Here is a 71,002-nt window from a genome sequence, read left to right as displayed (position 1 = left end):
CTCAAGTGTCATTCCCCCAGTTTGTAAATAAGTTAAATGCAGTGTGACACAGAGTCACTTCAAGCAGAGCTGGGAAAATACCCCAGATCTTTAATATAGCAGGCACAAGCTTCACCCCCCTCAGCCACACTGGCTTTCAGAATGAACATGTCAAAGCTTTGTATTCGGCTACTTTGTCTCTAACCAAGCACCTCTCTAACCATTAGATAACACTTCTCTCCCAGAACCAAGAACAAAATTCAGAAATCCTGATCTCCAACTTTCTATGGCTGTCTGCTAGTTGTACAACTCACTGGCAACGTGTGTGTCTTGCATGGTCTTTTGGTGCCTGTTATCCACTGAGTATAATGTATTCCTTTAGCTCAAGCAAGGGACATCTCTGCTGTGAATTTGAAGGCCCAGGGTTCATGGGTGGTGGTGGTGAGAATGGGGCGGGAGAGAAGGAAGTCCTTATGGTCACACAGGATGGATTTTTTTTCTAGTTTTTGTTTAAAAAACTGGTCATTATATTTCATACATACAGGAAAGATCCTTATAACAAAACTAAAAGCCATTATAATCTGCCAGTGACACCATGATACAAAGGAAACGCTGTGTGTTCCACATTTCAGCCATTTGCCACAAACTTGTTTGTGTCATGCAGACAGACTGGAGGCTGAGAGGGAGGATGGGAGCCAACGGCCACCCAAGGCCTTCAACACATGCAGATCAGTAGGGGATTGTTTTGCATATTATGTACATTACAGAAGTGCGCGTGGGGTTTTGGGCCCCTCAGGCTGAGGTGAGGAGAGACAAAAGTCTGGCAGACAGTACAACAAACCCTAACGGGTGAGACAAATGAGAGGCACCAAGCAGCAGGAAGAGCGAGAGAGCTGGTGAGTGTAATAGGACAGGGGAACAGGCATTTTATGAGGGGTTAATATTTCAAGGGGCTGCCAGAAAGTGATCCCTTGAGAGGCTGCTGGGTCTGGGGCCTTCCTATGAGTCCCAAGGACCTTCAATAAACTCTCTGTTCCATCTTGTAACTGACGAATTGGTGAAGTCAAGAGATGAAGCAAAATCAGTGATCCAGGACTTTTAGAGACAGGGAGTCTGATTCACTCTTCCTAGCTCCAGCAAAGCCCTTTGTGAAGATGGGGCCTTTCACAGACCACTTTGGAGGAGCTTCTGAAGCTACCACCAAATGGGGAGGGAAGGTCTGGGGCAACTTCACCAGGATCCACACAGCTACTAATGTTACAATTCAAAGGGAAAACATACAAGTTAACCTGGGTGTCTCACACAAAACTTAAATGTCTGTCACCCCACAGGAAGGCAGGAAGAGAACAGGCTGCTCCAGAAAGACAGGTTCTCTTTGCTCCTGAGATGGGGTGCTAGGCAGAGAAGGAAGATGCTGCCCCAGGCTTTCGTCGTGAAGTGAAGCTCCAATCCCTCAGAGAATCCAGTTCCTGCTATTTCACAGGCAGAATGGAACTGGGGGGCCAGGGTTCCCCTAAGCCGTGGTGCCACACAGCTTCTCATTAGCCCTATGCAGGGGCTCAGAGCTGCTGCACACAGAGTGCTACAGCCAGAGAAGTAGCCCTTCTTCCCCAGCAGCTCCCTGCCAGGGCTGTAGCACATCTCTCCCATGGCTGTGGCAGCTCCTTACTGGGGGAAATGTGTGATGCCATGGCCAGGGAAGACACACACTCCTCTGGTGACAGCAGGGCCAGCAAGGAGCAGCCAGTGTTCTGGGCCAGCCCTTCACAGTAGGGGGAGAAGGCTCCATGCACTGCCATCCCCACATCTCCCAGCTGGAGCCACAGTGCTGTGAACACGGGGAAGCTCTGTCCTCACATTGCCCTTGCCTGGAGGCTCCATGGGGTAGCAAAGAGCCACGTTTCCCACCAGCACCAAATGAGAGCTGCCCTAGGTAAGCACCCCAAGTCCCAAACCCCTACCCCAGCTACCGTGCACCCTAACTCTCTCCCAGACTCTGCACCCCAGCCCTGAGCAGCCTGTACACCACCCACACCCAGAGGAGTTGCTAGCAGAGATCCCTGTGTCTGCCAAGCTACCCTATACCAGATACCAGGGCCCTGCACAAGGAGCTGATCTGCCATCACTCACTTCCTCTTCCCCATTTCTGTGGCTGGGGGTTGAGAAATCCTAGCTCTTCAGAACCCACCTGGCTCAACAGCCCTGTGTTTCCTCCACCAACAGTTCCTGCTGCCCAGCTTGCCCTCCCAGGGGCAGTCACAGCTCTGCTAGTGATGAACGCTTCCCTGTCTGCAGCCCCCACTGGGGCTACCTTTCTCACAGATGTCCAGTAGGAACCCCCTTAACAGGGCTGCAGGGAGAATTATCCAACTGAACTATCTCAGCAAAACAATCACTTCCTCCAGAGCCGACATTCAAGAGGGGCCAGGACCTTCCTCTCCAAGACTCTCCAGCCCCCAGTCTTGAATTAGGCCCCTCCCCTATCCCCCTCACATCAGTCACCATAATACAGCCAACTAGCTTTAACACTCCCTTGTATCCACACCTGGGGAAGATTCAGGTAGTTACCCAACTTGCAACACGCACTATTTGGAAGCTTTCAAGCACTAAGCTCTGAGACACAAGAAAAAGGGAGTCCCTATTCTCATGCAGAGCCAGGTACCCTCAAATACAAGCCCCCCACAGAGGACTCCAGGAAAGCTCAGCTGAACAGCTCCTGGAGTCACCTCACTAAGTGCTACCTTTCGAAGCAGAGGCTGCCCCCATCACTATGGAAATCCTTAAAAGAAATCACAGTGATATAAGGGAGACCAGAAACAGGCACTTTAAGTTTATCAGAGAAGAGCTAAGGGACTGGGTCCAGGTTAGTATTAAAACCTACAGCTTGGCCATAAATCCCAAACCAGTTGTCTGCCATTTTAGCTAGTCCTAAACCTGGTGCAGAACTGATCCTCCATCCTACACCAAAGTGCATTTAGGCAAAGGCGGGAGTGGTGCGATCTCCATGGTCAGTCCTCAAAGCACTCTGGGCTCCTGTAGGGTAAGGCATGAGAGGAATGGGATCACAAAAGGGGAACCATTGCAGTAGCTGTGAGAACACTGAGTACCCCCAGACTAAGTAAGACTACAGGAGGCATAAGACCAGCCCTCCACAGACTGGAGATGGAACCCACATGCCTGTTGGTTCTCAGGCATTTGTCCTGAACTTGATCCTAGCTACTCAGCAGAGAGAGTGGCAAATGCGTCACACTCACAGGAAATGGCAGCCTCAGTGCTCATTAGGCAACTGTCCCTGCAGCACAGTAACAGGACTGACGTCTGGCTCGCTTCCCCTTCCCTCTGTCAAAGGATCACTCAAAGGAAAGGACACCCAGTGCAACCAGAGGCAAACACCACAGGTTGCTGCAACCCCTCTGGGAAGGGGCACCCCAGCCTAGAACAGGACTGCTGTGACAGGCTACATCCAAGAAAGGGACTACACTCTACTACAAAAGAGGAGGAGGAAGTGGGCAAATAGGGAGGACAAAAGAGTGCCAGCCTTCTCTGGGCTGTCAGAATTGGGACATGAGAAGAGGCTGCGCAGAAACAGCAGTAAGAGTCTGCTCTGCTCCATGCTGTATCCTCCCTTCAGACTTCTGAGATGCTCCTCTCCTCCTACAGTCACTGTCACAATTCCCTGTTGGTAATCCCATTCCTCCTCGTGCGCCTGGGCCTGAAGGACCCCGGTGCGCTCTGCAGGTGAGCTGCAAGGAGCATTTCACTCCCAATCCCAATGCATACAGCAGCTATTTTGCACCAGTGAAACAAAACTCCTCATCCCAGAGCATCCCATTCCTCTCAGGATAATGAATCCCAGAGTGCTTTGCAAACGACACACTGAAATTGATTCACCCCCTACCCAAGATACTCCACCAGGAGCAGGGAAAACAAAGGGCAGGGAACAGCTTTCTGCACTCACCCACAGGGAGCTTGCTCTCAAAGCAAGCCTCGAACATGTCGTAGTCTTCAGTGGTGAAGGCGAACTTGCCCTTAGTGGCATCCTCCTTGGCATAGAGGATGTGTCCAGCTGAGTCAGTTATCTGTAAGAGAGGCAGACAGCAAGAGTGGCTCAAGCACAGTTGTAGGCAGGAGACCAGTCTCCCAATGACACCTAGATAAACTTAACAGGCTCTGCCTAGGCCTTCATTAGGGTCTGCTGCCTTTTGCTTCCAGCTGCCCCATTTAAGTTCATTTCCCACAGGCTGGCAAAAACAGTAGGCTTCTAGGAGCTGATTTTGCTGGTTTTTAATTAAACACCCTGGACACAGACTAATTTTAGTTGTCTGATGCTCAGAATCCTTGTTCATTGCCTCCTTAGCATCTCCTTGCATTCTAAAATTGTAAGTTCCAAAAGCAATGCTCAGCAAAGAACAGAGATTCTCTGGCTCTTAACAGCAAGAAGTATTGAGGGCTCCTTCAGCCCCACATAATTTCCCAGAAAAGCTCGCTACCTAAGAAACGCGTTAGTCTTTAAGGTGCTACTGGGCTACTTGTCATATGCAGGCTAATTTGTGCTGACATAAAAAAACGATTTAGATTAGTCAAATCTAGAGACGGTTCTTACAAAGTTACATTAGTTGACAGTACATTGGCAGGTGCCATTCAGGAAAGCCACCGCTGCGCATAGCTTAATCTCACCGTGCAGCAGTGTTAAAGGTTCAGATATTTATATGAATAATGAGACCAACCAAGTTAATTAGAAAAGAAAAAAAAATAATAGGGGCCATAAACTCTCACACTTAAGAGTATAAACCATAACTGGCAGGTTAGGAAGAAACTTGCTCTGTGAACAGGTTATTCCATAATTGTCTATTATGGGATTTCTTGGACCTTGCTTGGAACTACGTGGCACCTGTCAGCATCAGAAACAGGATGCTGGACAAGGTGGACTATGCAGAGTACAATCTCAATCCAAGCACCTGAGAGACTATCAGGTACACTTGGTCAGGTTTCTTGCTTAGCCTACCTTGCATACCACTCACAGAGCAACTAGGGTTAACCATATTCAAATTGTTCAGCCTGATACTGTATTGAATCTGCCCACAGAGCCTAGTCAAGGAAACAAAGAAAAGGACCTACTTCAAAGAGTCCCTTGTATTTGGAGTGCTGCCTTTTAAACCTGACTGCAATTCTCACTACTGTGCTCTGGGGGAAGGTCTGAGTCCTATCTTTCATAGGATTATAGAATCCAAGGGCTAGAAGGGACCTCAGGAGCTCATTGAATCCTACCCCCTGCCCAAAGCAAGATCCACCCTAACTAAATCACCCCAGCCAGGACTTTGTCAAGCCAGGACTTAAAAACCTCTAGGGATGGAGATTCCATCACCTCTCTATATAATACGCTCTATTGCTTCACCACCTGGAGAAATAATTCAATGTATCTACCAGTCCCCAGCTTAGCATCACCTGCAAATTTGCTGAGGGTGCGATCCAATCCCTCATCCAGATGTTGAACAATACCCAGAGAAGAGTTCTGTGGTATGCAGGACGGATCCCTTTTTGCTTTGTCTCTAATGCTAGCAACAGAATGCTAGTGGGGAGCCAGAAGGGAGGCAAGGATCAGCATTCAAATTATACTCCTTGCATCGGTACTCAGCCAGTACCTGGGGAAGCTAATGATCCAGCCAGAGGCTCAAATTCAGTGATAATCTTGGTCATGTGCCACCCAAGGTACACTGTGCATACACTAAAAGGTACACTGCCTGGAGGTAGCACTTCAGACAGTGGCAGTTTGCTGTCTGCTTCCATCGGTATTAGATGCCCAATACCCAGACACGTTACCCATCAAGCTAGGCGTGCGGGAAAGCAGCTTATACAGCGTGCCAACATGCTTGTGGAAGGACAGGCTAACCTGAAAGGGATTCTTCTTAAAGTTCAAACGTTATTTACAGTAATGCCATCCCCCAGAAAGCATTGTTCTCTGCCTTGCCAAACAGCCCATCAATTCCCCACACTGTCAGCTTGAACAATGCAACAGCCGCATGTGACCAAGCCAAAGCGAGACGTCATCCACCCAAGAGCATCAACTTTGCGGCCAGCTGGCGCATTGTACAGATTCCTCGGGAACAGAGGGTACCACTGTTAGTGTTGGGATTTCACAAACACACAGAGCCTAATGACAACCATCCTTAATAAACACAGCAACTATCAACCTCCTACGCCAGGATGGGGCAGCGACACCCTGTGGGCTGGATCCGGCCCTTGGCTTGCCTTGATTCACCCTGCACCGAGACTCAGGGCTTCCCCTGCAGCAGGGTGATCCAGCACTGGTGCTCCAGCTCCCCCGTAAATCTGAGCCTTGGCACTCCCTCCCTTGCCCCCCATGTGACTGGAGCGTGAGCACCAACTCCCCAATGCCTGAGGGGAAGTAGCAGGGAGCCAGCAGTAAGGCCCCTACACGGCCAGCTCTGCCTTGCAGGGGGGAGGAAGCAGCTCTGCCCACTGCTGTTCCCCCTCTCCCCAGGCTGGGGAAGAGCAGCAGTGCAGGGAAGCTCTGTTCCTGCACTCACCTGTAGGCTCCATCCCCTCATCACTCCCATGGCAAGGTATCGTTGTCAATGTGAACGGAGGGGAGACGGTGGCTGAAGCGCTGGGCAGTACAGAACAACCTGCATCTCCCATGCCAAACAGGAGCTGTGCCACGTAAGCGCCCCAGTTGCCTGCCCAGATCCCATACTACCAGCCCGCTCCTGCACCCCGCTTCCCATCCAGACCCTGCAGCCCCACCATCAGCCCACTCCTACATCCTACCTCTCCCCACAGAGCCTACAGGACTCCTCAGCAGCTCCCTCCCACATACTGAACCCCTAATTTTTGGCCCTATCCCAGAGCCTAGGGTGTCCCACAAAAATCTACTAGCCCCAAGGCTCCGGAAGAGTTAATCCAGCCCTGTGGGGAAGCCCTGCACTTCCATCCTGCCCCACAGGGCTGGAACATGAAGGGAACCCTGGTGCCTTGAGTTGCATGAGTGAGCTGAGCGTCTCTCTTTATTCCCCATTTCTCATTTCGGGGACCATATCAGTTAAGGGTATTTTTTCCCCACCTCCTCACCTGGAGTCCAGGTCGGTGAGGTGTTTATTTTATTTTCCTTTTTCACTTCTCACTTATGTTTGGACCCAGACTGATCTTTCTCTGGATCAATGGCCCCCCCAACACCCACACCCTGTCCTACAGCCTCATGACCTAGTGCTTTGAGCCTGTTCTGGCAACCTGACCTTCCAGACTCTGGGGAAGGTGCCATTTGGAGACAAGTCTAAACAAATTCTCCTCCGCTGCACAAAGGCACTCAGCCGAAAAGGAGCTTAAGCCTAGCAGATGAGTCCACATCCGCAGAACACAAGGGTTAGCCACAAGACTCCTGCATGACAAATGGAATGGAGCTAGAGGTGCCACAGACTATTACTGAGCCTGAAGTGGTATGAGGGAATGGAGACAATTTTCAACTCAATCTCGTTTAACATTTTAATAAATAAACCACATTTCTCTCTGGTAGTTTAACTTGAATGCCCCCATTCAATTGCAAAACCACAATGCAACCCTCGCACAAGAGTAATGCTGCACCAGGGGCTTGTGTGAGGCTTTCTGCAGCAAACAGAAGTTTCAGAAAATGAAAATTAAATAAAATCAGATGTAGAAAGGCTGGACAAGCAAAGAACCAGGAGAGCCTGGATCACTGAGTGAGAACAGAGGGGAAAGCACAGAGTTCTGAAAAGGCTGCATAGCACAACTCCGCTTGTATGGGGCCTCTGCAATCCAGCACACCACCAGGAGTCTTTTATACACTGTGTGTTATCAGAAACATGACCGCAAAAATATTGGAGCTCTTAAGCCATTTTGTATCCTATCCTTCCTTCTTACAGTGTAATCAGAATGCAATGAATGTACAGAGCTGAGGCAGAGAAACACATCTTAGGCTGTATCTGAACCTAAAAGTTAGGTTGACCAAGCTGTGCCACTCAGGGGTGCAGAAAAGTCCACATCCCTACCCAATGCAGTTAAGCCAACCTAACCCCTGCTGTGGACAGTGCTAGGTCAACAGAATTCTTCTGTTGCCCTTGCTACAGCCTCTCAGGGAGGTGGATTACTTTAAATGACTTAAGAACCCCTCCCATCACTGTAGTGTGCATCTAAAGCTGAAGTCTAGAGCGGTGAAGTTGCAGTAATTAAAATGCAGACATAGCCTAACATTTAATAAAATTAAAAATGATCAAAAAGAGCATTTTAGACATAAAACTTGCATCAGGGCTGATATCCTGGGACCTTCCTGGGTTCAAGACAGATGTTGTATCCCTCACTACAAAGCTGGGAATTTTCCCTTTCCAGTGGGATAACGTTTGTATTTTTGGCCCTGAGGATTCATAAACTATTAGACTGAAGTTTATCACAAATTCTCACCCCTTCTGGACCCCAGGGACAGACAATTATGCGAGAACATTCCATATTCAAGAACAAAGAAACAACATGTTTCTCAGAAACTGATTCAAAGTGTATGGTGCTTGTGAAGTTAGAAATGGAGGACACGTTACTTGGCGGGTTGCAAACAATGCTGTCAAAGCTGTATTAAAATGGCGGTTTGTCACATGGACGGTGTCTGTGTATTACTCACGCACACTCTGCTTGGCCTTAACCTCAGTGTCAACAATCCTCTCAAGTCCTCTGGCATCCTCCAGGTGCTTCCAGTTTTGTTTTCTTCCTCCCATGGAATGCCCTCAAAATGCTGGTGCACCAAACTGACATCCTCCCCGGAGCAAACCTGTCCCTTATACCCGCAAGAAAGGAACAGGCTCCAGATAACACTATCTCCATGGCCTTCTCCTCAGTCCCTCTATATTGTCCCACGTATAGAGAGCAATACCTGGTAAGGCCCTGTTACTCTAACCATCTCTCCATCTGTACTCCCAGCATACAACATGAATAGTGAACACTAGCACCACTCTCACTGTCCTCCTAGTTTGCAGAGATCAAACTGGATGTGGCCCTGTGACCTTCACCCAACTCCCTCCTCCTTTCCCCCACCCCAGCATGTCATGTGCACAGAGTAAATCCCAGCCCCAGTATGGCCTTATGGCTGACAGTCAGTTCCCCATGTGCCATGTACATAGCACAAATCCCAACATGGCTAGGGACTCACCAATTTCACGCTGCATCATGAACCTTGAAATATGCCCTTCCCAATGACATCTGATGCCTCACTGTTCCTAGGAGTACTCTATCAAATGTTGCTTCCTGGCTCCAACTGGGCTGGAGAAAGACAGGACCTGTCCATCCCTGCAAACTGCTCTGGCAGCGTGTGTGTTGGGCTGAAGGGCGGAACCAGACCAGACCAGACCAGACCAGACCTACCCTCTGGGTTTCCCAGCTGGAGAAGACTTATGGAGTGGGATCATATCTTCAAAGGAGCTTCCTAGCTATCACTGGGCAGTGGAGGGATAGGACTTTTTCATCTCCTGCCTAGACGCTAAGGGTGAGGAGAGACCAGATGGATCCACTTTTGCATGCTCCCTCCTGCTGCAAGATGCTGTCTGGTAATGGGCAGCAGCCTGAGGCTCCTCCAGCTCAGCGTGGGGCAGGCAGTGCAGCACTTTCTGCAGCTGTGCATACAGAGCAAGCATTATCCCTCCCACGCCAGTCAAGACTAGCAGCAAGGACCCCCTAGCTGGGGAAATCAGACCCATTTCTACCTCTTGGAAACTCCTGCCATTGAAGGAAGCTTGTGGTTGCTGCCTTCAGAGTCCAGGTCTGAAGGCAGCACAGAAGTGAAGGTGCAATCGCATGATCTCCCTACAACAGGTTTATGACACCCCCCTCCCAAAACTCCTTTCGGGTCAGCACCCCACAGCTACAAAACTGTGAAATTTCAGGTTTAAACACCTGAACACAAGAACTTCACCAATTTTCAAATCCTATAGCCATGAAATTAGCCCCAAGGGGCTGTGAATTCGATAGGGTCCTAATCATGACCCTATGGCTGTGACCTATCACCCCAGAAAGCTATGTTCACAAAGTGAACCCCAATGTGGCCCTATGGCTATCACCCATCTCCCCAAGGTACTGCGGGCAGTGTGAACCCCAACATGGCCCCATGGCTACCACCAATTTCCCCAGCATGCCATGCACAGCATGAACCCAAACATGGCCCTATGGCTGCATCCCATCTCCCATGTGTGCCGTGTCCAGTGTGAACCCCAACATGGCCCTATGGCTGTATCCCATCTCCCATGTGTGCTGTGCAAACCCCATCGGGGACCTATGGGTGTGTCCCATCTCCCCAGCATGCTATATACAGAGTGAACCCCAAAGTAGCCCTACGGCTGTGTCCCATCTCCCCTGTGTGCCACGTGCAGAGTGAACCCCAGCGTGGCCCTATGGCTGTATCCCATCTCCCCTGTGTGCAGTGTGGGCCTGGGCCTAGCCCCTCCCGCGGTGGCCATGCCGATAGGGCCTGGGGGCACTTCCTTCCGGGGGCCTCGCAGAGCTCAACGCAGGGCCCAGGGCCCCCGCTCCCCGGCCCGGCCCGGCCCGGCCCGACGGGGGCAGGACTCTCCCCCAAGGGGTTAGGACCTCAGCGCCCGGCCCGGCCCGGCCCAGCCCCGCTCCGCACCTTGAGGTTGGCGGAGGGGCCGCTGGCCACCCCCGGCGGGGCCCCGATCTCGTACTCGCCGGTGACCAGCGTGTCGCGGTGGATCTCCTCGCGCAGGCACTTCCGGGCCTTGCCGGGCAGCTGGAAGGAGATGGGCCGCGCCGGGCCCAGCAGCAGCAGCAGCAGGACCAGGGCCGGGCCGAGCCGAGGGCAGCCGGGCACAGGCAGCGCCATGGCGGCGGATCCGGCTCCCCGCACCACGTGAGCGGCGCCGGCCCGCCCGCCCGCCTGCGCGAGGAGGGAGGCTGCGGCGGCGGCGGCGCGCGCTCGCGGGCCCCGGGCTGGGGAACGGGGGTGGGTGTCGACGCGGGCCGAGCGGGAGCTTCTGTGGTAGCGATCGCCCCACACAGCGTCCGACTGACCCGAGGAGGAGGCGAGAGAACTTGTGCGGGACCCTGGGGAGCGCAAGTCCCGCCCGGCGCTGTGCCAGGCCCCAGGCCCCAGGCCCCAGGCCCCCTGGAGCAGCGTTTCCCAAAGTGCGGTCCGCGGCCCAGTGGGCCGCCTTGGAGCGTGCACCGGTGCTTGGAAAGTACACTAAGTGTCGCCCACGATCCTATTCGTTTGGGACCTGTCGTATTTTCCAATGTAATTAAGGCAATAACAATAAGTTAGGCACTTACATGTTTATATCAAGAGTTATATTATTGTTATGCACTATTGTTATTGTGAATAAATAATAAACAGTGAAAATTTATTATTTTTCATTTTTTATATGTATTTATATTTTGGGGCTGAAAAACAGGTCCCAACTATGTAAAGTTTGGAAAACTGCCCTCCAGCACCCTGACAGGGGTCTGTCCAGCCTCTTCCTACAGTCCCCCCGAACGCCTGTCCCAAGCCTCCTACCTGCCCTCCCGGGGAAGGGGTTGCCTGCTATTTAATCTGCACAACAACGGACCGCCTGGGTCCCACATAGTGTGGCCTTTGAAAACACAAGTATCAGAGAAGCAGCCTTGTTAGTCTGTAGCTTCAAGAACAATAAGAAGTCTTGTGGCACCTTATAGACTAACAGATATTTTGGAGCATAAACTTTCGTGGGCAAAGACCCGCTTCATCAGATGCATGAGTGGAGGGTGGGGGTGGTTTCAGAGGGGTATTTAAAGAGTGGGGTCCCAGTAAGAGGGAGGGCCAGAGCTGACAGGTCTATTCATCAAGGTGGAAATGGCCCAGTATCAACAAAACTTATCAAAAGAGGAAAAAACAAGTCAGATCAGACAGGGGATGTGAGCCTTTGTCATTCTAATGGGGAGATATTAGCACCCAGAGCAGAGAAACTGCCTTTGTAAACTGCAAGCCACTCCCAGTCTGTTTAATCCATGGGTAATGGATTCAAATTTGCAAATAAATTGCAGCTGAGAGATTTCTGTCTCCATTTGATTTTTGAAATTTTTTTGTTTCAGGACTGTCCCCCTTAAATCTGCCACTGAGTGTCCAGGGAGATTGAAGTGTTCCCCCACAGGCTTCTGTACATTACCGTTCCTGATGTCTGATTTATGCCCATTTATTCTTTTACAGAGAGACTATCCAGTTTGGCCAATGTAAATTGCAGTGGGGCATTGCTGGCACATGATGGCATATAATATATTAGTAGATGTGCAGGTAAAGGAGCCCCTGAATAGATCTTGTCAGCCCTGGCCCTCCCTCTTACTGGGACCCCACTTTTTAAATACCCGTCTGAAACCACCACTCATGCATCTGATGAAGTGGGTCTTTGCCCACAAAAGCTTATGCTCCAAAATATCTGTTAGTCTATAAGGTGCCACAAGACTTCTTGTTGTTCTTTGAGAACACAGTTGATCAGTGTCATCTTTGTACCAGCCATGAACATATTCAAAGCCCAGAGTCAGGGGCCGCATTCAGTGAGGAGACTGGTGCCCCAAAGTACAGACCAGAAAATAATGAAAGTAAATCTTCACAACTGCACCAAAATAAAATGTGATTTTAATTGTAACCATGTCTGTTCTGGGCTCCCAAAGACTGATGCAATAAAGACAAAACTAGAAGAATCTTCTACCTCAAATTACAGGGAAGGGTCTTGCAAAGACTGTGCTAAAGAATATCAGAAGCTATTGTATAGTAAACTGCAGCATGCAACCCCCATAAATATTAATACCAAGCTGAAGGAAGGCTTGTACATAACGAAGAGAATACTTGCAAGTATTGTGCAAGTTTGGTGAAGGTGCCTGTGAAATGGAGGCATTAGAAAACAGTAAGTTTAATGAGGATAGTGGTTACTTGTCTATGTTGAGCAACCAGTACAATGATCCAGCAGAAAATGAGGACAGTATATTACTTGCAGGAAATATATGGCACACCAAACCACTGTCTCATGAAGAACCAAAGCCAAGCACAGCTTTCCAAGAAAACATTGCTACCAGTTAGCCATTTGGGAAAAGTAGTTTGCTCAACTTTGAAAAAAAGTGGTAAAAGAAATCTGAAATCCTGGGCTATCGTGGACAGAATTCTTCTGTTTCCCAAGGAAACTCTGGACTTCATATTCAAAGAGTGTTACCAGGGCCTCACCAACCTCATCTTTTCTGTAACCCCTTCTCATAGGCCAGGTTTTTTAAACCTTTTAATCTTTTAGGTTCCTCTCCTACAGACTCCAAAGTGTTCCTGTCTCTCCTAGCATAGCTGAGACATGCTCCCTCCAGCTGAAGCCTCACCAATGCAGTGGGCTGTGAGTGAACCTAGAGCTGGGGCAGGAGGGTGAGCCCTTCCCCCACCCGCAGCTCTGCCCTTGCTGCCCAAGGCCCCTGTGGCAGAAGCTCCACCCAGCAGATCCAAGCTCACTTAAATTACCTTTACGCTGCACAGTCACACAGTTACCTGCTTAGTTTTGCACAGGTACAGTGGGAACCTGGAGCAGCTGGGGGAGGGCTGATCCATCCAATTTCTTGCAGCTGAGGCCACTTGGCCAAAGCCCAGATCTGCCACAGGCAGCGGCCCAACTCTGCCTCAACTGGAGCGGTGCAACCCAGCTCCAACCGAACCCTGCAGTGGCTGGGGCAGTCAGACCCTGCTGCAGCCAAGGTGTCCCAGCGTGACTCTGGCCCTACTCTGCCACAGCCAGGGTGGCACAGACTGCCTAACCCCAACCTGACTTTGAAGGGGCTGGAGCCCAGCCCTGGACCTCCTGTCCCAGCTGCTGGAGCCCAGCCCTGGACAAACACACCCTGCCACTCCCCAGCCTTGCATCCCCCACCACAGCCCAACTGCAGACTTCCTCTGCTGTGGCTTGGGTGGACCTGGGCATCCCTGCCTGCTTTAGCTGGGTCAGCCTCTATCCCCCTGCCACAGCTGGAGTGGCCAGGCCCTAGAGCTCCCTGGTTCCAAGCACCACAAGAAGCTATTCAGTAAGTTCCTGTAATGAAATACTTTTTAATGGATATGTCAATAAACTCCCACGTAACTATTAGCTCTTGTCAAGGTTGTCCCTACCAATGCTGGTGCCCCAGACAGCCAAGCACCGGTACACACACCTGGGGGGGTGCAAGGGGCACTGCAGGTGTCGAAGCTGTGAGGGCCAGGAGTAGGATTACTAACTCTCACAGATCAGACACTATATATGGCAATGGCATCTGATCAAGATAGATGACAACCGTAGACAGGAGCCTGGCAGGAAGGGAGGTTCAACTGCAGCCTTAGGGAAGCAAGGGGGCAGCACGGATGGTGGTGAGTGGCAAGAGCACTGACCAGAGGACTCAGGAGGAGCAAAGGGCAACAATGCAGCCAGCCAGAGAGGAGTGGCACTTTGAAGGGGAAACTACTGCTTCTCTCCAGCCGCTTGGCTGCCCCTGCTCCCCTCAATTCTCTAACCTACATTGCTGCTGCTCAGTGCCACCTGGTCAGTGGAGACTGGGCACAGGAGGGCCCAGCTGGGGGATGGGACTGGCCACAAGAGCTGGCACAGGGCCCATGGGTATTGGGGCCATATGGGGGCCTTCAGAGCACATACACAGCATTCAGCTGCATGGGCACCATGAAGTTTGGGGCAATTTGGTGTCCCAAATGTCATGGTGCCCCATGCAGTTTCATGTTTTGCATATTGGTGGGGATGACCCTGGTTCTGGTATTTTTCATATTGCTGTTATTTGCTCTAGCAATGCCTCTTACTGGATCAGGACTGATTGCTAGTGGCAACTGGACACAGACCATGGAATGCTGAACAATGTGTATATCCCAGTTCTGAGTGGATCTTACCTAACTCTGACAGATTCCTTAGGGTTTGAAAGTTTTTTATACTTTGGCAATATTTACCTACTTTGTTCCACCTCATTGAATTGATTATGTTAGCAGTGATCTTCGTTACCTAAGCAAACAGCTTAAACAGCCAAAAGATTTGAAATATTATTGAAGGCAGGAACTGTCCATGAGAACAACTGCAAGAACATTTTCAGATGCAAAGGTCTGATGATATAGAAAGTGCAAAATTTTGTACCTTCACCTTCCCTTTTCTTAGCTGCATGTGTAAGTGATTTCCTTTTGGGACTGCCTCAGTACAGGAAGCATGCTGAAGCGTTATGTCACTTGTCTGTGAGGAGCTGGTTGGAATGGAATTAAGAAATCATAATTTCATATGGGATGAAAATGATCAGCACCACAATGTGAGATTGTCTTGTGGCCTGTAGTCTGCCAAAGAAAAGGCCCTCAAACAGAAATTTGAAAAGATAATTGAACAAGATGAAGTGCTGAATTGGACTGAATACGATTGTTCTGCAGGATGTACAATCAGTGACAAAGGATTCTCTCAGAAACAGACCTTACAGAGGTCAGAAAATGAGTAACTCAGAATGTTACTTGAGGACCTTACTGTATGGCACTGGGATAACTGACAAGAGAAGAGCTTTTAGAGGTTAAAAAAAGTTGTCACTAAAACACTTGTACTGAAATATTTTGAGATCAGCAAAGAATCTAAGACTGTAAAGTGATGCATGTGCACGTGCTTTGGGTGCTGTCCTGCGACAGGATCCTTTAGTGACATGTTTCCAAAACAGACTAAATATAAAAGAACTGTGTTCTCATTGAAGTATAAATGCTAGCAATTATTCAGGTAGCTAGAGGGGCTTACAGATGAGATAAAAACAGAAAATAAAACATTACAACGCTATGTTAAAGAAGCCATCTGAAATGCATTGCCTAATCTTCAGAAAATGGCACTAAAATTGCAGAAGTACTTGTTAATTGTGGAATTCAGGCTTGGTGAGGGCCACGTAGTTGAGCTTGGCAAAATTGGATTTGTATTTTGTATAATTTTTACAGATAGCATCAATGTTTATTATGTATCTTGTTACTATTATGGATTTAAATGTTCACAATTGCACAAAATTACATTTTTGCATTTTTTATGTCTAAACTTTAACATGTAATTAAGGAAAATTCAGAGGGGTGAATATAATTATTTAATAAGAGAAAATGTTTGAGATTTTAAAATTGAAGTTTATTAAAACACAAATTGTCAACCTCATAAAAATATACCAAGTAAATATTCATCAGTCACTCTGTTCTCAAGCAGCGTTTTTCTTACTTTGTCTCGCTCTAAATTTTAGTTACTGACAGAAACATTTTTTCATGGTTTTGTATGTGTATGGTGAAACTGATGTTTACCAATAAAAATCTAATTTTTCCAATTCTAATTATAAAGGATCTGCTTTCAAGAGAACATATGAATACTGAGAGCAAGGTACTATAAGAAGAAGAGTTGGAAGTAAATATGACTCAAGTACTATCCATTTTTTGACAATCTGACAAGTTCAACCCAGAAACAGAAAATCACCCAATATTGTATAAATTTTATACAGTAATTCTAAACGAATAGCCAATAAAAAACATACAGGTATGTCCAATCTCAGAGTCCTTTTGGAACCATAGAGTTGTAATTACTGCATATGATGAGATTCTGCAAAAAGGACATGATGTTACAATACTGCACAGCATAGGGGCTAAGAACGCTAAACACAACCAAAATGAGAAATATGCCTGAGGGGTTTTATTCTAGACAACCGTCTAAGATAAGATCAAAACAAAAAGCGGTCAAGTATCACTTTAAAGACTATCAAAATGGTTTATTAGGTGAGCTTTTGTGGGACAGACCCACTTCTTCAGACCATAGCCAGACCAGAACAGACTCAATATTTGTTCTGGTCTGGCCATGGTCTGAAGAAGTGGGTCTGTCCCACGAAAGCTCACCTAATAAACCATTTTGCTAGTCTTTAAAGTGCTACTTGACTGCTTTTTGTTTTGATAGTGTATAGACTAGCACGGCTTCCTCTTTGTTACTGTGTAAGATAAGGTAACATAAAGTATCTGCAAATTAAATTTACAAACAGTAAAAATGGACACCAATGCAAAAGAACCTCTCAATTCTCTTTTTTCTGACGTTGGAGTAGGCCTATTTACATTAAGCAAAAAAGGTTAGTTCTTATTAGTGAGTTATTAAGTTTTTAAAATGATCTGTTGCATACCATATTAGTAACAATATAACACCATACTGTGAAATTAAAAAACCACACATAGTTTGTTCACTATGGGATTGCAGATGAGTCAATGCAACCTTAACTTTGCCTTGTCACAACAAAACTCAGTGGAATACTGTGGATAGACTACACTGGTATAGTCTTTTTTATTTTTTTTTGTTTTGTTTTAAGATTAATTCTATTTTTCCATTATTCTCCATGGGTGAAAGTTCCGTCTTGTGCAGAAACCTCATGCTACATAATAACTATATACCATGTGATTATGATTAAGATAGGCTAGTGTTTGTGACACAGATTAAATTAAACTGATTTTTAAAGGCAAATTATTTTCCCCCCACTGGGAGTTGACCAAAGAAGGAGAAGACCCTTCAGCTTTTACGATCATAGGCTGAAAGACTACAGCGAGTCCTTTTAATCCAAGTATGGTGGAACAATGCTTGCTTTTGATTAATCCAGTTACACCCAGATGGTTGGCTTCCATCATTTTTTGGGGCATCTCCTACCCTCGTTTATGTGCAGTATTACCATTCCCCTGGAATGATGTAGAAACGGGCACTGACTGTAGGAATATGCACAAAGAGTAGAGGAAAAAATCACCAAATTACAGGATACTAAATAAAATGCCAAGTGCCTAATGCTGTAGTTGGAACAGATGTGTCACGTTATTCTGTATATTTCTTAAAGGACCTATTTTTAATTAATTTTAATTCTGCTACTAATTAACAGAAACACTTTATCCATTCTCAGAAACTTCATTCTGCATTGAAGGAGTCAATGCTGTAATTCTGGGCAGGGTGCATGCAATTTTTCATATATATCAAATAAGTTGTTTAAATGCAAAACTTTGTAAGTATGGAGTCACCACTGTTGCCTTCATAATACTATCCCCATATCATGCTGGGAACAAGCTGTATTAAACTTACATGGAGTGCAAGGACACCATGTATTTCAAATGAATCTGCACGCCAGGAACAAATCCAGATGCAGTAAATAGTACCAAGCTGAGCTTTACGTAGAAGGCCACATTGGCTGGATCCATCCAGATTGCAGCCACATCTGTGCTACTCCAAAAAGCTTTGTTGGCTATTTACAGACCTATATTAGGCACAGCTCTCTTAACAACTTCCTAGGAGTGGGCAGTATCCAACTGGTGGGCTGCAAAAAATACCCAGGACATTTAACACCAAAGCAGTTGCATACTCCCCAGATGTAGGATGCTTGGCAGTACAAGAGGCAATTAAATGGCATGTTTGCAGCTGCAGTCTGCAGTGACTTGAGTGTTAGATTATCAATACTCCCCCTTAGGAAAAGGGGAAGTTGGCCTAGTGAAGACTGAATCAGCAGGACACTTTCATACTCACTGCAGAGTTCAGTGTGTAAGAAGGCAGGAATGGGAAGCAGTGAATGAGCACGGGAAGTCCCTTTCCTCCACAGGCACATGAGGAGAGCATTTGTCCCTATCTGAAAGCATGGCACGTGGAGAGAGGGAGTATTAATAACATTTCTAAACAGAGACTTCTCCAGGGATGAGTGTCTCATCCAGACCACAGCAGATGTTGTGACTGGGCAAATGTGCAACTTCTGCATTCTGGAGTTCCCTAGGCTGGGTTTAGGGCAGGGACTAGAAAACAAAATAGCAATAAGACCCATTTTCCAATTTGGTAAAAAAATCAGTAATTCAAGAGACACAATGTATGTGAATACGAGACAGTACTTAATAAACAAGGTCAAACCATACTTTTTTCTATCCCTGATTTTCAGAACAGCCCCCACACAATTATTTGTAATGCGATACATGTTTACTGCAGAATGTTCACAAACTTTTTACCTATTCTGTTACCTTACACTTTACATGTGTGTTTGTACCACTGTTGTCCTGAATTTCACTCCCAAATATACTCTCTTTGGAGGACGCTGGGGGTATTATTCAATGTTTGAGATCACATATCGTTTGCAATTTAGATATGAGTTCATTTTTTGGCTTTTGGACATTAACTGTTGATTGAAAATAATCAGAGGTTTTATTTATTTTTTTTAAACTTTGCATTTATAGCATTGGGAGCCACAAAGACCACCTTCAAGAGCCACATGAGGCTCCAGAGCTGCAGGTTGCAGACCATTTGGGACCTGGAAAGAGAGAAACAGACGTCTCAGAAACCTTGATTTTCTCCATGTCACTCACTGGCAAAAAGGCATCCTAAGTGTAGACAAACGGTCCTGAAAAGTTTAAAGCAGTGCTGAGAAGCATGTGGTCAACAGCTTCACACTCAGTAATATCTGATATGGATGCAGAGACAAAAGCAGCAGCAGACAGGCCTTGTAGCTGTACTGACGATAGAAACAAGCAGGCAGAGGCACATTTGACCTGCCATGGGATTAGGAGGATCCGATTAAGAGAAGAGATAGGTGCAGCATGGATGATAATTTTGCCCTGCAGTGGGAGTAGAAATACTCCACAGACCCTCTCTAAGGTCATTTGGGCATGGGAAACAGGTGTCTGCATATTGGGAAGGATGAAGTTTGTTCTGGTGCCAGATTTGTACCTGAGTCAGCTCTGAGTCAGCCAGGCAGCTTTGGGGCTGGGGGATTTCCAGGGGGCTGTCAAGGCTGAAATCCCCTGGGATGTCAGACTAGACAGGGTGCTCTTCCCTCTGACTTTGCTATGAGCATCTGCTTCCTCTTCCTGCAGGGAGCTCCAGCTGCCAGTGTGGGTTATTTCTGGGTGTAGGGACAATTGTGAATGAGCAACATTTGAGGCACTCTTGTTGCCAAAATCCCCATTAGACCATATGAGTGCCAGGGCCCCTTGTCACTGTTCACAGAAGAGATCTTCCTGCTGAATGAAATAGCATGAGGGGGCTAAGACCCAATGCAAAGGCTCATTACTGTACCCTGCTCCCTCAGGAAAATCCCAGCCTCTAAACTGCAGCAGCGGTTGCAGATTAACTCTGCTCCCTGTCCATCTGACCAGCACGATACTCCTGATGTGCACGACTCCCATGGATAATTCCAGGGGAATATCAGCCTGAAATGTAGTTCTCATTAGAAACAGTAATCATGCTGCTCTCCATAATAAGTAGTAATTATTACTTTTTCTGGTACTGTTGTTGTGCAGTTGATCCCCGGGACATGGAATGAGAAAAAGAGGTATTGGGAGTGCAGGTTGTTGTCTTGTCCTCTCAAGCTTTGTGCTGGAGGCACTAAGGTTACATATCTTTGGAGCTGTGCTACCCTCACCTCAGTAACAGCAGGTAGTTCAAAGCCCCTTACCTGCTTTCAGCTACCATTGACTAGGTCCCCTCCATAAAACAATGATGCCACTGCATGGTGAGGAAGCAGTATAACCAGGTGTGGACAGGGCATAAGAAGTGTTATGGGGATGGTGCCCAGTGGCAATGGGGGGAGCAGTTACTTCCCTACTTAAATGATTTTTTCCCTAGCAATGATAGCGGTGCTTTTAATAAAATGGGGTAATGCAGTGTACAAGTCCCCAAGAGTATGGGATCCTGGGTAAGTGGATGGTTCAGAATCCTCCCTCCTCAGTCTGCTGGCTCCTTTAACTCAGCTTGCATTCAAATGGACATAGTGCAGGTAGCATTCAGGCAGATGCCCTGCACTGGGCTTATTGGAAATGGCATCACATTATGTTAGACTGCACCAAATCTAGTTACTGTAGGTGGCAGCAGTTAGGTTGCCTGAGGCCATCACCCAGGCTCCCACCACAAAAGAAAGCTCTGGACCTAGGAGTGAAATGATATAAAGTCCTTTGATTTGCAGACACAACTTTGGAGAAAGCTTCTCAGGAATACTGCCCCTGGGGTCACAATGACATAGTTAACTTCACATGTATACAGCTGAACATCTCCCTTGTGTCCAAAGGAGAACAGAGAGAAGTAACAGCTGATACTGTTACATACATCTTATTACTATTAGCACTATTTATTATTTGTATTACTATAAAGCCTAGAAGCCCTTGTTGTGGGCAAGAACCCCACCAAGCAGGCACTGTACAAACACAGAACAAAAAGACAGCCCAGGCCCCAGAGAGCTCCCAATCTAAGCATGAGACAAGAGACAACAGATGGATACAGAGAGACTGACATGGCGGCACAAGGAGACAATACTGATCAGCACAGCAGGTAGTAGCATCAATATACCAGCAGCCTAACCCATTGTCAAGTGTTTTGTAGGTATCATTGGAAAGAGGGTTATACAGAGGGATCTGAAGGTGCATAATGAGGTAGCTTTATGGGTGTTTACAGGGAGCTCCTCTGAAGTGTGTGGGGGAACATGGAGGGAAGAATGAAGGTGCTTATTTGCAAATTGAACTAATGATTCACCTTCATCATTGTTTGACACTTGGATACCGGGGGATGGCCTTAGAACACCATAGTTTGGCTAGAAAAGGAGATGACAGGCAGAGATGGATCCTCACTAATGAAGGGCCCCCCCCAAGTGTGTGACTCTGTCTCCCCTTGGTAATCTGGAAACATTTTCCTTCTCTCCCATTTCCAGCCAGCCAGGGCAGTTTTAGAATAGGGCTGAGCTCTGATGGATATGGAGCCTTCACCAGTCAAACCTCAGCTATTTCTCACCTTTGCTTTTCTGGGCCACTAATCCTCAGGGGCTCATGGGGGAGATGAACAGAGATTTCTTTCCTTCTCTTTGACATTTCAAGTCCAGAGTGAGAAGCTGCTATTTTTACTGCTAATTCTTGCCAAGAACAACCAGCTGAGTTCTGAGCCATCTCTCCAAGGCCAGAGGCTTCCAGTACCATCGCAAGGTGGGGGTGGATGGCAGAACCCCTGCAGATGGAGTCATAAATAATTTTCAGTAATGGCTGCATGTGTCTCAGATGAGGAAAAAGCATTTTAAACCTAACATCCTTTTGGTTTTGTTTTTTGCTAATATTAGTGCTTAGATTTTCCCTCAGGTTTTTGTCCTTTTCAAAGTGCTTTACAAATATTAATTCCATCAGTCTTCAAAAACCCCCAGCACCGAAATATGGGTGAAGAGCATTATCCTCTGGTAAAGAAAAAGGAAATTAAGACACACACAGGAGAAAGGACTTGCCCAGGGCCACAGAGAAAGTAAACAGCCGAGCTGGTGCTATCACTTATTGCCTGGCTTCCTATCCTGTGCTCAGACCACCGGACCTGACCCATAAATCTGAGGCTAAAATGGTCAGATATGGAGCCTGAGGTTAGACACCTATATAAGGTTTGAGCACCTAAATTATTATTTTACCTGATTTTAGCTGTACTTAACATTTCCAGCTCTCATTGCCATCCATGAGAGTTATACCTAGTGATAGTCTATATGAAAGTTCTGGCAGCCTGTGCAGTTGATTGCAGAGCCCTGAGCCTGGCTCCCTCTGTCTCCCTGGAGTCCCTGTGCAGACGTAGGTGAACGTCACTGCCTGCTCTAATTTTATCCATGTTCGATGGAGGAGACTAACTGAGCAGCAGGGAGGCAGCTATTTTGGTTTTCTCTGTGACTCTGGGTTATATAAAGCATTCTGCCATGACCTGCATTGCTTTGGAGTTCTCTCACTCCCTCTCTTTCAGACACAGCATGCCACCAGCTCAGATTTTTACACTTAGCTCCTGGAGGCTAAGAAATGTGTGCATAGATGGATCTGGTACCTTGCAGGTGTGTTGTGTGGATGTGTACATGGAGCTTGGACGTCCATCAGCATGTTGTGCGGAAAGCACAGAAGCATTTGCAGAGGGACTCTGAGTTTTATGCATTGCTTGCATGTGCGTTTTGTGTGTGTGCGTGCGCGTTGTGTGTGTGTGTGTGTGTGTGTGTGCGTGTGCGTGTGTATAGCATGTGCTTGTGGAGCTTTAGACTTTTAACTCCATCATATTGGAGCGTGTGGCCATGTGCCAGGCATAAATGCAGGCGTGCAGAACAGCACGTCCCACAGGCTAAAAACTGGGTTTGAATGCATGACCTTTAGCACCAAAGCACAGATCACATGCTACCACTTAAGCTGAAGGAGTAACTCCATTAGTTGGCAGCAGTAGGAGGCTGTTATCCTCTCTGTGGACTAGCTGCTCTTCGGAAATGAGGCAGAAACTTTACAAGTGCATCTGTATGCATATGCTCATGAAGCTTGGATCCTGCTCCTCAACCGCATCTGAGTATGGGTGCTGCTCAGTTTCCACCTCTGGCACAGTCCAGTCCTGTCCTAGCCAGGGTTCCAGTAAGTTCCCTGAAAGAACCATCTGTTCCCTCAAAAGATATTTAAAGGTACATGAGGCAGCACAATGTGGCCTGACTCCTCTTAAAGAGACAGCACCCAGCATATCCCCTCCCCCTCTCTCCTACAGCTCAAAGACAATAATCCCTTTACGATAGATGGAGGGAATACTGGAGACCAAAATTCTATAAGAAGAAATGGCAGATGGGGAAAGAAGAGGTGACAGGAGGGGAGTGGGAAAGGGGGCTGAAGGAAAAAGTGATGGCAGCAGATCAGGGAGCAGGGAGAGGAAGATGGGGATCAGAGAAAGGAGAAGGAGGGAAGACAGATGGGAGCAAAGCATTCTCTTGCTGGGTTGGAAACCCCCAGTACATCTGCGAGCACCTTGGGGATGGCCTTACAGCAGTGGGCTCCACAGCCAGGCGCCAGGTCCAGGGTATTGGGCTCCTTTGGGGAGAGGCAAGTGCATATCAGGAGCACAGCTCAGCACTATGTTAATGGCATACACATGCAGAGGCAGATCAGCTTGGAGAACACGCCAAGGAGGACTGCTGGGCGGGCAGCCAGCCAGTGCCTGACTCCCATAACAAGGAGAGATGGGGGCCTGAATAGACAGGTGACTTCCACTAACTTCTAATCTGCCACCTCCTGGCAGGAGGTTTTCAAACAGTGGGGCACAGCCCCCTCTGGGGCCCTTTTGATAGTGACCCTTACTCTCCCTTCCCACCCTGAGGTCCAGCTCTGCTCCTGCCCTGATGCCACCTCTCATCTCAAACACTCCAGTACTTGCCTCCATCCCCAGGATGGGGAGCCTCCTCCTTGACAGGAGCAAAGCAACGTGTTTCTCTTCTCTCATTTCTGAGCAAACTTTCTCCTCCCCAAATCTTCCTTGAGCCCTAGCTCAGCCCTGTTCTCTGACTTGGCTGCTTCACCACTGTTGCTTCCTCCTAGGAGGCTCACATGCCAGTTCCACTCTGCTCAGATCATCTTTTCCCTCCCCCACACTCAAACACAATCACACTCCCCTTCATCCCCCTCTTCCATCTCCTGACCGTTATCAGCCACACATAGCACTTGGGTTCCTCAGAGCAGAACAAGACACGCACAAGAAAGGCAGATGCAGTCTTCTCTGGACACCTGCATTCTGAGAGACTCCCACTTCCTGCTTCTCCTCACAGTCTGAATGCCCTGTAACCTCTGTTCTCTAAACTCCATAACAATAATTCTTTCATCCTTGGAAATTGCATCTTGCCCCCAATGTGTCCTTACACCCTTGACTCACTCCTTCTGCTCAACCAAATCTGACTGACTTCAGTTCATCCCTTGGCCCTCTATCAGCGACAAAGGCTGCTGACTTTGCAGATAAAAGAACAATTAATCCTGGGACTTCTTTAAAGGTCCACAACCCATATGTGGGTTTGGAAAAACAACTTATCTTGGAAGAAATATTAGCATCTTGAGGCTAAGCAGACACCAGCCTTGAACTACCTAGTAGCACAGATTGTATGGACTGAGCCCCTGCCAGCTCATCCTGGTCCACATTCCAACCTTGCCCAGGCACAGGGAAATGTTTAAGGAGAGATTACCTAGGGGGTTTGCAAAGGAGACACACAGCTGCACATATGGGTATGTCTACACTAGGCAGCTTTTAGTGATGAGGCTGTGTCAACACAGCTTTGTCACTAAAAGCCAAGCTGGTGTGAATGTCGTTTGTCAGCACTTTTGTAGACAAAATAGCTTCATCCCCAACAAGTGGATTTTATTTTGTCAGCAGAAGAGTGATGCTGCCGACAAAGCAGAATTCACACTTGCACTTACCATGGCAAAACTGTGTCATTCCCAGAGGGCTTTTAAGTACCTGAGAACAACAAAAGATGAGTTGATCAAGTGCATGTGTAGACACGCCCACCATCATGCTACTGAAGCCCTAACAATCTCCACAGCGCTATTCCCTGCAGCCCGAGATATACATCCATCAGAACCCTGTGATATACACGGAATGAGAAAGCAAACATCACTTTCAGGGATACTGGAAGGCGGAAAGCAGAGAGGCACAAAAACTCAGCTCCTCCCCTTGCCAGCATTGGTCAACAGGAAAATCACCTCCAAGTCAGCAATAGCAAACCTGAGGATTCAGGGGCTATTGCCAGCACAGCTTTCTTCTGCTCCACAACCTGCCTTGGAAAAAGGGAGAGTCTGAGGCAATGTTCCCTCTATTTTTCCATCCATGTGCAGAATAAATGTTGTTATGTGCACCAGGGCATGTGCAGATGTGCACTACCCGAAGAAAGAGATGCTGCTGGCTGCAGGCCCTCTGCTAATCAGTTGAGTAACACTTGAATCTCTCCTGGGTAGACACCCATGCACTCAGCTTACAAGAAACACTGGTCTGAGGATAAATAGTAAGAGTTGCACCACTATGTTACTTTTGGCTTGTCACTTCAGTAAGAAATGCTGAATGCAGAAGACAGTCCCAGATAAGGCACTCAGTTCCCTCACTAGGATTTATGAGATGAGAGGAACAAGGTGCATCTCACTGGTTATAACTCAATGATCCCCCATTACTTTAGTGTGCAAAAATTGCCAACTGTTCCTAGGACAGGACCCATGCCAGAGAGACATAAGCCTCAGCTAGAGAAGACTGCTTATCTGCCCATTTGCAATGTGGATCTGACATTCTGGAGGCAGGCAATCACCAGACACCAAGAAAAAAGTACCCCTTTATTCACGGGATGAAATGTTATCTTTTTAATAGGGGAAATACATTCTCCAACTCCCTCCTCATCCCATTCTGATATGGATTTGACACTGCAGATGCAGACAAACGAGTTTGAATCTGAGCAGACTTACCAGCAAAGTAACTCTAGAAACCAGGACCTTGGGGGCATCGTGGAGAGAACAGAAAAATATTTTTGCCTTTATCACATGAATGGCAGAGGATTTCAAACATCTCTGTACAGTAAACCCTCAATTTAACAAACTAATGCGGGGAAGGGGTGTCTGTTAATGCTGAAAGAATGTTAAATCTGAATCTGCAGGTCTGGAGGCACCGTGCAAAGTGCGCTACAGAGCTCCTCCGGCATCGGCGGCTCCTCTGGCCCAGGCAGCCCCAGACATGGCAGCAGCTCTGGTGGTTCTGGTGAGTCACTGGCATTTATTTGAGGGAAGGCAGGAGTGGAGCACAGCATCCATTATTCTGAAATCCATTGAATCGGGGTCTGTTAAATCGAGGGTTTACTGTATTTCAGCTGGTCAGCAACAATGTGCGATTCCTGCTTCTGGCATTCTAGCCTCCTCTTAGCACCTTCCTTGCTTGCAGGTAGTCATATGACATGGTGACTGCACACCTTCCCATGTGGTTCTATCCCTGAAACACAGGGAGTTGCAAAATGCTTTCTGGCACACATTCATGACCTGTGAAATACAGGCAGCTTGTGGCTTGTCCTTGAAAAGTAAACAGGAATGCCCATCCCACCATTTGCCTGCCTGGGGCTCTGGGATGAGGATATCCCCAGATGTAAACTCTATTCATAGGTGTGGTGCAGAAACCAGCCCTCAAAAGCCGCTGTGAATTAAGCCTCCTGCCCTTTGCCTCCCAAGTTAAACAGTGTTGATGTAAAACAACTAATGATGACAACAGTTTGTCTGCTGGATAGGGGTGGGAAAGAGGCTGACTTCTAATTTGCTGGTCTCAGCATGATGAGGTGCTGGGTATTTCCTGGCCTACAGGTGCCTGATGTACTATATGTGCCTCTAGACCAGTGGTTCCCAAACTTTTTGGCATCACGCCCCACCTTTTGATTTTTGAGAAACCCTCATGCCCCCCGCCTCTTCTGTACCATCATCCAACCCCCCTTTTAACAAACAATTCAATTAGTAATTTGAAATAAACACAAAAACTTGATATAAAAATTTTATTTAAAACTAAAAATAAGCACAAATAATTTTTCTTGGTCCCTCGTGGGGGCCAGCTGCAGCCCCAGCGGGCCAGCTGCCTGAACCCTCTGCCAGCCACCAGAGAGGCCCATGACAGCCACCTGCCCACCTCAGTCCTGGGCTACCAGAGCCGCCTGCCTGAGCCTGCCAGCCGCTGGGGCCAGCCACCCGCCCCAGCCCCACACTGCCTGGGCCAGCTGCTGCTCACAAGCCCGAGCCCCACATTGCTGGGGCCAGCTGCCCACCCGCCAGCCCAAGCCCCACATTGCTAGGGCCAGCCATCTGCCTGAGCCACCTGACCCCCCCAATGCTGGGGCCAGCTGCTCAAGCCCTGTGAATCCTGCAAGCCACCTGTCCACCGGAGCTCCACAAGCCCCGCGAGCTGCCCGCCCAAGCCCCTCCCTTCCCACAAAGTCAGGCACCACCAGCTCCTCACTCTTATCCCTTCCCCATCCCCCTCATTTGAGCTAGGCACCCCCACCGCCCCATCTAACCCCATCCTCCTCCCCCCTCAACCCACACTCACCTTTCCACGCCAGTCTTCATTGGCTGCCTGCTTTGTATAGTGGCTGTGCCGGGTCACCCACATAAAATGGCGGGAGCTGAGAGCCAGAAGCAAAGGGTGGGGAGATTGAGGGGGGCTGGGTTGCCTCATGCCCCACTTGGAATTTCTTCATGCCCCCCCAGGGGGCACACCCCCCAGTTTGGGAAACCATGCTCTAGACAGAGTCCCAAAGTTTTGGCCTTTCTCATCTATTAGCAGTACTTGCAGTTTGTCATGCTGAAAGAGTGTTTTCATATTTAGGAAACCTCCTAGCTTATGTGACCCACCCACATGATGGCATCATATTGGGAAATATCTGTAGGTGGGTCTCCCCAGCCTTATGAGGCTGGGAAATCTCTCTGCTTTGTGTGTCACACACAGGGGGTTTCTCTACTGCATGCTATACAACACAGAGCTGATGTAAGAAAACAAAAACACCCCCACTCCTAGCACACATAACCCTGCAAACAGGAAGTATGTGGGTTGGAGGGTGGACAGACAAAGCTGTGAAGGACCAGCTCAGGCACCTGAGGATCCCAGCTTGCCAGATCTGGCCCACTTTCCATGCCCGGGGGCTGGGCAGAGACTATAATGAGTTATCACAGGGGACGGGGTCTGCCTCAGATACTTTACAAGGGCCAGGCCCTCCAAAGCGACTAAAAGCCAGGCGCGAGATAGGCCTTTTTGCTTCTTTCTGGGGAAGACAAAAGCCACAGACAACAGGATTTTGTAGGTTACTTTTTGCAGTGTTTGTGGCTTTATAAAACCCCATAGGATCGGGTCCCTGCTCTGGCAGAGACAGGGCGCGGCGGTTGGGTGTCCCCTGTTGTGGGGGTGCGGCCCGGGTTCTCCCAACCCCGTGGCAAGGAGCTGATGCAATATCGTCAGCTCACTGAGCCAAGGGACTGACCAGCCCGCACCAGGCAGCGCCCGCGGCTGCGGAGCAGACACACCCAAGACGCCCCGCCCGCCTAATCACAGCTACACACAAACAAACAACAGCCGCTCCCGCTGCCATAGTGACTAGGCCCTACCCTCCTCGCGCTGCTATGGTAACTAGGCTCCGCCCCGCCCGTTGCCACACGGACTGGGTCCTGTCTCCTCCCCTCCGCAAGACAGGGGACGCTGCATCTGCGTCGCCCGCCAGCGCTAAAAGAGGAGGGAATGGGCGATGACGTCGCTCGGCCGTTGCCATGGGACTCACGCACTCACGTCAATATCTTTGTATGTTTTCAACGTTCCGTCGTCTCCAGGGCAACGTCAGGCGGCCGGCCTGGCCCCAGCAACAGCGCGAGGATTGGCAGGGAGGGACCAGGCCAGCGCGGGCCCCTCCCTCTTTTAGGTCGGGGTCCTAGTAAATTGGGCAGGTGTGGCGGGGTTCGTTCCAGGGCGCATGTGCAGAGACTGGCAGGGTCTCGGCCTCTTCTCTTCTAGAACAAAGAGCTAGGCGGCCCCCACCACCGCCTCTTGCCCATGCCTCGATCAGCTGTGGGCCTCAAGGTCTCCTCCCTCCATGGTCTCCTGCTTGTGGGTGCCTGTGCCCCACGCACCCTCGGGTTGTGCCCATGGTGTACATGCGTATGTGCTTGTGCACTGAACCTTTAGGACCACCTGCTGTGTGTATGTGGCCTCGTGCTGTTACTGTGATTGGCTGTGCACCTGCAGCAGGTGCACATGCATGTCTGCTTCTATTTTGAATGGGGTTGGCCATGTACTTGTGTGTACATGTGTGCACTGAGTGGAGTGAGCCATGTACCCCTGTGCATGTGCTTGTGCACTCAGTGGTTGGCTGTGCACATGTGTACGTAGGGGGGTGTGCACACATGCTTGCTTGTATGCTGAATGGGGTTGGCAATATACTTGTATGTACCTGCATGTCTGCCTTCTTCCCTGTCTGTGCAGAGTGGGGTTAGCCACGTACCTGTGTGTGCTTGTGCAGTGAGTGCACGCAGATGTGTGTTGATGGTGCATATCTAGGCAACTGAACGATTATGCTGCTGTACATGGGCCTGGTGCGTGTGTATGCATGAGTGTTCAATGGTTTAATGTGTGGCCATGTGCATGCTCATTTCCGCGTGAGGAAGCAATGTAATTTTCCTCCTGAACTATAGGCACTGGAGCTGTCTAGTACAGCAAAGGCTTTCTTCTTTTTCCTAGTTGCCTTCTCCTAACCTGGTTGCCACTGACACACACCCATTTTTTTTTCTCACTCAGTTTACACTTCCTCTCAGAAGCAGCCCTTTCATTATTTCCTTTGCCCCTCATGTAATAATAATAATCAGTATGGACTCTAGCTGGAGGCATGTGCAGATACTACCCCAATCCAGAAGAATTAATAATATATGGGCGAAGGTCACTTTTTTAGAGTTCAACAAGAAGTCCTGTGGCACCTTATAGACTAACAGATACTTTGCAGCATAAGCTTTCATGGGCAAACACCCGCTTCATCAGATGCATTTTTAGGAGTTGTGTTTTCTGTTCTCTCCTAGTGTGTCTCCCACTCTGGCAATATTTCAGTTCCCCTTTCTCTGACCAGGCCCAGGGATGGGCACTGAGCTGTGTTAATTACGCCTGGAAGACAGCCTGTAAAGGTGGGAAGTAAGAGGCTGGTGTCTTTGCTGCTGGGTGAGCTGTCATCTAGAGGGTGGAGCTGCAGAGCAGGTTTAACTTGGTACATGGTGTACAAGATTTGGCCTGGATTTTTATAAGCAGTTGTCCTTCAGCTTAAACTAAAGCAACAGGAACACCCTGCACATGGGAGAGCCAGAGAACAACATGTGTGTGAATCCTAGTAGTTCCCATTTCAAGGTGCAATAAGCAGGGCAGGGGGATGAATATTTAGACAATGAATGCACACAGGAAATTGGTTTTGCCACTCTTTTGGTAAGGATCCCTTTCTTCTCTCTTGGCTTATCTTCCAGTTAGCTCCAGTCTCTTGATTCCAATCTCCAGTTCATGTCCTTCTGCTCCCACCCTAACCTGCATCAGACAGAATGCATCAAGTCCTGTGCTACGTTGCCACTCAAAGGCTGTGTCTACACTAGCCATTTGCATGGCCATTTTGAAGTTTACTAATGAAGCGCTGAAATACATATTCAGCACCTCGTTAGAATGCCAGCAGCCATGGCACTTCGAAATTGATGCGGCTCATCCAGAAGGGGGTCCTTTTCAAAAGGACCCCGGCAACTTCAAAATCCCCTTATTCCTAACAGCAGATAGGAATAAGGGGAGGATTTCAAAGTTGGTGGGGTCCTTTCGAAAAGGAGCCCCGTCTGGATGAGCTGCGTAGTGGCGAGCTGCGTCAATTTCTAAGTGCTGTGGCTGCCAGCATTCTAATGAGGCACTGAATATGTATTTCAGCGCTTCATTAGTAAACTTCGAAATGGGCATTTCGAAGTCTTGGGCTAGTGTAGACATAGCCAAAAGCATTACCATCAAAACAAAAAAGCAGTCCAGTAGCGTTTTAAAGACTAATAAAATAATTTATTAGGTGATGAGCTTTCGTGGGACAGACGCACTTCTTCAGCCCATAGCCATACCAGAACAGACGCAATATTGAAGGCACAGAGAACCAAAAATAGTGATCAAGGTTGACAAATCAGAAAAATTATTATCGAGGTAAGCAGATCAGAGAGCAGAAGGGCAGAAGGAGGGGGCCACTTTCCAGAATTCCCACTGGCTCCCCAGCTGCCATGGTTACCCAGCTGTGTCCCTGTCTCTGTGATTCCCTGGCCACTCTTAGCCCTGCAGCTCCCCAGCTGACTCCCTGGCAGCTCACCAGTCCGTGGCTTCCTGGTCCTGCACCTTCCTGGCTGTCTCCCAGCCTGCAGTTCCCTGGCCGGCTTCCTGCTGGCTCCCCAGCTTCTCAGGCCCGCTGCTCACCACTGGCTCTCCAGTCACCAAGGGCCTGCTGGCTTCTGCTCCCTCCTCCTGTGGGGTCTCGGTGGGGGCTTAGACTTCACCCCTGAGCTCCAGCAATGGCTCTACCTCCCCTGCTCCTCACTGCAGCAGGGCTACCAAGGGCTCCAGCTCCGGCCCGGGCCAGGCTAACAGCCACTGGTATGGCCCAAGCCCCTGCCCACTGATGCAGGTCCTGCCCCAGCCCCAGGACTCTCTGGTCCTGCAACATCTGTGGTCATGACATGTTGGTGGAAGAGAAAATTCTGGATTTAAGAGGTTGAACCTGTGGTGTTTTTATGTAGTCTGTGGTAAAACTACGCAAATATCTAAATGAGTTGATGTACCCGCTGGAAGACCTCAGTGTACCCCCAAATTTGCACACACCCATGGTTGGAAAATACTGACCTAGGCTATTTCTATACTAAACATAGAAGTCAATCACCAATACTCAATTTTAGCTGTGCCAGTTGCTATATATTGATTTATACGTAGGTTAATCTTCCGCGGTAGTGAGGCTCTAGCTCTGGGCTCTGTGAGCCTTGTTCATTTCTCTCCGCCAGGTAGCAATTTGTAGTTTACATCTAACTTTGTTAGATTTCAGTGCCCAGACCAGAATCTTCTGGATATGGTAACGTGCACCATGTTCTTGTCTCCATGGAAGTGGTGTGCCTCAATTTACCACTTCCACTTCAGTTCAAAACTCTGCTGAGCACAAGGCACCTAGACATGTCTATAGTAATACCAAAAGTGAGGGTTATTTAACAGAGTTTGAGACTGCGATTCAAATAAAAGCAAATAACAGGGCTTGGGAATAAGGTTACGGGTAAAAGAAATGCATAAAACACAATCTATAGTTCATACTTATTAACCAATGACTTTCACATCTAATAAGGTATTTTTTACCCAACTGTCAAGTCTCACTATGCTTGTCTAGTTCAGAAAGCTGAGATCCATCTTTCATGGGAAACCCTTGTTGTCAGAATCTTTCCAAGAAATGGATAACAACTTGAGCCATTTCTTCTGCTTTTATAGGTATACACTGTTGTCTCTTAGCCTAGTGTCATATCTCCCCTCCCCCAGCCCACCCTCTTTAGGGAGCTCTCCTGAGGTTCATTTATATTTGCAAATACTCATCTCAATCGGTCCAGACATCATAAAGTGCTGTCTTCACAAATAGCCAATGTTCTCAGCACTGACTGAGTTAGGCCCAAGACCCCACCTCCCCTGAGGCGACAAGTTTCACTTCAACATGGTATTGTAGTCTACAGTCTACATCTCCATCAAACTAGTTTTCATACAAACATCATATAATAAATGTGATGGTCTTCATTTTCTGTAGAAACCACACAACCCCCTTTGGTTAAAATTAAGAAGATGCTCAGACACAAGGGTGTGGATGTGAAAATTAGTGTTACCTGTTCTCTAAAACAATTGATTTGCATATGGGATGCTACAGCCTTCACCACATAGAGGTAATGTAATCAGAGTGCTCAGAAATCATCCTCTAATTATTATTCTTGGGACTGGAGCAGAGGCGATTTCCTCATTGACAGGGGAGCTTTGTGTGGGCACAAGTTGCGACATCAGGGACTAAACAGTAAAGTGGCATGACAGTTTTACAATGACAGATGGGGCCAGGAAGGAAGAGTGATGGGAGAGATAATGGTTATCTGCTGTTTTGGCTGAATGTGCTGCCTCTTGGGCAGACTTTGCATACTTAGAAGGTTGACCTCTGAGTTACACAGTTGTATTGAGTGAAATCCCAACGTAGATGTCGATGGTGGGATGGGGGTCGAAGGTGGTTTCTGGGTCTGTGCTCTCTGGTCTACTTCATTATTTCCAAGTGAGGTTCTTGTTGGGTAGACCAAATGTGTGACAAAAGAAAGAAAACCCTATTGTCAGAGGCCTGGGTGGCACTAGGACAGGGACAACAGAGCCTTTCATCTGGTCTACTCTCTGGTTCTTTTACTGTGTGCCTGGTCTTCTCTTCCAAGTTAGTTCAGTAGGAAATTACTGTTTCTCCTTTGATGATCCTATGGGCCTCTGATGTAATTTGTGAGGCATATGTTACCTGCTTTGTTGTCTTTGAAGAAGCTCAGGATACACAAAGGATAAGTGGTCTCTAGGATAAGTTGAGTCTGTCCTCTATATCTTGTTTACAGTGGGGAAACTGAGATGAACACCCATCAGGGATGGTCTAATACAGTACTTACTCTTGCCTTGAGTTCAAGGGACTAACCTAGAAGAATTCTTCAGATCCCTTCCAGGCCTGCTAGTCTATGAAGTAGTGTATCTAGGACTGACTGCTTTGAGCTTCTTCTAGTTTGGGGTTCGCAGTCAGAGATGTTTTACTGATATTTCTTGAGTATTTCCTGTGTGAGCACATGCTTTGCACTGTGAGTGATGTAGAGCTCTACAGGGAGCAGCTGGTTGCCCATTCAATTATTAAGTTCCATACGTTTCACTGGGAGGATGAGTGAATCAACGTCTCTGATCAGTTTAAGATTGGCATGGGTCAGTAGTCATAATCTAGGGTTAGGCTGATTGGGTTCCAGTTGCCCCTTTGTATTAGTAATTTTTTTCAAAATTTTGATATTGCTAAAGGGCTAGCTATGGATGAGTTAAAATAAAACACCCCCCCCCAAAAAAAAAAAAAAAAAAAAAAGCAAAAGTTGGCCCTTGCAGTCTATGGTAAATACCAAACTGAAGCCAAGCAACTGGCATGGGTGCATGACACAGTGTCTCTTGGGAAAGTGTATTCCTTCACAATACAGGTACCCATAAACTACTGTGAAACATTTCACCCATGTTTATTTCAGTTCATTAATACTTTTTAACAAATTTCAGTTTCCTTCAGGTGATTTTCCACTGTTTGTTCCTAGGGGAGGGACATTCGCTCCGGCTGTGTCTCATCCTATATTCTCTAGCTGCTTTGCTGGGGCCGTTATTCCTGCAGTGGCAGCATCTTTCCACACAGCTAACTTCCTCTGTGTCCATGTAATATTCAGTCTTGCTGTCAAATGTGATCTGCAGTTCATCTGGAACAAGCAGCAAGCATCAAATCTCTCCATTTCTTTTTAGTGTCAACAAATGTGTGTAATCCCCACTGAAGTTCCATACTGGAGCCTGGAATCAACGAGACTGAATGTCTCCAAGTCCTTATGGCTTGGTTACTACCATGGGAGATGATGGATGCTGGCAGAATTTAACAAAGGAGGGTTTTGTCTGTATTAAATACTAAATTCTTCTTCCTGTGCAGCCTGTTCAATAATTTAGTATCTAAACATAATATTGACTCGAAAGGAGATGGGGAAAAGGTGTGAGGCTTGTTCAAATAGAGCTGGGGTTTTCCCTAGTCAGGGTAGAAGCCTTGGATTTTTCTTCCAAAAGATCTTCAGCTTTGTGGCCCTTTGTGCATCCTGAAAGGACTATGATTCTCCTCTAGAGCAGTTTCTAGGGCACTTGGTAGTCTCAGCTTTTAGGATTTCTTTGTTTATGGGCTATCCTGTCCCTTTATGTGGTCCTGCCATTTTGTTCTGCTCTTGCTGGAAGGTCCCCTCAATCAAACAGAGCTGCTGCAGTCTCTTCCTGATTTCAGTATTTCTTAACTTTATAGCTTAAAAACATTTTGCCATATTGTTGCTAGAGGGCCACACCTATTTGGCAACAAATAAAGCAGGGTGTGGCTTTCCTCTTATCTAATATAGCTGTATGGTTTCCTAAATTACAGGGACCAGCATACAATGCATCATTATTCTAGCAGCCACTCTACTGCTGCCTAACAGCTATGGGATTTCCTTTACAGACATGCATAAGCTGTGATTTGGCTGATCTTCTAAGATGTCTCAACTGGGAGATTTAAAGAAAAGCTCAGAGCATTAGAGATCTTAAAGGAACTTCCAGACCCATCACCTCATAGTCAGTCCCATCAAGTGCTTTGAGCCCCTAGGATGAAATAAAGGCTAAGTTGTACAATGTGAGTCCATGGGATTTGTTCCAATTGTGGTTGCAGATAAAAGGATGCAGCTGTAGTTTCCCACCTTTGGACAACTGCCTTGTTTGTTGAGTTACAAAAAAGCTATTAGAATTTTTATATTACTACCTGTCACTGGAGAACCTGAGCACCTTCTTTGTTACTCTATCTAATCTCTCAGGTGCTCATTGATTCTATAAATATTGGGAGCATTTAATTTTTTATACTTTAGGCTGGTCTCACTGCTAGATTGGTCTCAATTGAAAGTAGTTCGCTAGAACTATGCATGATTATTCAGCGCCATGAGTGCACGTCACACTAGAAACAAATAAAAATATGAGACCAAATTGTCTGTTCAGCTCCAGCTGTCTTACACCACCACTGATGACACAACCAAAGATCTACCAGATAGAACCCTGGTGAAAAACCTCTGCATAAGGAGCTCATTAGATGGCAATGGCATGGAGTCATTGAATGTCTATGTATCCTTGCAGTCTCCAGGGCAGGGGATATACTAGGGGGAGAAGGAGGTAAGGTTGGAGCACACTGTGTTCCAGGGCCCTTGACTGGTGTAGAACAACACTCAGGGGTCATGGTAGCTTAGCGTAGAGTTCCAAGGCTAGATAAGGCCACTCCAGGACAGAGAATACAGAAAACTCCAGGGTAAGTTAAACTGCCTGTTCTTCACTTACTCCCTGACATTCCTCTGACAAACACAACTTTACAAGATCAGAAAATCTGGCTTATGATGCCTTCCCCAGGAGTTTAAATTCTAAGGCTATGTCTACACTACCCTGGAAGATTGACCTGCTCATGGTGGATTTTCTGGGGTTCAATTTCATGTATCTAGAATGGATGCACAAAATTGACCTCTGAGGGGTTGCAATCAAACCCTGTACTCCTTGTGAGATGCAAGGAGTAAGGGAGGTTGACAGGAGAAACTCTCCCATCCACCTTCCCCAGCATAGACAGCCAAGTTAGCAAAGCGCAGGTACACAATTCTAGTTACAGCACTCGCATAGCTAAAATCGACATATTTGTGGTCGACTTACTTTACCTCGTGAAGACATAGCCTTAGTTAGTTAAAAGACCGGATGGCACATGGGAGAATGATAACGGGCAAAAAGTGAAGGTGCAAATGGGAGGGAGCTTTACCTTGTGTAAATGTTGAGCAATTGACTATTGCAATTTAAATGTTGAACCATGAGATGCCAAGATTTGTCCATGAGCAGCATTTTGCTCCCTAGACAATCAATCACATGCAGTTGCTATTGTTATTAATTATTATTTAGACTGAACCAGAAGTGTGCTCTGCATTTGAATGAAAAATAAAATACATGGCCCCAGCCCTGATAAGCTTTTAGTGTAGGTTACCACTGGTACAGTGTGTACCACTGTAGGATCTTCCGATTAGATAGGGAGGGAGTTGATAATTCAGGAACTGGTTTCTCAGGCAGCATGCTTCAGTCCTGCAGAGCATTTTAAATCTGGCAGTCCTTTTCTGTTCCAGCCAGCAAAGTGTCCCCCATCACACAGCAACAGCCTGGAACACCCCCAAACAGCTCATGTTTAGCTTCAGGCACATTAGTGTCACCATACTGATGTGGAAAGTGAAACATGGATCCATTCTGTATGGTTAATTTTAGTTGACAGACGATTAGCACCAGGGTTGCCCCTGTCAGTTGCCAGTGGAAACACTACAATGCTGAGGTACATGGCAAAAACTAGCCTGAACTGTCTCCAGCCCTGGAGGTGGACTGCCAGAGTGCATTGCATTGTACTACATGCCTTGGGTGCTTTTCCATTGTGGCTTTTAAGGCCTTAAAAAGTCACATATGAACTAAAAGTAAGAAAAGGATTGAAAACAGACAAAACAGGAGAGGTTCTAGTACTCAGTGCTGGACTTCTAGTCTGAGGAGATGGAATTGAGCTACAGCAGGAGATACTTTGGAGGGTAGGGATAGAATCCAGAGTGACCTAGATAAATTGGAGGATTGGGTCAAAAGAAATCTGATGAGGTTGAACAAGGACAAATACAGAGTCCTGCACTTGGGACAGAAGAATCCCAAGCATTGTCACAGGCTGGATGCCAATTAGCTATGTAACAGTGCAGCAGAAAAGGACCTGGGGATTATTGTGGATGAGAGGCTGGATATGAGTCAACAGTGTGCCCTTGTAGCCAAGAAGGCTAATGGCATATTGGGGTGCATTAGGAGAAGTGATTCCATCAGATCTAGAGAAGTTATTATTCTCCTCTATTTGTCACTGGTGAAGCCTCATCTGGAGTATTGAATCCAGTTCTGGGACCCCCAGTATAGAAAGGACATGGATGCATTGGAGCGGATCCAGCAGAGGGCAATGAAAATTATGAGGGGGCTGGAGCACATGACCTATCAGGAGAGGCCAAGAGACTTGGACTTACTTAGTTTGCAGAAGAAAAGAGTGAGGAACAATTTGATAGAACCCTTCAGCTTCCTGAAGTGAGGCTCTAAAGAGGATGGAAAGAGGCTGTTTTCAGTAATGATGGATGGCAGAACAAGGAGCAATGGTCTGAAGTTAAAGATGGAGAGATGTAGGTTGGATATTAGGAAAAACTATTTCACTAGGAGAGTGCTGAAACACTGCAACGCGTTACCTAGAGAGGTGGTGTAATCTCCATCCCTACAGGTTTTTAAGTCCCAGCTTGACAAAGTCCTGGCTGGGATGATTTAGTTGGGGTTGATCCTGATTCAGACAGGGGGCTGGACTAGATGACCTCCTAAAATCTGTTCCACTCCTGGGATTTTATGATTCTATGAACATAGGATGTGGTCTTATCCTCCCCTGCAAACCTTTGGAACCGCCAATCTCTCCCTCTGCCCTTCACTTTGGGTATGCATGATGCAGGCTGCCATTGGGAGACACTTCCTCATTTTTTAGCCTCTGGACCTTTATTCTGTACAAATGTAGATGTAACTAATGGCTAAGCAAGCTAAAGATGGCCTGCTCACAGGCACAGAGAGGTACTATGTTGCCCCAGCCACAGAGATGGCACAGAAGTGTTTGTTGTCCTAGTGCTGCAAAAAGGTAGTGTGGGCCAGCAGACAGGATACTGGACTAGCACTCAGGAGATGTGTGTTCTACTCTTGGTTCTACTATTCATCTTCCATGTGGTCATGGAAGCTCTTCAGCACAGGGACTGTTTCCTGCTATAGGTGTTTACAGTACTTAGTACGGTGGAGGCTCCTTCTCACTTGTGGAACTTCTAGGAACTGCTCTGCTAATGCAGATTGTGCAGAAGGGTGCTGAAGACAGCATAGAAGAAAGAACAGGCAGTGAGCACAGCCTCAGCCACGTGGACAGTGTGGTTTCATGCTATGACTATATTTTGTCTCCAGGGCGGTGCTTGCTGACTAGAGTTGCCTCCCTCCTTTTTCTCTCACATGCTGCGGTATAAATGCATGCGCACCACACTAGAAGGAAACAACAAACCACGTCATGTGTTTTTGGTTTCCCTGTTTCCTTGTCTTCATAGTAGATGTCTGCAGTATCTGAGGACTTTCCATTGATACAAACAGAGTGTACACAGTCACTGCAGGAGATGGGAAGAACAAACCAGCTTCCATCTGCAGGCACCAAATAGCTGTCTTGTCAACAAATATTTTGTGATCTCAGCAAAGTGCCTCCTCCTCACCTTCTAAGCCTTTCTATGGTTTATTGTGTGTAGTGAGCTACCACACTACAGCAAGGAGATATCTCAGAAAGCAGCAGGGCTGGCTGAGAGACTCCTCTAAATACACAGAAACAGAACATGGATTTCAAAGTATTCCCATTGGAGGCACTCTGACAGCAGGGGGACTGCTCTGATATAAACAAGAGACTAGAGTAGAACTCTCCTTGGCAACAGATGGGAGTCAGGTTGGGAGCCCAAGAGAGGAGGAGGAAGGACCCAGCAGCAAATGTGTAGACTGGCTGCTCAGATTTTGCTCATGGGGCCACGGTTTGGGGGTTTGATCTTTCACTGGCCTGTTGTGTCTACAGCTGTTTTACAAACAGGAATGAAGCTCAAACTCCTTATTCCCGCAGAGCTCAGTCTGCAGCCATGTTCAGCCTCACTTTGCTGGGCCCAGTTCTGCCCCTAGCATATACTATGTGGCACTAACGAGCTTTGCCAGCCCTGCGCTCTGCCTGAAAGAAGCCAGAGTCACATCAGGTCTCTGGCTACCCTGTCTCCGGAGCAGGACCGGAGGAGCCCAGTCCCCAACCAGAGACAGAGCCGATTAAACCGGGGGCGAGGGGGAGTGTCCAGAACAGATCAAAGAGGCTCCCGCGCCACTCCGCAGGGCCGCCAGTACTGGTGATCTGACATAGCCGCTGGCCCTGTTTCTCCGCCCCAGTGGCCCAGATGTCTAAGAAAAGAGGTGACCGCGCAGCAGCATCAAGCGCTGCATTTAGCCCGTGAGCTCAGGCAGCAGGAGCTGCCAGCAGGATCATCCCAGCCTGTCTGTGACGTTCCCTGCTTGGAGACTGCGCCCGAGGCTCTGTTTGTTGCTGTAAACAGACTCAGTGCTGCAGCTTCCCTGTTACTATGTATAGCTGTGCGATCTCTCTTGGCACCCTTGCGAGGAGAGTCTGCGGTCTGGCCCCTCCTGACTTGGCCTGACCTGAGCCTGGGGGTGGGTGTCTCTGAACTTCACTGCCACGAGGATTATATCAAACCCAAACTCTGGGAAAGGAGAAACCTCCTCTGCCTAACATCGCCACTGCTTGGCTGTCTCCCAGGACAGCAGCCCCCGGTCTGCACACAATGGCACAGGGCACATCCCAGCAATTCCCTCGCACTTCTGTTTACATACAACTTGTCTGGGAAATTCAATGTCCAGCAGATAACAATAGCCTCCCCTGCAGCCCTTCACTCCTTCAAAGCACTCAGTAGACTTTAATTCATGGCTCCTCCCTGTGTCCATTAATAACACTATTCTCAGCTATTATTCTGCTTATTTAATAACAACATGAATAATAATCGCACATGCGCATAACATTTTCCCTACCCCAGGAAGTGGAGGAGGTTATATTTTCCACACGTACATTCTGTAATATTCCAATCCCACAGTATAGACAGAAATAATTCTGTGCCAGGGACAGGAATTTATTTACAATAAAATGTGTGTGCTCCTTTAGTGAGTAACAGTTCTGTAACACACAGTATCCACAACATAGTTTTGATGTACTTGTTGGTTTTGTTGTAGAATAAATATTGTTTTGAAGTAATAATTTAATAGAGATATGATCTATGTTCATAAAGAAGGTATAACTTGCATCTTTGTTTGCTTGGACACAAAACAGATGTAGAATTGCTATTCAAATCTCTGCAAGTGAAATTATATTTTCTGGATGGATTGGGATCCTGGCCCACAATATGTGTTGGTTCCCTAGCTCATTAAAGTCAGCAGGAGGCTTACTGTTGACTTCAACGGGTTTTGGATAAGACCCACTGCTTAGATAACCATTAACCGAGCTCATTTTACAGTGCTTACCAAACTAAATGTGGAAAATTAGTTATGTATTTATTAAGTATAGTTCCTCCAGTTGCAAATTTTAATTTCTGTATATAAAAGCATTTTAAAGATAAACAAAAATGTGATAACTTCTCTCAAATACTCTACAATGTCATAAAAGTGAAAGCGACAGGATCAGACACCCTGCAATGGCAGTACTCTACTGCAAAAAATTGTTTTACAGATGTGAGACTCTGTATATACCATCAACAGCTTATTATATGGGATGTACATGTTAACTTAGAAAGTCAAACATGGACTCCAAAATGAAATGTTAGCTAAATTGTAACTAAGAAAACACGAGATACTTAGATACGTTGCATAAAAATATAACACAAAATATGGGCTTACTCAAAAACAAAACAACCTCTCCAACACCACTGCTCCTTTCTTCTTGATCAACAACTTTTACATCTGAACAATAATTTAATAGTCCCCCTCACAAGCAACAAAACAGAGCAAACCAAATAGCAAGGACAATTGCTGTTTTAAATCCACATTCGAAAAGCACCAAGAAAGCTACCTAACTACCCGGTGATATTAAAAACAAACATTAACACTAAAATAAAGATAGGGGAACTAACAAGACTGGCCTTATATCCCTGCTGCTCACTCCCATTGCTTTTATGCCCCTTTTCCCTTTTTCCCAGACTTCCTCTGTAGTTTGTTTGTTAAGACAGCCGAGCCCCTCTGGGCAGGGACCTTGTCTTCAGACTTGTCAGTAAAGTGATAAGTAAATGTAATAGCATGTGATAATATAGCAGCATCTGGACTTGTTTAGAACTATTTGAATGGGAGGGAGGTGAGTGAGAGGAAACAGGTGCAGACCACAGGGGCTGGGCTGAGAATGTCACCTCTGGGCGACGTTAAAGGTGAAAGAACTCTGCGAAGGTTTCTGTAACTAACCAAACGTGATTCTCCAAGAGGGTGGGAGGAAGAGCTATTTCAAATTTCAGCAAAGACTTGAACTTCTTCACTAAGAGGAACTGTTATAGTGTATTCAGACCTGAATAATCTGCCTACATAGCTCAACCACTCGCTCGTTCTCCTCCCCCCCGCGCTCTCTCTCTCTCTCTCTCTCTCACACACACACTCACACACATACACACACACGCCCTCAAGCTCGCGAGCGCCGCACTTGGCTGCAGCCTGGAGCGGTTCCCGTCAGTCACACCCCCTTGCACAGGATGTATCCCATATAAGGATATCTGCGTCAGTGGGTTCCCGAGCTGGGATTGTACCATTGTGGAAGGGGGAAAACCAGCAGCCTTCCTTGACCCTGTGTGGCCCTGATCTCCTGAAGACCCTCAGAATAACCACCTTGACATGGCTTGGAAGCTAGACCAGTACGTAAACGGTGTGGAAGGGAGGCGGAATATGGGGCGAAAGCTTACAGGCGGCGCGTCGCCTCAGTCTCCCCCTTCCCTTAGGTGTTGGGTCCGCCAGTGACGATATAGGAGCCATTCACAAAGGAGAGTTTAAAAGGCCGGGGCGCCGCACTATACTCCAGCAGCAGAGCTAACCTGAGTGACTGAGACTGGCAAGGGACGAGAGATACGCCTGGGAACAGACAACCCATCTGCACGCACAGAGGGACAGTCAGCCCGGATAGACACACAATCAGACAGGACAACATCGCCGCCCAAACGGGGTTTGGATCAGCCTAGTTTAGCCGTCATGATGTACCAGGGTTTCACCACAGACTACGACGCGTCTTCCTCCCGCTGCAGCAGCGCTTCCCCGGCTGGGGACAGCCTCACCTACTACACCTCTCCAGCGGATTCCTTTTCCAGCATGGGCTCGCCTGTCAACCAGCAGGTGAGGGACCGGGACGTTCGCTTGTGATTACCCAAGGGCAGTAACGCTGGAGGGGTGGGGAGTCTGTGGGGCAGTTGTCTCCGTTCCCAAAGGGGGCAGCTCAGGTGCGCGGATGATCACCGCATCAGGAAGGGTTTATCCTGCACGGGCCTCTCTCTTCTCCCGGGTGCTTTCACGGGAGAGAAGGAAGAGGCAGCAGTCTAGCCCCCAGCCTGCGGACCTCATGGGGGGGGGCTAAGCTGGGATGTAGGGGAGGCCGCAGTCTGGCCCCTGCCCAGGGAAAGGGGGGTTGTGGCCTACGCTCCGCTCTGCAGCGGGTGTGTAAAACGGCTTCATTGATAAAAAACGAGAGCTCATTGAGGAGACTCCGGAGCGGCGTCTGCGTCAGTGCAGACGTCAGGGATATTTATAACAAACCCCCTTTTCATGTGGAGTCTGACGATGGCAGCGCAGCGCCTGAACCAGCCTGGCTCCGGGGGCTGAAGGCCTGGCTCAAAATAGCCCAAGACGAAGCCTCTGGGGCACTGTGTCGGATCCAGCCTGCTGCGGGGGTGCGGCGCAGGGCGCATCTCTCTCCCTAATGCCCGTTCGTTCCCTTCTGCTTGCAGGATTTCTGCACCGACCTAGCTGTCTCCAGCGCCAACTTCGTTCCGACAGTGACTGCCATCTCCACAAGCCCAGATCTGCAGTGGCTGGTGCAGCCCACCCTCATCTCTTCAGTGGCTCCATCCCAGAACCGAGCCCACCTCTACGGGGTCTCGACTCCTCCAGCCAGCGCCTATTCCAGGGCTGGAATTGTCAAAAGCGCAGGAGGCCGTGGGCAAAGCATTGGACGACGGGGCAAAATCGAACAGGTGAATACGCAGCCCCTTGCGATCGTCCCAAACTAGCAGCTGGGGCGGGGGCGGCTAGTTCTCCGCGGCGCGGGCGCGAGCTGTCAGGCACTGACCCCCACAGCTGCACTGAACTGGGGAGGAGGGTAATAGTCTAGGGAGAGCCCTGCCGGGCTCCAGTAGGGCTGCCCTATAAACTGGGGTACGCTTTGCTCTCCTGCTCGGGACCTTACCTGCCATGCAGGCAAGGCACACGCAGCCACTGAGCATCTTAAATGTGGTTCCGCGGGGGGGAGGGGCGTTGCATGTGACGGGGGGAGCTCGCTGGGGGGCGTTGCATGGGAAGGGGGAAGCTCGCTGGAGGGGCGAGGCTGTACGGGCTCCTCGGGAAGGCGCGGCAGAGCAGCAGGCCCTAACTGCGCCCGTGTTCTCCCCTAGCTGTCCCCAGAGGAAGAGGAAAAGAGGAGGATCAGGAGGGAGAGGAACAAGATGGCAGCCGCCAAGTGCCGCAACCGGAGGCGAGAACTGACAGACACGCTGCAAGCGGTAAGTTCTCCGCCGAGCCCTAACTGAGCTGGGCCCGCAGCACCTGCCCCGCCCCCAGGCCGCGGCGGAGGCCCTGGCTCACTCCCCTGTCGCTGTGCCCGCAGGAGACCGATCAGCTGGAGGAGGAGAAGTCCGCGCTGCAGACCGAGATCGCGAACCTGCTGAAGGAGAAGGAGAAGCTCCAGTTCATCCTGGCTGCGCACCGCCCGGCCTGCAAGATCCCCGAGGAGCTGCAGTTCTCCGAGGAGCTCGCTGTCTCCTCGCTGGACCTCAGCGGCCTGGGCGAGGCGCCTGTGCCCAGCTCCCCGGAGTCCGAGGAGTCCGCCTTCGGCCTGCCAATGATGCAGGAGGCCGCTCAGCCCGAGCCTGCCAAAGCCAGTAGCAGCCTGGAGCTGAAGCCGGAGCCTTTCGATGAATTCCTCTTCCCGCACTCCTCCCGGGAGACTGCCCGCTCCGTGCCCGACATGGACCTGGCCGGCTCCTCATCCTTCTATGCTGCGGACTGGGAGCCCCTGGCGGCCGGGGCGTGCGGGGATTTGGAGCCGCTGTGCACCCCGGTGGTGACCTGCACCCCTTGCGCCAGCACTTACACCTCTACTTTCGTCTTCACCTACCCCGAGGCCGACTCCTTCCCCAGCTGTGCGGCAGCGCACAGGAAGGGCAGCAGCAGCAACGAGCCCTCCTCCGACTCGCTCAGCTCCCCCACCCTGCTGGCCTTGTGAGGAGCCGCAGCTCCAGGGCACTTAATGCAGGGCGAGGGGTGAACACGGCGGATCCCGAGCCTTCATCTGCTGCTGTGTATGTGTGTGTGTGTGGGGGGCCTTTCATCGCCAAGGATCCACCTTCTTCCTGGGGAGGGGGTTCTGGCAGCCCGACACACTAGCCTAGGGCAGGGCAAAGCACCCTTTTTCTCTGGGCGTGCATAGGCTGGTCCGGCACTAAAGGGCCATGCAGAGCCATCTGCAGCCAGGCCTCGGACCTCTTCCAGAGATGTAGCAAATCGCATGGAGTTTGTCTTGTCCCCAGTGACCCATCCATGAGAGCTGGTAGTCTGTAGCATGTCCAACATGGCTGGGTTGGTGACTCCCTTTCCCTTCTTAGTATTCACTAGCATTAATTAATCTCTTGGTTTTAATGATTGGAATTTAACCTGGTGCTGGGTATCTCCAACTCGTATCTAGTGCAGCTGATTTAACAATAACTGTTCCTGGCAATAGCGTGTTCTGATGACTTTAGCAATGACCCATCTTAACTGGGAAAAGACTTATTTTCTAGTAGGTAAATAGCTATATCCATGTACTGTAGTTCTTCTACATCAATGTTCATTGTAACTGTACTGATCATGCATTGTTGAAGTGGTCTGAATGTTCTGACATAAGTTTTCCATGAAAACGTTTTTATTGTGTCTTTAATTTATTTATTAAGATGGATTCTCAGATATTTATATTTTTATTTTATTTTTTTCTACCTTGAGGTCTTTTTGACATGTGGAAAAGTGAATTTGGATGAAACTTAAGCATTGTTTGCTTATTAATGTTCAGAGACATTGTCAATAAAAGCATTTAACTTGAATGCTAGACCTGTTTTGGGGTCTTTACTGTAAACTGTGACATCCTTACTTGGGCTCAAATGTGCTATGTCCCAGTTCCTATGTACAACTACACTTTAACATCCCTTTATGCCTCCCTACAAAAATGACAATGGTACTCTGGTCTTTAACTATGCTCTGGATCGGCTTCCTGCCACTGTCAGAGGAGAGCAGGGTGGTTAGAGTGAACATGACTGCAGATACAAAATGGGGGGGGGAGTGGTGGTGGAGGGGGGAACCACAGCCTCACCTGTATAGGATTGATTTATCTTCCTTGATTCTCAGCCTTGCATCCTTTTCTGGAGGGAAGGATCCACTTCTCCCTCAACATCAGTCTTATCCCCTGCTACAAAACCTCTTAATCTTTCCTCTGATTATATAGCCTTTTCCTACTCCCTCTCATAGGATCAGAAATACAACTATGTATTTAACAGTGGACTCCTCATTGTCAGTAAATATCCAAACAGATTAAGGAAAGGTGACCCCTGAGTTAGTGTTTGGAAGCTGTCAAACGTTTTGGTTTGTTTATTTAAAAAAAAAAAAAAAAGTGTTTTTCTATTTGCAACCATGAAGGCTGGAAACTTACTCTTGCAAGGCAGTCCTGGTTCTGCAGAATCTAATGCTACAAAACCCATTAACGCTTGTCTGGTGCTTGTCTTCTTTAACAAATACTGGTGCTCTGATTTTGCTTCATCTCCCTAGCATATTTTTAGGATGCATAAACATGTGCCCAAAGTGTGTAATACTACCACAGTTCTAGTGGCAGTAGATGTATATTAAAGCAATTCCAACTCTTCCCTCCAACTTTTTTCTCTTCACTTTCCACTAGCCTTGTTTACTGCCCTGATAGGACAGATATGATTATACACTTTCTATCTGTTGGAAGAGACCAACTGTTGTGGATTGGAAAATAAGAGAAAGCTGTGCAATCTATATACTATCAAAACAAAAAAGCAGTAAAGTAGCACTTCAAAGACTAACAAACCAATTTTAGGTGAACTTTCATGGGACAAACCCACTTCTTCAGACCACAGCCATACCAAAACAGACTCAATATTTAAGGCACAGAGAACCAGAAGCATTAATCAAAGTTGACAAATCAGAAAAAAGAATTATCAAGATGATTGGTTTTCCCCTCCTTGGACTTGCTTTAAAGTAGACTTTCCTCTACCCCACCCCTATGGCTAATGTTTGGTATAGAAATTCAGGAGCTCTGAGGAAATATCCAACATACTAAAATAATTTGAAATAAAGCAGGATTTCAGTATGGGCTGGGCTTCAATCCAGGAGAGTTGTTCCACTGACTTTCTAAAATCGGGGGATGAGGCAATAAAATCCTGACAGCAATGGTGAAAGAGCAAGGGCAACAATGAAGGCTGTGGTTTAGACTAAGCTCAAACAGTACAAGTTTTCAGAGGCACAGGCTTAGCTAGAAGGGTTAACTGTTAAAAGGTTGTTTTAAGGACTCAATTCCCCAGACCAGCAGCCACATAAACCATTACTATCCCAAGTGAATATGAAACCCAGTCTGGGGCCATATCACTTCAGTGCAATCAGCAATCTTGTAGAGAGTAAGGCCTGACATGCTTGAACCAGATGTTGCATTTGACCAGGGCAGTGATGAGTGAACAGACAAGTTCACCTAGCTTTCATTCCAAGATGACTGGTAATTCTTTTTGAGCAGTGTTTCCCAAGTGGTGTTCCACAAAACCCTGGGCTTTTGCAAGAAAATTCCATTACAATAGCTGATTCCTCTGCAGCTCCCCACCCTGCCATCACTGAAACAGTAGAGCTAAATTTAATTGTTTTAATGGCCAGAAGGGCATCGGGAGGGATCCAGCCATTAAACCAACTGAACTTAGTCCATTACTTCAATGGCAGCAGGGTTGAGAGCCACTGAGAGCCCCTCACTCACCCTGCTACCCAAGCAGCTACACCCCTCTACACCAGCCTTCTTTCCGCTGGGCACATGCAGCTGTCTGGCATAGGCTCTCCAGCCAGCACCACAAATAGGTTAGTCTCAAGTGCCAGTTTGGGGCTAAGGAAGGTTAATCCTGGGGATTGGGGGACAGTTTGTGAGATGGGGGTAAAGCTTGTGGATGAGGGGGCAGATCCAGAGCCTGAGGCAGGTAAAGCCTGGAGATGGGGGGTGGGTTTGGGAGCCAAGCAGGGCAGAGCCTGGGAATGGGGTTATACAAAATTCTTTCGAGTTTAAAAGGGTCGGGTGGCCAAATAACATTGGGAAACACTGTTCTAGAGACAGCACTAGAAAAACTCCTGAAGCAGGAATGTCTTGCTGGTCCCAAAAGCATCTGGTTACCTCTTGTATTTAACATACTGGAGTTTTTTCCCCCAATATGCACTGAACTCAGCACCTGCAGGAATGTTTTTAAGTGTTGGAAGTTACTGCAGCTGTTCTGGGTTTAGTGCCCTAGAAGATTCTTCTATGTTCTCTGGCTTTCACAGTAAGATGTCTTTTCACCCAAACTGATATAGCAGGGCAGGCACATAGAGAGTACACCATATTTTGTATCCATATTGCAACTGAACAGCCTTTCAGGATTAAGGCCACACACTGTGACAATACTTACATAACTTCCTGCTTTATGCTATTATGCAGGAACTACCATTATCAATGTCTGACACAGATCTCAAACATTGATCGTAGGTCCTATTTTAAGATAAACAGAAACTGGCACTTTCACATTGCCAATCTATTTTACAGTAAAAGTGCCTAGATGTTACGATAATGGCAAACAGTACCAAAGCATGAGGTGATGTATAGCTCTTGCTCTAATAGTGTGCCAGTTGCTTGACACTTGTTAGACCTTATCTAAAAAGGTGAGGTGCTGGATTTTGGCAACCTTCCAACAAATAGATTGGAGGCTTTCAAACTATATGGTGGGCCTTCCAAGGGAGATACAGGAATGTGTCAAGGGAGGCACAAGTTGTGCAATTTTTGCGGGGGGAGGGATGAAGGGTAAAGAGCTCCAGCTATTATTCCAGGGTGGCCACACACACTCAGAAGGTAGGAATAAAGGGAACAGTCAAAACCCTAACACCCAGGTGTAGGATCTCCTCCCCAGCCGACAGTGTCTCACTACAAGGAAACCAAGGGGCAGGTTCTTTCTTGTCCTGCCATCTACAATCTGGAAGCTGCTGGGCTCCACTATCAGCCCTGGGGTGGCAGAAACAATACAGAAGGGTGACAGTGGGCACCGTCTGCTGTAAGAAGTGATATTGATAAATATTTTTCAGGTTGCCACCACTATTATTTCTGTGCTGCTACTGGCATGGCACCTGCCTTCAAACCTGGGCACTTGGCCAGCAGATGCTGCTCTCAACTCTCTCTTCTGACCTGAGTAGTGGTACGTGAATTGGGAGGGGTGTAAACTACTACAGACAAGAAGGGGATCCGATCAAATAATTCTGAAAACCACTTACATGTTATACAAAAGGCACTGTTCTTAAAGCAATACTGGGAAGGAGGGAGATGGATCTGTGGGAGATTTCAAAAATCTACAAGCAGCAAGGACAGCCCTCCTCAAAGTCTGGAGTCTGATAAGACATCTTTACACACAATTAAAGCTCATGGTACAAAGCAACAGAAAGTCAGTGTTTTTCTCACACTGTGGTGAAAAACCATGAGCTCAAAAGTATGAACTCAAATTCCTACTGGGGATAGGAAATTTGCTTAAAATACAGTGGAGACAGCAGACAATTAGAATATCTTGAATTTTATTTATTACATATTAGCTAACATGAATATAAAATTAAAGAATTGACAATATACAAAAATGTGTTCCTAGGTTATGTTTAGGATACAGGGGCAGCATACAATTCAGAAGGTGCAAAGATGGCTTAAAGCTCAGGACCCTCTAGTTTTTCTACCCAAGAGGCACAACACAGAATCAACTTTGTTTTTATCTGCTCTTTCAGAGGTATATACACACACTGTACAATATAAATACAAATATACTTCCTGTCTATGGCACATTTTCCTTGGTCTGATTTACCCTCTTAATTTATCCTGAAGTACAGACATAAGCACCTATCCTGAAGTGGGATCTGTAAACAGATCTTTTAATAACAGTTTGTGGGGGGGGGAGGAGTCTACAGGGCACAAGAGTTCACTCATAAAAGATCTAGTAGCAGGAACACCCTAATAGTCTAATCTCATTTACTCTCTCATTCCATGTGACTTACTCCACAAAGAAGAATATTTCTGTTTGAAAATTTTCATGGGGTGGGTGGTGTAGCATACACACCTATATTTGGAATAAATACATATTCCTCAACCATCAATCATATTTTAACACTCACATTACACAAATTATAGTAAAAATAGATTAATTAGTTATCCTAGCAATCTGGTATTTAGATTAGGACTGCACAAATGCAGAAGTAAATGTAGACAAAGTTAGAATTTTGAGACTTGCATTTAAATGAGATCAATTCCTTAGTCCTATCCCACGTCATCAGACAAGACCTGCTGCTAGAACACAGGTACAACTGCAGTCTCTGTTACTAGAGCCATCCGCATCATTCTCCATTGAAAAATAGTGACAGATCTTTCAAAATACAATTTTGGAAGTCCATTAGCCACAAGTCTATTTTTGTTTTGTGCAATCACTGAGGTAATCACTGAGGTTTCCAGAATGAGTCAATTCCAAAGATTGGGAAAACGTAACAACCATTTAAAGATTCGTGTGATTTTGTGTCTGTGAAAAACAGACGGGGCTAACATATTTCAGCTTCCTCTCAGCCTGGCTTTACCTGAGGGTAGAAAGCAACAGCAGCACGCACTTGTCAATGCCAGTGCGGCCACCCAGAGAAATCAAGCGCTACCAAAGGGAAACTCTCTAGCCTCAGGAAGGGATTTTTCCTGAGGGGAAAGGGGGTTTCGCCGACCACACAAGTCGGTGCATGGACACAAAATTCCCCCGCCGCAGCCCGGCCCCTCTTTTCCCTGGCACGGGGCACACCGGGCAGCGCCGCGCCCCACTTTTCGGCCTCTGACACGTTACCAGGTGCGATGCGGGCCGGAAGGGACCAGCAGGGCCTCGCGGGCACAGGGCTCTAGAGCCGCCCCAGCGCTCGGCTCGGGCAGGCCACAGCCGCATGCAAGGGGAACTCAGAAGCCCGGGTGCCCTTTCCGCCCCGCCCCCAAGCAGGCTGGTCGCAGACGCCTGCCCCTGCCCCGCAGCTCATCCCACCCTGCCTCCGGCCACCTCACACGCCTCACCCGGCTCTCAACCCCGCCTCACCACAGGGCCGCGCGCCGCGCCCTTTGCCCTACTCGGGCCCTCCCCGCGCGCCTGCGTCCGCAGCCGCCCCTCCCCCGCGAGCTGTTTACTGTTTGGTTTCCAAGGTGCTGGGCAGGGTACACCGCCGTCACGTTCCGCTCGCGGCCCGCAGAGACGCTACAAGACGACGCCATGACGTAGGTGCTTCCGGCGCTGCCCGAATATGGGAAGCTCTGGCGCGAGTCTACTCCTTCCCCCGCCTTCGCCTGGGGAAGGTTCCAGAACGGAGCGGCGCACGTACGGACGCGTGACGGGGAGCGGCCGCTGGGCCCCACCCCCTGAGAATGGAACACCCGTGGTGCCCGCTCTGCCCCTCCCCCCAATAAGTAGGTTTGTTCCGGTCCTGGGAGAGCCCCTTCTCCTTCTCCGGCAGGTCGCTGCGCCAGGGGGCGGGGCTGCCCCGAGCAGACTTGCGGGCCTGCAGACGGCAGAGCACCTAGCCGGGGGCAGCGACTGGAGGCGCGAGCCCGGCCCGCGGAGAGCTTGGAGTTCTACCCAAGCGCTTGGCCGCGGCGGGGCGCGCGCGATGCAGAGAGTGCGGGGCGGTGGCGGGCTCTGGGGACGCCCTGGGGGAGTGCAGGTGCCGCGCGCGCCCCTTCAGCACGTGGCTGTATCGCAGTGAAGTGCCTGTGGCTGGCCTTGGGGCGGGGGTTGAGGGGCCCTTTAGTTGGGGTTCACATAACGAACGTTCGCCCTCCACCTTGCACAGTCCCTGAGGCTCATTATTAGCTGAGAGCGGCTAGCACAGGCCCCTTGAGGAGGCTGTAATTGAAGTGTCTCGGTGGCTAGTCGTGTTCTGCCTGGTGTAGGCTTCCAAACAGCAGAAACTCGTCTCCCTGAAGAGACTGGGTCATCCAGCCCTAGTCTAATCAGGCTTCCAGGATTTGCTTCTGAGAGGTCAGTGAGATGGGGTAAATAAACCTTTGCCTGCGGTAGATAAACCTTCACTCTATTTGCTAATAGGTATAAAGATTTCCTGTCATTTCCCTTTGCTGCCCCTGTGTTAAATAATTCAAGCTTATACTTTACCTGGGTCAGTACCTAGTTCCTTCCAAAACAGCTAGGCACATGTTTTTCTGGTTTTTTTTAAGTTATTGTGTGAAGATGGATTATGTGCAGTGGAATCTCATAATCACAAACTGATTGACTATACCTCATTTGGAGCCAGAACTATTCAGTCAAGCAGCAGCACAGGCAAAAATAATAGTAGGCATCCTTCAGTCTGCATAGACTATGGATCGCGCCCTTTAAAGTTTCAATTGAGGACTTCATTTACAGCGTCTGTTGTGACTATAAAGACCCACACGAGAGTGACAGTCCTTGCTGCATCTCTTGCAGATGTAGTGGGTGTCTGGCAAGTCCTTATTGTGCTTTCTGTGCGCTCACTTCTCCTCTGCTAGCTGTCTGATCTTCAACTCGCCCTTCTGAAGGCCCTTGTGTAACCCCTGCCTCCATCTGCTGCCGTCGTCTGCTAGATCTTCCCAGTTGTCCAGCTCGATGTGTACCTCTCTGCGGTCTCTCTTGCAGACATTTTTGTAACGCAACTGGGGGCGTCCGGGAGGTCTTTTGCCAGAGGCTAGCTCACCATACAGGATGTCTTTTGGAATCCTTCCATCATTCATCCTGTGGACATGGCCAAGCCAGCGGAGTTGATGCTGCCTGAGGAGGGTGTGCATGGTTGGGATTCCAGCTTGCTCGAGGATGGCGGTGTTGGTCACTCTGTTCTTCCATGATATTCCAAGGATGCGCCTGAGGCAGCGCAAGTGGAAGACGTTCAGCCTCTTTTCCTGGTGGGCATACAGGGTCCAAGTCTCACTGCCATAAAGGAGGGTGCTGAGGATGCAGGCTTTGTAGACTTGCGTTTTGGTGTGAGTGTACAGCTTGTTGTTATTCCACACACTCTTGCTGAGTCTGGACAGAGCTGTGGCCGCTTTTCCGATCCTCCTATTTAGCTCAGTGTCCAACAACAGGGTGTTAGTGATGGTGGACCCTAGGTAAACGAACTCGTGGACAACCTCTAATGTATAGTTGTCAATGCTGATTGATGGGGTTTCAGCAACATCCTGACCGAGTACGTTCGTCGTCTTTAGGCTGGTGGTAAGCCCAAAGTCCTTGCACGCTTTGCAGAACTGATCCAGCAGTTTTTGAAGCTGGTCTTCTGTGTGAGACACTACAGCAGCATCGTCTGCGAACAGCATGTCTCTGATGAGGACGTCTCACACCTTAGACTTAGCTTTCAGCCTTGCAAGGTTAAACAGTTTCCCATCGGATCTTGTGTGCAGCAAGATGCCCTCTGTTGAAGATCCAAAGGCATGCTTCAGGAGGAGTGCGAAGAAGATCCCGAACGATGTCGGAGCAAGCACGCATCCTTGTTTGACGCCTCTCCTGATTCTGAAAGCATCCGATAATGCGCTGTCATATTGGATGGTTCCTCTCATGTTTTTGTGGAACGACTGGATCATCTTCAGTAACCGTGGAGGACAGCCTATCTTGTGGAGCAGTTTGAACAGACCATCCCTGCTGACCAAGTCAAAAGCCTTGGTCAAGTCGATGAAGGCTATGTAGAGTAGCTTTCTCTGCTCCCTGCACTTCTCCTGCAGCTGCCTTAGAGAGAAGACCATATCAACGGTAGACCTCTCTGCGCGGAATCCGCACTGCGATTCGGAGTACACCCTCTCAGCAATCTTCTGGAGTCTGCCAAGGATGACGCGAGCGAACAGTTTACCAGTGATGCTTAGGAGGGAGATTCCAGGGTAGTTGTTGCAGTCGCTTCTGTCTCCTTTGTTCTTATACAACGTTACAATGTTAGCGTCACGCATATCCTGTGGAACCTCGCCCTCTTTCCAGCACAGGCACAGTAGCTCATGCAGGGGTTCCAGGAGTGTGTCTGCGGCACATTTGATTACCTCTGGTGGTATACCATCCTGACCAGGGGACTTTCCAGCTGCAATGCTGTCAATGGCTGTCTTCAGTTCATCCACAGTCGGCTCTTGGTCCAGTTTGTCCATTACTGGTAGGAGCTCGACGGCATCGAGGGCTGTGTCAACCACCACAATCTCGCGTGAGTACAGCTCGGAGTAGTGCTCAACCCAGCGCTCCATCTGTTTGGCTTTGTCAGTGATGACTTCACCAGATTTGGATTTCAGAGGTGCCATCTTGTTCTGGGTGGGTCCTAATACCTTCTTCATACCCTTGTACATTCCTCTGAGATTACCAAAGTTGGCATAGGTCTGAATGCTGCTGCATAGCTGGAGCCAGTGGTTGTTGGCACAGCGCCTGGCTGTCTGCTGTACTGTTCTTCTGGCCTCTCTAAGTGCTTGCTGGGTACTCTGGCTCGGTGAGCATTTGTACTCCAGGAGTGCAGGGCGCTTCTTTTCAATGACTGGAATCATCTCGTCAGAGTTAACTTCGAACCAGTCGTTCGTGTTTCTAGCTCTTCTTCCAAACACCGACAAGGCCGTGTTGTAAATTGTATCCCTCAGATGATGCCATTTGGATGTCGCATCAACGCCCCCAGGGCCGCTGTGCAGATTTTCCTGGAGGGTCTCTCTGAACTTTTCAGCTTTCTCCGAGTTTGCCGTCTTTCTGGCGTCAATGCGGGGCCTTCCAGCAGGTTTAGAGCGGTACAGCTTCTTGGGTCTCAGCTTGAGCTTGGAGCAAACTAGCGAGTGATCTGTATCACAGTCAGCACTATGATAGCTGCGTGTCAGAAGGACGTTTTTGAGGTTATTACGCCTAGTGATGACCACATCTAGTTGATGCCAGTGCTTCGAGCGTGGGTGTCTCCACGACACTCTGTGCTGTGGCTTCGTTCGGAAGAATGTGTTTGTGATGCACAGATTGTGGTACGTGCACAGTTCAAGGAGACGCTGTCTATTGTCATTCATTTTTCCCACACTGGAGTGTCCTAAGCAGGAAGGCCATGAGGCCCAATCAGCTCCAACTCTTGCATTGAAGTCACCCAAGATGTACAGTTTTTCACGAGCAGGTATTTGCACTACAGCAGCACTAAGCACGTTGTAGAACTTGTCTTTTACTTCTGGTGTGGCATACAGGGTTGGGGCATAAGCGCTGATCAGGCGGACAGGACCGGCGCAAGTTTGACACGTGATCCGAAGAAGTCTTTCTGATCCGCCCGTCACTAAATCCACCATTTGTAGAAGGGTGTTTCTGACAGCAAAGCCAACACCATGCTCTCTGGGTTCTTCTTGGGCTTTACTGTGCCAGAAAAAGGTGTAGTCCTTTTCCTTTAGAGATCCCGAATCTGCGAGTCGTGTCTCTTGCAGTGCAGCGATATCAACTCTGAGCCTCTTCAGTTCCTCGTTGATGACAGCGGTCTTTCGGATGTCACTGATGGCCTGAAGATCTTCAGTCAAGCCGGTCAGCATGGTCCGCACATTCCAGCAAGCAAGCTTGAATTGTTGATGTTTCTCATTTCTTGTTGGTTTTCTTATTGGTTTGCCTGGTGCCCAAATTTCAGTCACTTGTCAGGTTCAGGAACCTTAAGCCTCACGCATCCAGCGAGGCAGGTGAACTGTGGCGGGACAGTACCCTATTGGCTGGGGGCTGCCCAGCTTGAGGCTGGCGGTGACTGTCCGGTGAATGTCTGTTTGTCTGTGCAGCTATGTTACTTTGCAGAGCCTGAGCTTGTGCTGTGCAGAGAAGAGCAGTTTGCAAGGCAAAAATAATAAAACAAGAAAATACAATACTGTTTTAACTATGCTGAAGAAAAGGTTAAAAAAACCTAACACTTTGCTTCTGTGCTTGTTTTGTATAAAGTAAGATGGTAAAAAGCAGCATTTTCTTCTGGATGGTAAAGTTTCAAAGTTAAGTCAGTGTTCAGCTGTAACCTTTTAAAAGATCATATAACGTTTTTTTCCAGTGTTGTGAACAAACTCTTTCTGAGGAGCTCAGAGCTTTGAGAATCTAGTGTATTTTATAAGAGTTCATCTCAGCTTTGAATCTTTGGCTGGGTTTTAACACTTAAAGAGAAATAGCACTTATACAGTAGACCCCTGACCTATTTGGGGGTTGCATTCTTGCACAACCTCATGTCAGTCAAAATTCACACAATTTGCCAGAGCCAAGAAACTTACCAGCGGAGCAGAGCTGGTTGGTCAGTTTCCTGCTTCCTGTGAGTGGTGGGCAGCTGAGAGCCTGGCTCTGGCTGGCCACTGGCAGGACAGGGGAATCCGACCAGTGTCCTGACAAAAGTGGAGTAGCAGAACCAAGAGTCAGTCTGACGCTCCTGAGAGGAATGGGAAATTCCAGGCGCCATATCCCTGCAACTCAGAGTTGCATTAATCTGAGATATGGGCAACTTGAGTGTGTGTATCTCAGGGGTCTACCATATATGCTATGCTTTGCAACAAATATTAACCACAGTCGCAGTCTGGGTGCTCTGTGTCTGCAGAGTTTATGCAGCATCTACCCACAGAAAAAAGAGAGTGATATGAACTTTGATTATTAAAATGAATCTATTCACCAGTGGAAAAGATCTCAATTATTTTGGATGTAGAAAAATCCCAAAAGACTTTTCTTTGTGGCAGCCTAAAACCCCATATGGTCTGCTCCAAACCTCTAGGTTCCCTTAATAAACTTCTGCAGTGCAGTTGTTCATTTGAAGAACAAAATTTTGTGATACAGCAAAAATTTGCACCAAAAATAAAATGAAAGTAATGTAAAAGTAAATACTGATTATATCATCACTTCAAATAAAAATCCATTGGTTGTCTAATGTAACTCTGTAGCATCAGAGCATGCTGAAAAGCGTGGGTCCTTTATGCAGATTTTATTTATAGCTTGCTACAAGAAGAACATGATTTTAAATCTAAACATTCTGTTGGATGGGTCCATTCATTCCATCTGTGGCTACCTTGTTAGTAACCTGGCTTCTTTCCCTTCTTCTGGGACAATGAAGCTTTTGGCTAAAGTGTTCACCATGTACATCCTTAGCAATTCTCTTGTTGGCTCTGACAACGTGTATGTGATCGGCTTCTGTTCTTAAACATGACATGGACTTAGGGTCTCATTCTTAAGTTGCTATATTGACTTTTCATCTGCTGCCCCCTTTTAGTACTTGCAATATCCCACTTTCATCCTATGCTCTAGGTTTCTTCTCTCTTTCTGGAATGCCTGCCTTCTTTGGAATCTTGATCTTGGTTTGCATGCTGAGGATTTAAGTGATTGCAACTGAAAACAGACAGATCAAAGTAAGTTACTAAGCCAAAATAAAACATGTTAGCTAATCCTAATGTGCTTTATGGTTCCATCATACTCACTACATATGGAGTTTGGGCCAACTTTATTATGTCAGTGATTGTAAACTTTTTCAGTAACATGCCACACTTCAGTGAGACAGACAATTCTGTGGCTCGCTCATTTTTTTTTTCAGCTGAATTGATTGCTAATAAATGTCCAGTTTACTCATATTTACTGTGGTTATGATCTTACTAGAGAAGTTTGCAGCATAGTAGCATACAGCAAGCTAAATAATGATCAAATGGGATGTTGAGTAATTAACCATTGAAATGTTTGTGTGGGGTGGGGGAGAAGGTGGGTCCAGAGAGCAGGCTCCCCTTGCTGCCACCCCATTGGAGCTGAGACGCAGCATTTAAACTGCATCCCATCTTCAACAGGCTTCCACTCTCCATTTCTCTGTCCCCCTGCCACAGCAGGGAGTAGGGGTGGACTCCCTGCCAGCCCGTTCAGGCTGGGAAGCTGCATTTCAGCTGCCTCCCAGTACAAATGGGCTCCTGGAGGATCAGAGCCAGCATGGGGGGAAATGGGTGAAATTTCATGGCACACTTGGACAGTTCTCGCAGCACACTGCTTGAAAACCACTGCTTCAGTGGACCACCAGAACTGTATTACTTATTTTCTATCATTGCTACAATTAGCATCACAAAATGGATTGCTTGCCCCATCCTTCTGGGCTTCCCTTTGGGAGGTCATCTTGTTCCAAAGCAGTTTTTTAGGGTCAGATTTTCTCGTAAATTACCATTTGTCTTCAGCAGCACTAGCACCACTCATTCATCTTTCTCCAGGGTTGGAAGTAAGTTATGTCCTGGAGGGATCTAGGTATTAGAGCAACAGAATGTCATAATCAAACAAAATGATTAAACTAACAAATGCATATGGGACTTCTACTCTCTCTCCTTCTGGAGATTTCAAACTGTTTTTTTTCCTTATATATCCCTGACCCCCAGAGAGATGGACAGTTGGTCGTCTTTTTGCTAAGACCACCTTGTTTTCTCATTGCCCCACCAGCTGAGGACTCTGTTTTTATACATTTTTTTCCCCCCATCACAATCTCTGGTGGCTGCTCTTGACACTGGGCACAGACAATCAGGTGCAGTGCCAAGAGAGTCATTTTAATTCTCACTACAACTCATTTTCCAGCTGCTAAGGATTATTTTGCCTTTCCTTTATTTTGGGGGAAGTGTTACATTCTTGCAACGTAACATATACTTTATCTGCACTGATTTGTTTTAAATACTCAGCACTGTACAGGACAAAAAGAAAATTCCTGTGCTGAAGAGTATAATCTAAAATATAGTAGGCTACAGTGTTGGGACTTTTAAAATAAGAAGTTCTGTTATCATTTAGACATTGCCTCAAGATGCAGTTTGCTGTACAAAAGCCCTAACCTTTGTTCCTAAGAATAGTGATGCAATGAGTGTATCAAATAGTAGGAAGAGGTGGGGTAAGGAAGGATAAGCACAAGGCTCATGTAGTTACATAGTTATGACATTTGCATTTGTCAGTTAAAAGAAATGTAAGGTGATGGTTTTGTGGTGACCTGGACCATAAAGATTACAAAAGAATCTCATGAAGATAAGCACTGGCTCACAATGAAAGAATTACACACGAAGCCTGAGAAAGCGATTAGGAAAGAAAGGGGGATAGGAATATTTTGAGGAAAAACCCTGCTTTTAAAAGCAACACTTTGAGGTTTAGATTGTCACACAGTTCTAGCTCAGTACAACTACTCAGTCAAAACTCGAGACAAACCCCTGTCACAGCCCCAATGCTTTATGAAAACTGGCTTATGAATATGCATAAGAAGAAGATGCTTTAGGCAAAATATATCGTGGCATTTTTAAAGTTACAGTCTGCTGGATGTGCATATTTTTTTGCATGTATCAGTCATAGGTGAAGTTAGAAATATGAAGTGTGGATTTGTATATAATTCTAAATGCATTAATAAGGAACATTACAGAAAACCCTTGATATAATAGACTAATGGTGGGAAGGGGTGTCTGTTATATCCATAGTTATACTGTATGATGATGCACTGACCTCCCCCGCTGTCTTCTGCCCACCCCTTCCTTTCTCCTTTCCTGCCCCATTCTTCCCCTCACATCTCCATCTCCCTCTTCTAGTTACCAGAAGAGGAGCTGAATGCTGGCCTGACTCCTTCCACCTGCTGCAGCTCCTCCAGCCCCTGTCTCTGAACTGCCTGCCTGCCAGCAGGTAGCAGTCTCCAACAACATGGCTGCTGTTCCTCGCCATTGCAGGCACTGGCAGCTGGGCACCAACATGCTCTGTGCTGTGGGAAGAGAGCTCCTGCACTCTGCTACAGCCCCCGCACCCCAGCTTCTCTGGCCCTGGTGGCCCCAGCTGCTGCAGTGGCACCAGCAGTCTCGGCGGCCCCAGACACTCTAGCAGCTCCTCCAGCCCCGACAGTGGCCCTGGTGAGTCTCCAGCATTTATTTGGGGGGAGGTGGGGGCGGGTAAGAGGGCTGGCAGACAACATCCGTTATTTCTGAAGTCCGTTATATTGATCGAGGGTTTACTGCGTTAACGCTCCAGACACATAATGGCCCATGCTTAAGACATTGTTCTGTACATAGGTTTGTTTTTCCTGTAAGCACAAACTGGTTGACCCTACAAAGACGCATGGCCAGACCACTTGGTGCTGGAACCCATTTTGGATCTAGTACTTTTCCATTTTAGGTGAGAAAAGTTTGAACTGAACACAAAGCATTCCTACCTTGGGGGGGAAAAAGGAGTATAAAGATAGGAAACCTGTTACACTCTTTCTGATCAGCCTTCCACCTGTGTCACCAGTTTCATATTCTGCTGTTATCCCCATCTACATTCTCATTTATTGCTATAATGCCTGATATTCCCCGTTGCTAGAGGCCTGAGCGGTCATGTGCATGTGCAAGCAATTAGCAAAGTTAATTTTTTTCCCTTGTGGCACATGTAGTTGCACAGGGAATACCTTTGTAGCATTCAGTATTGTTATAAATATGGTATAATTATGGATTAGATTACAAATGGTGCTCTTTAAGCAATTTGCGTGTCCTCAGGAATATGGCAAAGATAATCTTTGACTATTTACAGGTTGTGTTATTTCAAAGCCATATCATATATTGAAATAATTGCATGTATTTTACATATGTTTTCCATGTAAGACTGAGTACGTCACAGATATTAATGATTTATGCGTTTATTTTGTTCTGTACAAGTTCTTACCTAGCGTTCATTACCATAACATCTGAGCATCATGTAACAAGATGTCTTAAAGGCACTGGCAGCTGATTGTCTCTTCTGACAATGTAGTCAAACAGGATGTTTGAACAGCGAAGGCGGTGAGTAATGTAGAATGTTGGACAGATCACAGGCTCCAAGATGAATATCTGGATATAGCCCAGTAGGCAACCACAGGTAAATAAGCATCCAGAAAGCTTAATGTCTCCACCAAACTGAAATAGACGTATGTGAAATAGGCTTTTGTTGAATGACTGTTCAGCCAACGTATAGCAATGCAAATGTCAATAAGATCAAGGAAAGCTGGATATCATTCAGAGACTGTCTAATACCCTAGGTTCCACACACAACATCAAGATTAGTTTAATGAAACCATACTGATATAGGGAGACTTTTTTGAATGAGAAATATCTGTTCCCTAGGGCCTATTTAGCAGAGAGCATTTCAGCATCTAAAAAAGTGGCCTCCCAAGAACAGCAAATGGACTGTCCAGTGTAAACTTAGAGATGCAAAACTCATGGTGGAGCAGCAAGGCAGATGAGGTTCAATCCTACACAGAAATTACATGAAGAATTTCTATAATGCTCTGAGGACCTCAGGTCAATCATTTTCACAGTTACATTCAGCCCTGGGATATAAACAACAGATGCTGATATTGATCTGGTACAGTTGATCAATCCTACACAGAAATGACATGAAGAATTTCTATAATCCTCTGAGGACCTCAGGTCAATCGTTTTCACAGTTTCGATCAGCACTGGGATACCAGCAAGAGCTGCTGCTGTTGATCTGAGAGAGTTGATCAGTTGCCTCTTCATTAATAAATGACTCTTGATTGAGGATGTTGTTAAAGTGTTTGTCCATCTTTACAGTATATTTTCTTTATCAGTGAGCTGTGTGATCCCATCAGTGCTCTGTACTGGAGATATACCTGATTATCATGGTCTTTAGATTGGAGGGCTTCAGCCAGGTTGGGAGAGGACAGAGCTTGGAGTGTCAGTGGCGGTAAGGGGAGGGTGCAAGCTCTAAGCCTCACAGGCCCAATCCAGGCAAGCTGTAGGTGGATCCAGTCTGTGGGCTCTGACTGGCATGGTAAGAAAGTGACTGTGTGCTGCAGGGAAGTGCGTTTTGCACATGCAGCCCCCTGTTGCTCTTACTGGCTGAATTGCAGCCACCAAGAGAGGTGTGGAGGCATTGCTGGCAGGGGGCCCAGGGCTCTGCCCTGCTTCCCTACCCAGTCTTGTCAAGACCCTACATCCTCACCCCACTCCTACACCCTCCTCCAGACTCCAAACTCACCTTTGCAGATTCCATGTTCCTGTACCCCGCGTCCCTTCCACCGTGCCTTGCACCCCCCGAGACCTCACTCCCAGCCTGCTTCGACCATACTCTTGCACCCTATCTCCTGCCCAGACCCCATATCCCCACCCCAGCGGCCCCCTCCTCTGCACTGAGCCCCTCATTTTTGGCTCCACCCTATAGCCTAGGTGGCCCCACTAAATCTCCTGAGCCTGGTCCCCCTAGGCTCTGAGGTGGAGCTTGAGGGTAGTAATATGAATATCTTTTTGTTTTTAATTTCTTCTTGCTTTTCAGTTGGAGCCACATCTTGAGGGTTTTTCTCCTCACTTTGAGGCCAGGTCAGTGAGGGGTGTGCTGTGGTGATTTTTTTTTTTTTTTTGTGCTTCTTACTTGTATGTGGCCTCCAACCCAAAAAAGTTCCACACTGCTGCTCTAAAGTTATCCTTGGAGTGTTAAAACATTTGAGCTTTGGAAAGATCCAGTTCATGATTGTTCTACCTGGCAAAGCCTCATCGACACTGGAGATATTCTGTGGGTGCAGGAGAGCTGTTGAGCCAGAGCAAAATCAGAAGCAGTGTAAATCTCGGCACAAGCGTGTCTGTCAATCAGGTGACCCATCATATCTCTTGTTCAGTGTCCCACAGACAGTTCAAAGCTCAAATTGGCTTGACCAGTCACTCCTGTTCACAGAAATCAACCACTGATTTCCGGGGCCTCTTCAAATTGAAGGACAAATAACAATCTGGACAACTTTGACTTGTGCATTAATTGGTTGTTCTCAAACTCTTACTAAGGCAGTTCCCTCTCAACCCACCTAGGGTCCAAATTCATGGAGTTTCTGAGGAGCGCAGCTCAGCCAAATTTGATGAGCATTGCATGTTGACATACAAGGTTGCAGGTTTGGCCTAGCTGCCCTCTGATGCTGCCATGACATGAACCAGCTTGCAACACCCAGTGGCAGACTAACCAGTGGGCTCATGGGGCCTGTGTCTGGGGGCTCCAAATAAATGGGCAGCCCAGCAGATTTATAATATGGGTGGCAGAAGCCTGAAGCCCTGGCGGAAGTCCCCATGCCCTGACCCCACTTCCTCGCAGAAGTCCTGGCATCTGGCCCCTGGCTGCAACGACTGGACCTTAAGAGATCTTGGTTCCTGCTGTGGCCTCGGCTGGGGGAACACTCACTCCTGGGTGTGGCCATGGGGCTATGATACACTGGGACAGACCTTCTCTGGCCTTGGGGATGGGTGGATGAGAGAGAGCCAAACAGATTGTAGTGCCAAAGGGGTGATAGAGGCACAGGGTTGGGCTGAGTGGTGGAATGGTGTGGAGCTGTGGACAGGCCCAGGGGTAGAAGGGGCGGGATTGAGGCTGGAAGGGATGGGACACTTGCTGTGATTGAGGGCTTTCTCTCCCTACTCCCCTCATTTGGCTCTGGTTCAGTGCGCCACAAAATCCTAATTAGTCGCTGGCAATTCCTGGTGCAGGGAACTGTTCTAGCCCATATGATAGGAGCCACTGCTGCAGAGTGAGTGCAGAATGTGCCTGCTCTCCCCACATCCCCTTTCACTCACTGGGCTCAGTACCCACCATTTAGGAAATGCTACATTAAGTGGCCCGACTCACATCAGTAATGAGGTTGTTTCTTTCATCCTCTGCCTAGGGTGTGCAGTGGAATGTTTTGTTTTAGGAGGGTTTATGCTGTGTTTTTGTTTTTAGTATTGCAACATATTCCTTCAAGAAGGCAGGTCAAAGAAATGGGCCTTAAAAGGGACTCAGAAGGTGATGAGGCCTGCGATGGTCCTAGCTTTGTGTGGGGGAGTCCGTTCCACAATCTTGGCCTGGTAGTGCTCCCCAAGACAGCTCTGTTTCCAGCACAGACCAGCTTCACCCTTATTGTTGAGGGTTCCACTGGGCCTGAGAAGTGGAGTTGTTGGCCAAGGTTTTAATCTTAGAATTTTAGGGACATCTTTTAGATATGCTGGCCCCAGGCCATTAAGTGTTTTAAAGATACACATCTTGAACTTGACTTCAGAGGCCTCCCTCCAACCCTGTGAAGTGTAGGGTGACCATATTTCCTCAGGTGAAATGCGTGACACTTGCTAAATTGCTTGCAAGTGAGTGAGTTCAATGGCAATCCATGAAAAACAAACATTCGAAATAACACTGTTGACTGAGCACTCATTTAAAAGATATACTGCATTATTGTAACAAAAATAGGTAACAATTAAAAATACATACCTACAGTTAAGTGGTTATTGCTCTATAAAAGTGCCTGCCTTGTCCTAATTTTACTGCCTCTCGGCACTGGGGCTGGTAGTGTGTGAGAGAGAGGTGTAGGAGGCTGGGCATAAATGGGGGAGGGTGGAGGTATGCAAGTGAGCCGCTGGAAATCAGGGCTGGATACGTGTGTGCAGGAGGGCAGGAGTGGATGCTGGAAGTGGGGAGGAGCCCTGGGGCTGGGTTGTGAACAGTGTAAGCCGTTTGATATTTTTGAAGCGGTATAAAAAGAGAATTAAATCTACAGGGCCAGTTTCTCCCCTGCCCCCAACCACCGCCCATTTAATTTCACTGGTGTCAGTGGATTTACAACGTAGAAACCCTTAGCTTTCAAAGTGAAACAATATATTATTCCATAGCTGATACCTTTGAATACAGCTCCTCATCCTACTGTTACAGTCAGTTGTTCCACAGCGCTAGTCCTACCAATCAGAGTAAACTTTCCTTGGAGTAGCTCCTTGGCCTTTCCCACTGGCATTGTTTGTTTGCCTTCCATCTGGTCTGCTTCCCTTTTCTCAGTCTTGCTCTGAGCCAGGTCATGGCTGCGTTTCCCAGCTCATTGGGGTTCTTTCTGATTGCAGCGCTTTTGTGCTCTCCTGTGGCCATGCATCAGACCCTGCTATCGCTAATCTTTCTGGACCACATCCTGTCTGCTGCTCAGTGCCCTTTGTCATACGCTGCATCTGATAACAGTGGACCTCATAGCGCCCCCTGTTGCCCAGCTTCTGGTTTAAGGCCCTAACCTGCTCTCCTGACAGGGCAGTCAAGGTGATGGCATGTCTTTTATTATACCGGTGCTGTTGCTGAGATAGACAAGAGTCTGAGCTAGGCAGCACTCTTCTTCAGGTCTTGCCTGATCAGGCAGCTGCTGTAGTGCCTGCACTACAGGGTGCCTTGCTGCCTCCTCTGTGCTGCCTGCTTCCCCTGTTGGCTCGCAGAGCAGGAGACTAGGGGAGAGCTGAGAAGAGATAGTGGAAGCAACAGCTAAGGAGAGAACACTGGCTGTATCAACATAGGGTGACCAACCATCCTGTGCTGGGGATGTCAAAAAAGCATCTTGACTTGTTTTTTAAAAGGGATGCGTAGTCCTGTGTTTAGGCCCTAAGGGATGGTGGGGTGGGAGTGCCCATGGCTCCAGCTTCCCTGGGGCTCTGGGCAGGGAGTGTCCCTGGCTCTGCTTCCCCGGGGCTTGGTGCAGCTGGGAGGAGCTGCCCCTCCCTGCATAGCTCCCTGTCCCGTATTTGGGACCACATTTAGCTGGCCCTCAGCCAGTTTCGAGTTCCCACATGCCACTAACCCACCTAGTCTACCACTAAATAAGGCCCAGCCAGCCTCTTTCTACCACACCATTCTCAGCCAGCTGCCTCCGGTAGCCTCTTCCTACCACCTCACCAAACCCCTCAGCTGGTTCCTACAAGCAGCTTCTTCTCATAACTCCACCAGACAATTCCCAGTCAGTTGCCCAGAGTAGCTGCACTCGCCTCTGACCTCTCTGGCTTGAGGGCCAGACACCTCTTCTACACTCAGCTGCCCTAGATGCTCCAGGTGACCAGTTCCACTTCAGTGAGCTGTCCATACTTGTAACACTACCTGTTGCTGGGAGGCTAGACAGCATGGTAGAAGGCTCAGGGGAGTGCTGAATACTTGGTTAGACTGCTTGTGATAGGAGCATGTTGTCAAGGAGTTGCCAGATGTTCTGTTAGATTCTTTTACCTTGCAGTATGCATTCTAGGTTTTTGGTTCTGTCCTTGCACTGAAATCCCATCTGGTGAATCTCCTCTCCCAGGCTCTTGGCACTGTTCCCATGCACGTGCTGATTTGAGATATATCTCCCCAAATTCTGCTACTCATTGAATTGACACCAAAAGTGAGCCAGAAACTTGTGTAAGCCTCTGGATAGCTAGCAGTAGGCTGGGAGGAGGATTTACCAGACAGCACCTCTGTTTAGTCAGGTACTGTCTGAGGGGTGTGTAGAAAAATAGGCTGCAAGGAGCATGGGGTTTATATGTGCAATAGATATATATGTAAACTGCTCAGTGATGTGCAGTGCCAAAAAAAGGAGTATGTAGTAGAGCAGGAAAACTTGATCCTGCAGGAATTGTGGGAAGGCATTTGGAGGACTATCAGCACCTCAGTTAAGTAGCTTACACCTGTATTGTAATAACAAGCAGTCCTGTGGCACCTTGGAGACGAACACATTTACTAGGTCATCAGCTTTTATGGGTCTCCGTGAAAGCTCATCATGTGATAAATTTGTTAGTCTCTAAAGTGCCTCAGGACTGCTTGTTGTTTTGAAGTTACAAGCTAATATGGCTACCATTCTGAGACAATGTACTGTGAAGTATTTTATAACCCAACTTGGAGCCCATATTTTAACCCAAAACTGCAGCCAGGTGAGGGCTTGGGTTCAATGCAATAACAAATGTGGGTCAGGGATTTTTATGTGTGGACAATTAGGGATCAGGGAAACTAGGGATCAAAGCCAGGTAAAAGTCTAGGTTAACTATGCAGCAAAGACCCACCCTGACCCTTACCTCCCCAGGTGTACCTCCTACTTCTTAGTGACAGCAGAGCATTAAAGATCTCTTTCAAAAAGGTATCTAAAACAGTGCCACTGGAGCTAAGGCAAGTTCTAAGGCCTCACTCAGATCCAGTGCTGAACTAGACTTACTGTTGCTCTTTCATGGAGTGGAATTACTGTGGTGTGTTTGTGGCAAGGATGGGTCACAAGGACTGGGGAGGCTGACACACACTGGGACTGTGGGTTGGCTGTGCAGGCCATATGCCCAAAAGTGGCAATACTACTTTACTTGCACCATCTTCCGTTTTACAAGGAAAGCCCCTCATCTTCTCAATATGCTGGGGTCTAGCTTTAGGGATCTGTGGACTTAGTGGCACTGAAATGCTTTGCTAGGTGCATGTTTGCTAAGGCATTGCCACAGTGAGCCTTGACGCTTGTTTGTTGATCGTCCATGTCTCTCGCCAGAAATGTCCGTTGAGTGTGCAGGGTTTATAGTGAAAATGCAGCACCCAGAGAACCAAATTCCTTGTTTTCACTAGTGAACAAAATTCTTATGACTAGGATGTAATCCAGGCTCGCAGTTAAACTACTTGGAGTAGTGAAATGTGGGCAGGTGATAGCAGATTTAATGAAACCCCTCTGAATAATATTGTGGTCAGGAGGAGGGAACATCCTTCTGTGAGTAGAACACTCGGTTGCAGCCTCTGAAAAAATTCCCCTGGGGCATGAGTAGCATAGGTTAAACTGACACTACACTGCACTGCCCTCCTGTGGTAGCCCTGAGTGTAGGGACTTTCTGGAGATGGAGGGTGATGTTCCCACAGTTGTAGGCTTGGGAGTGATACAGGCAGCTGAGGGGCACAGCATGCAGTGTAACCTCTTGGACTGCAGTGTGGAAAGGTGAAGGAAATCAGGATTCTTACTATGGTACCATTTCATTATTAACTACTACGGTCTAAGTGATTTTCTGTTTGGAATGAATATTGGTGGGTAGACACTATGCTGAGAGGTGCTGTGTTGGTTTCTAGCCAGTAGGAGCTGAGAGATTTTGCTTGGGATGGGTGAAGAACTCAATGCTCCCCCGCCACACAAACAGTGCAGGGGGTCATAGGGAGCAGCCAGCTGCTTTGAGCAGTGTTTCTCCATGCTTCAGAGGTGGACTAGGGGTTGAATTAAAAGGCTTGGCCAGCTGCATCTGGCCCACGGGATGTGTCTTGCCTGCCCCTGGTATAAGCAATAGCGAGTAGAATTATTGAGAGGATCATAAATCTGCAAGGTACAGCAAGTACAACAGAAAAACTTGTTCGTATTTTAAAGAATACACTTGTTAACAGACAGATTCATTTTAATGAGTTAGAAGGCAGTGGGGTGACTGCTCAGAAAAAAAGAGTGCTCCTGAGTCAGGGTTACAGACTCCTGTTTGGGGTGGGGTGGAGTGGGGAGGTGAAACAACCACCAGTGCAGTTTGTACCCATTGCTATGCATATTGTCTAAAATTTAGTCAGCTCTATTGTGAGCTCTAATACCATTTCAAAGAATTTTTTTGGACTTCTTCAGAACCTGTATACAGTAAATCTCCTGACTTACCTGGAGTTTGTGTTCTTGTGCAACCTTGCCTAAGTCAAATTTCTCATAACTCGGGGGAGTCAGGACACTGACTAGTGCAGCAGCGCTGGTCAGCTTCCTGGCTCCTGTGAGTGGCAGGCAGGCGGAGCCTGGCTCTGGGCTGTCCACTGGTCAGTTTTCCCAGCTCCTGTCAGGGCTGGCAGACAAGAGTCAGGCTGCCTCCGGTGACAGGAGCTGGAAAACCACTCCTGTGAGGGGTGGCGAGAGTCAGGCCGCCTCTCCTGACAGGACCAGTTTCCCTGCTGGTCAGTTTCCCCGCTCGTGTCAGGAGCAGCATCAGAGAGTCAGATTCTCTGCTGCTGCCCCTGAGAGGAGCAGCGAAGCTGACTCAGGGGAGCCAGGAAACAAATCAGTGCAGGGGTGCTGGTCAGTTTCCCCACTCCTATGAGTGGCAGGGAGCTGGAGCCAGGCTCCCTGCTGCCCACCACTCACAGGAGCCGGGAAACTGAGCAGCTCTGCTGCACTTGTCAGTTTCCTGGCTCCCCTGAGTGGCTGGCAGCCTGGAGGTGCCAGCTCGCTGCCACTCAGAGTTGCATTAACCTACGAGTCATGCAACTTGAGTGTGCATATCTCGGGGTTCTATTGTACGTTCATCCACACAGTCATTGCAGCACCATCTTAAATAAATAAGAGGACATTCTGACACAGACAGGAAGGACTTCAGGTGTTAGTGGCAATTCACGTGGCGATCAAGAGGGATGTCTGAGGGCTCTCCATGAAGTGTGCTGATATTCAGACTGTCAGGCTTTGCAGGTCACAGATGAACAGTTTTCCATGATTAGAAAAACTTTATTCAGTCAGTTTTCAGCAGAATACCACCAAAGCAACTATATCAGCAGAAGAAAAAGGGGTGGATGGATTTCAAATTCTGCCTTTTGGTATTTTTGGGTGTATGAAACTGTGAGTTACCCTGTCACTTTAGTCAAGTGGGAAGACACTGATGCTTCACAGTATGTATGAAAGAGTTATTTAAAAGTTTGGACAGCCTGGAAACAGATGAAAAGTTTCATGAATATTTTGTAAAAGCTGAACATTGGGCTACTGAACTGAACCTGCACATGCCAACTTATAGAAGAAAAGAAACAGGCAGAAGCTTGACCATTTTTGTGGGAGTCACACAGAACACTTAAACACAGTAATCCCCTGGCTTACACATCTTCACATGTGCAAAACTCACTTTAATGTGAGTTTCACACAACTTGAAGCTGCTGGGCTGTCAGCTTGCATAGCTTCCCACAGCTGCAGGCAGCAAGGCAGGCTAAGAGCCCCTTCTCCTGCCTCCCCAGGGCATCACAAGGCACCACTCTGGGAAGGTAGGGGGAAGGCTTTTAGCTCGCCTTACTGCCTGCTGCTGCTAGCAGCCAGGTGGGCTAAAACACACATTCCAGAGCAGGGCTGCTGTCAAGCTAACAGCAGCGCCATTCTGGGACGGAAGGGAGAAGGGTTTTGCCCCCCCCCCCACCAGGCTGCCCACTGCTGCAGGCAGCTGGGGGGTAAAACCCCCTACCCTCCGCCAGGCTTAACCCCTTGCAGCCTGGCTCCCTCCACTGGACAGGGGGCTCAGGCTCCAGTCCCTGTGCCCACCACCCCCCTAAACCCGGCTCCAACCCCACAACCTGGCTCAACGCCTCACCCCAATCCCTGTGGCCCCATCTCAACTCCAACCTCCTGCCCCTGTGCAGCCCTAACTCACCCCAGGCTTAACTCCACCCCCACCCCCCCACTGCCCAAGCCCTCCCTTGATTTATGCAAAATTTGGGGTATGCGAGGGTTGCATGGGGGACTAGTGTATAAATTGATGTAATTTTCCCTGCACTCATTGTTACAAGTGAAACTTACAGATGGTTTAATCAGAAAAGTACAGTAATACTCAAAGCCTCACTGCAACAATTTCACTGCAAAAAACCTGAAAAACTGTTATGTAAAAGAGAAGCATTTCAGTGCAGTGTCTGAAATGCAGTATGATTTCTTTGTGCACCACCTTGACCATGTTTTAAATGCTCAGTGACTGGGGAGTGCAATATATTTTCCTTAAATCATGAAGTTCTGTAAAGAACATGATCTGGAACTTTGGTACCCTGTTGTATTAGAACTATTGCTACTTTTGGCAACATTACCCATTACAGTTCCAACTACAGAAAGATATTTGGGTGATACAAAGCACATCTTTAGTCACAACCTGACAGAAGCTCATTTTCAGTAACTGATAATTCTTGCAGGAAAAACTGATTTATCCATGTGTGTTAACACAAAAGCAGCTGTGGATACAGTGTTTCAAATGGCTCCATGGTGCATGGATTTTCTCTGAAATGGTGCGTGTACTGCTCTTTATTTCTGTGCCGATTATCTAGATGAATATGATGATATGGCTTAATGTGTATAACTGAGGTTTATATTTCAGGAACTAGTAAAATAGAGTTTAAGTGATAAGGCAGGAACCAGTCAAGGAAAGCTAGTTTTAA

At 47.8% G+C, this 71,002-nt stretch overlaps 2 protein-coding genes and 2 long non-coding RNA genes across 6 annotated transcripts in view; 2 read left to right on the top strand and 2 right to left on the bottom strand.

The window, feature by feature from the left end:
• TMED10 (transmembrane p24 trafficking protein 10) overlaps positions 1-11,335 on the bottom strand; it is a 20,877-nt gene extending 9,542 nt beyond the window's left edge. Inside the window, exons 1-2 of the mRNA XM_074996758.1 lie at positions 10,619-11,335; positions 3,938-4,058 (exon numbers count right to left, since the gene is read on the bottom strand). Of these exons, the coding sequence (XP_074852859.1) occupies positions 3,938-4,058; positions 10,619-10,831 (334 nt within the window). The 5' untranslated portion in view covers positions 10,832-11,335. The remainder of the gene's footprint in view (positions 1-3,937; positions 4,059-10,618) is intronic.
• Positions 11,336-16,922: 5,587 nt separating this feature from the next.
• On the bottom strand, positions 16,923-28,206 carry LOC142015329 (uncharacterized). Its single transcript, XR_012646130.1, has 3 exons — positions 27,801-28,206; positions 21,729-21,938; positions 16,923-19,260 (listed from the first exon to the last, which is right to left on the bottom strand). It is a non-coding gene; the product is annotated as an uncharacterized LOC142015329 (long non-coding RNA).
• A 14,525-nt stretch (positions 28,207-42,731) lies between these two features.
• Positions 42,732-46,002, top strand: FOS (Fos proto-oncogene, AP-1 transcription factor subunit). The gene is made up of 4 exons (XM_074996757.1): positions 42,732-43,046; positions 43,655-43,900; positions 44,318-44,425; positions 44,530-46,002. Exons 1-4 carry the CDS (start codon positions 42,906-42,908, stop codon positions 45,145-45,147), a joined length of 1,113 nt encoding a protein of 370 aa, XP_074852858.1. The 5' UTR covers positions 42,732-42,905; the 3' UTR covers positions 45,148-46,002.
• Positions 46,003-51,536: 5,534 nt separating this feature from the next.
• On the top strand, positions 51,537-61,656 carry LOC142015328 (uncharacterized). 3 transcript variants are annotated; one of them, XR_012646128.1, is made up of 4 exons: positions 51,537-51,645; positions 57,431-57,531; positions 59,704-60,015; positions 60,796-61,656. It is a non-coding gene; the product is annotated as an uncharacterized LOC142015328 (long non-coding RNA). The 3 variants fall into 3 exon arrangements; XR_012646129.1 differs by having other exon boundaries at positions 51,573-52,216; XR_012646127.1 differs by lacking the exon at positions 57,431-57,531 and having other exon boundaries at positions 51,573-52,216.
• Positions 61,657-71,002: the final 9,346 nt, after the last annotated feature.

Source organism: Carettochelys insculpta, chromosome 6, assembly GCF_033958435.1.
Source record: "Carettochelys insculpta isolate YL-2023 chromosome 6, ASM3395843v1, whole genome shotgun sequence".
In the NCBI taxonomy this organism is placed as follows: Eukaryota; Metazoa; Chordata; order Testudines; family Carettochelyidae; genus Carettochelys; species Carettochelys insculpta.
This window is presented reverse-complemented; position numbering and strand designations above follow the sequence as displayed.

Excerpts from the sequence above, each read along its gene's own strand:
- FOS (XM_074996757.1), top strand. The coding sequence starts at position 42,906 with ATGATGTACCAGGGTTTCACCACAGACTACGACGCGTCTTCCTCCCGC. Across the intron at positions 43,047-43,654 it reads GCTCGCCTGTCAACCAGCAG|GATTTCTGCACCGACCTAGC; the intron begins GTGAGGGACCGG and ends TTCTGCTTGCAG. Across the intron at positions 44,426-44,529 it reads TGACAGACACGCTGCAAGCG|GAGACCGATCAGCTGGAGGA; the intron begins GTAAGTTCTCCG and ends CTGTGCCCGCAG.